The sequence below is a fragment of the Tachyglossus aculeatus genome, chromosome X4 (genome assembly GCF_015852505.1).
Source record: "Tachyglossus aculeatus isolate mTacAcu1 chromosome X4, mTacAcu1.pri, whole genome shotgun sequence".
Taxonomy (NCBI): Eukaryota; Metazoa; Chordata; class Mammalia; order Monotremata; family Tachyglossidae; genus Tachyglossus; species Tachyglossus aculeatus.
The window spans coordinates 23,908,369-23,980,457 of record NC_052098.1 but is presented as its reverse complement, the minus strand read 5'-3'; the positions used below and the strand labels follow the sequence as shown (position 1 = coordinate 23,980,457).

At 42.4% G+C, this 72,089-nt stretch overlaps 1 protein-coding gene across 1 annotated transcript; it reads right to left on the bottom strand.

Moving 5' to 3' along the window:
* Positions 1-22,707: 22,707 nt before the first annotated feature.
* Positions 22,708-61,172, bottom strand: LURAP1L (leucine rich adaptor protein 1 like). Its single transcript, XM_038769880.1, has 2 exons — positions 60,794-61,172; positions 22,708-23,808 (listed from the first exon to the last, which is right to left on the bottom strand). Exons 1-2 carry the CDS (start codon positions 61,073-61,075, stop codon positions 23,434-23,436), a joined length of 657 nt encoding a protein of 218 aa, XP_038625808.1. The 5' UTR covers positions 61,076-61,172; the 3' UTR covers positions 22,708-23,433.
* Between the last annotated feature and the right edge of the window lie 10,917 nt (positions 61,173-72,089).

The window sequence follows — 72,089 nt, the reverse complement described above, 5'->3', positions numbered from 1 at the left end:
CTTTTCTTCAGTTTGGAATGAACATTTGGTGTAAATGAGAAGCAGCGTGGTTTAGTGGAAAGAGCCTGGGTTTGGGAATCAGAGGTGGTGTGTTCTAATCCTGGCCCGCCACTTGTCTGCTGTGTGACCTTGGGCAAGCCACTTCACTTCTTTGTGCCTTAATTACCTCATCTGTAAAATGGGGATTAAGAGTGTGAGCCACACGTGGGATAACCTGGTTACCTTGTATCTACCTCAATGCTTAGAACAGTGCGTGGCACATAGCACTTAACAAATACCATAATTATTATTATTATTACTATTATAATCTGTGTTTATCATTTGTAGGTGAACTCCACTTGCATTTTCTCTGAAATCTAGGGCAAACTATGAATACTGTGAATATATTGTTTAGAGAAGAAATGAGGGGCATACAGATTTAACAAATGCTTGAATCAAGTAAGCAAGACTTGAGTGAAAAGTTATGTCATGCCTAATGTGATTCTCAACCTGTTGATTTCCCCACACATTTGTTTTCAATGCTCTTGAGTGTGGGAAATTGTCATATTGCATGACACTAATCAATAAATCAATGGCATTTATTTAGTACTTACTGTGTCCAGAGCACTGTTCTAAGTATTGGGAGAGTGTCATACATCAGAGTTGTTGGATATGTTTCCTGCCCATAAGGAACACCTTAGACATTAAAATAAATTATGAATGCATACGTAAGTGCTGTAGGGCTGAGGGTGGGATGCTTAAGGGGTGCAGATCCAAGTGTGTAGAAGGTAGAGGGAGTAGGAGTAGACATAGGGAATAGTACAATTTCTACCCTCACCAACTCTGAATTCCCTCTGTCTCATCATGACCTTCTCACCTGCCTTCTCTCCCACACACTCCCTCATGGTTAATTTGTCCTGTTCCCCCACAGAGACCTGTGGTATTTTGACCTGCCCCAGTTTTCTCAAGCCAATGTGCTGCAGGCAGAAATCCAGATTTCACGTCGAACTTGTCAATCTCAACATCATCCTTGACTGCTTTAACTCTGCCCTCTTCACCACCTGGCAACATCATTTCCTAAGCTTGGCTTTGCTGACACTGTCCTCTCTTCATTCTCCTCCTGTCTCTCTGGCTATTCATAAGTGTTTAAGTTAAGTGATTGGGTAACTTCTATTATCATTCACATTAAGGATTTACACTGTGAAAAGAACTGTACTAAGCGCTAAGTTAAATACAAGAAAATCAAATTAGATCCTTAGCTCACAAGGGACTCACGATCTATGTGCAGGCAGTAAAAAATACATAACTGAGTTTGACTCCTGCTGTTCTCAGGAAGAGGGGAAAAGCTGATTTGGGCAGAAGGCAGCCCCCTGCAGTCGCCAGTGGTATCGGGGGTCCTTAATTCTGACCAACATCCACTAGTGCAAAGAGATAATGATGGTATTTAAGTGCTTACTATGTGTGAAGCACTGTTCTATGTGCTGGATCCAACCTACAGAGACAAAAGTACGGAAGGTATAATAGTATTGCCTTAAGGAGAAATGGTCTTCATTCACAGTGCCAGAGAGAAGAGTTTAAGAAGTATTGTTCTATCCAGCAGTGCTCAGGAAATATTTTGAGGTTTTAAAATTAATGTAGGGACACAAGTCCACTTTTTCTTCAAAATGAGGCCTGAGGGAATCCTTTACCAATTTTTGAACTGCCTGAAACCCAGAAATGTCTAGTCTCACGCTGCCCTAGGCGAGCCTAATGTGAGATTATATGTAGTCTTGAGAAGCAGCCCAGCATTGTTTTCACCCCTCTGAACAAAGACATAATAGCTTATGAATTGCTTATTGGTCCACAGGAATTCTGTACCATATAGTCCTAGCAGGTTAGGTCTAGGTGCCCCATGTGCTGGGCAGGTGGAGTAAGGAATGCATTTCTGTGGTGACTCTGCTGTAAAAATTCCAATGGTGGGGTTTAAGAAGACATTCCTATTCTCTTTTCCCCAGAGGGCACATTATTGGTGCATAAAAAAGATAATCAAGGCAGATTCACCCCAATGTCCTAAAAGTACGTTTCTCCTTTTTCACTATTTTACTTCATTAAAATATCAGTTGGTGCCTTACTATGCCATATTGACTGTTCTAGATGGTGGAAATCTAAGCAGCGTGGCTCAGTGGAAAGAGCACGGGCTTTGGACTCAGAGGTCATGGGTTCAAATCCTGACTCCGCCAATTGTCAGCTGTGTGACTTTGGGCAAGTCACTTAACTTCTCTGTGCCCCAGTTACCTCATCTGTAAAATGGGGATTAAGACTGTGAGCCCCACGTGGGACAAACTGATCACCTTGTAACCTCCCCAGCGCTTAGAACAGTGCTTTGCACATAGTAAGCGCTTAACAAATGCCATTATTATCAGTATCTCTTGCCCTTAATGATCTGGCCATGTACTTTATTGAGAAAATTGAAACCATCAGGTATGATCTCCCAGTGTGGCCTAATGGATGGAGCACGGGCCTGGATTCTAATACTGGTTGTGCCGCTCATCTGCTGTGAGACCTTGGGCAAGTCCCTCTACTTCTCTGTGCCTCAGTAATGTCATCTGGAAAATGGGGATTAAGACTGTGAGCTCTATGTGGGACAGGGACTGTGTCCAATTCAATTACTTTGTATCTACCCCTGAGCTTAGTACAGTGCCTGGCACATAGTAAGTGTTTGACAAATACCACATATTATTGCTATTACTATTATCTCCCTAAAACTTCTCCTCTCCAGTCCCATTATTTTCCTGCCCCTTATTCAACCTCCCATCTTTCCCAGAATTATCTCAAGAAGAGATCTCCTATCTCCTCTCAAAGTCCACCACTTTCACCTGCACCGCCAACCCCTTTCTTCATACATTATCTAAACCCCTGACCCTTCCCTTCTTCCCTCCCCGACCACCACGTTCAACTGTTCACTCACCAGTGGCTTCTTCCACACTTTTTCCAAACTGTTTCAAATGTGCTCATTAGAACCCAGGACCTTCTGACTCCCAGACTTGGGCTCTATCCGCTAGGCCAAATGCGGTGTTTGATGTGGAAATGGATGGGATACCACTGGAGGTTCTTGAGCGTGAGATGATGGGAACCAAAGTATTTTTTTTAGAAAAATGATTCAATCAATCAATCGTATTTATTGAGCGCTTACTGTGTGCAGAGCACTGTACTAAGCGCTTGGGAAGTACAAGTTGGCAACATATAGAGACAATCTCTACCCAACAGTGGGCTCACAGTCTAAAAGGGGGAGACAGAGAACAAAACCAAACATACTAACAAAATAAAATAAATAGAATAGATATGTACAAGTAAAATAGAGTAATAAATATGTACAAACAAATATACATATATACAGGTGCTGTGGGGAAGGGGCAGAGGTAAGATGGGGGGATGGAGGGGGGACGAGGGGGAGAGGAAGGAAGGGGCTCAGTCTGGGAAGGCCTCCTGGAGGAGGTGGGAAGGTAGAGCAGAGTGATTTAAGGACTGGAGTAGGGAGAGACAGGAGTCGGGGAGGTCAGCAAGGAGGCTGTTGCAATAGTCTAGTTGGGATATGATAAGTGCTTGGATCAGTGTACTAGCAGTTTGGATGGAGAGGTAAGGGAAGATTCTAAAGATGTCGTAAAGGCAGAGCCAACAGGATTTGGTGACAGATTACGTGCACTAAATGAGAGATGAAGATAATTCCAAGGTTATGGACTTGTGAGGCAGGGAGGATGGTGCTGCTGTCTACAGTGACAGGAAAGTCAGGGGGAGGACAGCTGCCCAGATCAGCTTTTCCTCTCCTCCTGAGAACTGCAGAGGTCAAATCCTGTTATATATATGTTTTTTTCCTCCTACATTTAGAGTCCCTTGTGAGCCAAGGATCTTAATTTGATTTTCTTGCACTTATCCTAGTGCTTAATAAACTACCTTTTGCAGTGTAAATTCTTTATTAGTGTGAATGATAATAAAAGTTACTTGTTTGGTTTTGTTCTCTGTCTCCCCCTTTTAGACTGTGAGCCCACTGTTGGGTAGGGACTGTATATGTTGCCAACTTGTATTTCTCAAGTGCTTAGTACAGTGCTCTTCACACAGTAAGCGCTCAATAAATACGATTGCTTGATTAACCTTAGCAGTTATGGAATGGCTTAGATGAAAGGGTGTAATAGTTCAACTTTCTATTCGTTATGCTAGCATGATATATCTTTAAAAGTAGGAAGATTTAGAATCCCCTTCTAGACTGTGAGCCCACTGTTGGATAGGGACCGTCTCTATATGTTGCTAACTTGTACTTCCCAAGCGCTTAGTACAGTGCTCTGCACACAGTAAGCACTCAATAAATACGATTGAATGAATGAATCAGGCACAGAATACTGCAGCAAATAGCACAAATCAGAGAGATAAAAGACTTTGTGAGACTCACTTCTAATTATTGCCAGTTGGATACTTTTTATGATATTTGTTAAGTGCTTACTATGTCCCAGGCATTGTACTAAGCCCTGGGATAGACACAAGCTAATCGGATTGGGCACAGTTCAAGTCCCACATGGAGCTCACAGTCTTAATCCCCATGGGATCCAAGTGGCCTAGTACATAGAGCACAGACCTGGGAGTCAGAAGCTCTGGGTTCTAATCCTGGCTCTGCCACTCATCTGCTGTGAGACCTCGGGCAAGTCATTTAACTTCTCTGTTCCTCAGTTCCCTCAGTGGGCACTCAAAAATTCAAATACAGCTAGAGATCTAAAAAAGGATATTGTCCACCGACTCTCAGGAACAAGTCAAACTCCATACAAACTTTTTTTTAAGGTGTGAGCATCCTTCGCACTCAGTTCTACTTTCCAGGTGCTTTAACTAGTCCATGTTTAACAAGGAATCATTCTTCACTCACCAGCCCTCACTTTGTATTCAGTTCACTCCTGGTTTCATTTGTATTTTGACTGAAAAGCAAACCAGTTCCTGCATGTTTTTTATTAAACAACAAATCTCTTGTCTATTCATGGGCTTTAGACGCAGGTAGTCCTCAGGCTTATAACACAATTGGTTCCTGAGTACTGTGTTGTAAGTAGAAATGTTCTATCAGGACCAGTTTTTCCCATGGGAAATTGTTATAAATGGGGGATTGTTTCCTGAACCAAGATCAGTTACCTTATTTTTACCCAAATTACCCAAAATTTGGTACTCAGGGAATTACAGATGTGTAATTTATTTTAACATCTGTGCCCCCTGGAGACTGTAAGCTCCTTATGATCAGGCATCACGTCTACCAATTCTCTAGGTCATGGGTTCAAATCCCGGCTCCACCGCTTGTCAGCTGTGTGACTGTGGGTGAATCGCTTAACTTCTCTGTGCCTCAGTTGCCTCATCTGTAAAATGGGGATTAAGACTGTGAGCCCCATGTGGGACAACCTGATCACCTTGTATCCTCCCCAGCACTTAGAACAGTGCTTTGCACATAGTAAGCGCTGAACAAATGCCATCATTATTATTATTATTATATTGTACTTTCCCAAGTACTCAATACAGCGCACTGCTCACACAGTAGGTGCCCACTAAATGCTACTGTTTGACTAATTCACAGAGCTATATTAATATATCTGTATGGATTCTAAGAAGTTGCCCAATAGGCTAGTCAACTTTAACTTCATTGGAAGTAAAATGGGTCCCCCCTAGTCATTTTCTATGGTATTTAAGTGCTTACTATGTGCCAGGCACTGTACTAAGCTCTGGGGTACATAGAAGGTAATCAGGTTGGGCACAGATCATATTCTACATGAAGCTCACAGTCTTAATCCCCATTTTACAGATGAGGTAACTGAGGCACAGAGAAGTGAAGTGGCTTGTGCAAGGTCACACGGCAGACAAGTGGTGGAACTGAGATTAGAACCCAGGGCTCTCCGATTCCCAGGCCTGTGCTCTCTCCACTAGGCCACCATGCTTCAACCCAGCCTAGTCATTTGGCTGGATTGGTAACCCTTTCCCTCTCTGTCCCCCCCGGGACCCCAACTCTCTGCCCTGTTCAAACTTACACCATTACACTGCCCCTCCCCTAATTGTAGTTTTTATCATTGTTTCTTCATTTCCCAATGACTCACGTGTGGAAGAAAAACTTCACAGACTTTGCATTGTGCTTAAAAGGGTATGTCAGAAACAAGTTTATTACTACTAGCATTCTTCCAGCACTAGTAGGGAGAGGCAGTTGAGCGGCAGGGATTCCCCTGCTAGTCAAGGCCAGCTCAACTTCAAGCAATACAGAGTTTCTTTACATACTGTTGGTACAGCATTCATAACTATCAGAAGAATACCATATTAGTGAAATACTTAGGGATAGAAAGTAGTAAATCCCTTGGGTGTTTTCTGTTCAGCCCCAGACCTGCTTTGTTTTAGATGATCTGATACTACTGATAAGAAGGCCAGGGGTTTGATTAGTTCAAGGTAGTAGTTTGATCAGGTCGTAATGGGCTTGACTACTCGATTTGAGTCAATCATGAAACCAAGTTGGATTGAGTCAATTAAGTGACCAAGTTATTGACTCAATCAAACAACAAGGCTTGGCTTGAGTCAATCAATCAATCAATCATATTTATTGAGTGCTTACTGTGTGCAGAGCACTGTACTAAGTACTTGGGAAGTACAAGTTGGCAACATATAGAGACAGTCCCTACCCAACAGTGGGCTCACAGTCTAAAAGGGGGAGACAGAGAACAAAACCAAACATACTAACCAAATAAAATAAATAGAATAGATATGTACAAATAAATAGAGTAATAAATATATACAAACATATATACAGGTGCTGTGGGGAAGGGAAGGAGGTAAGATGGGGGGGATGGAGAGGGGGACGAGGGGGAGAGGAAGGAAGGGGCTCAGTCTGGGAAGGCCTCCTGGAGGAGGTGAGCTCTCAGTAGGGCCTTGAAGGGAGGAAGGGAGGAAGAGAGCTAGCTTGGCGGATTGGCAGAGGGAAGGCATTCCAGGCCTGGGCATTCCAAATCAAGTAAATCAAGCCATTAGGCACACCTAGAGTGGTCAAACAGGCCTAGGGCTGAAAAAACTCAGAGGGAAAGGTCAGAGAAAAAGGGGGGACAAATGCAAGGCCTTGACCATTGTGCTTTCACACATGCCCCAAACTGTGAAACTGCCTGTGCCCCAGAACCAGTGCCATAAAGGAGGCTAGTCTCGGTAAAGTCAAAGCTGAGGTGTTTTAAAGCTGAAGCAGGTTGCTATTTTTGAAATGTTACAACTTGAAACATCTGAAGGAGAGAGAAGCAGTGTGGCCTAGTGGAAAAAGCGTGGACCTGAGAGTCGTCAGAGAGCCTGAGATCTAATTCCAGATCCTCCACTTGTCCACTGTGTGACCTTGGGCAAATAACTTAACTCCTCTGTGTGTGTTATCTCATCTCTAAAGTATAATAATAGTTGTGGTATTTTTTAAATGAGCAATATAAGCCAACTGCTATACTAAGAACTGGGGTAGATACAAGATAATCAGGTTCCAAATGGTGCTTACAGAATAAGTAGGAGTTTATGATCTAACAGGGGAGACATGTTAAAATTAATTATGAGTGGGAAAAGCAGCTACATATTCATTCATTGTCAGTAGTATTTACTGAGCACTTACTGTGTGCAGAGCACCGTACTAAGCTCTTGGGAAGTACAAGTTGGATATGTACATATCTGCTGAGGGTGGGGAGTAAGTACCTAAGTGCTTAAGGGGTATGAACGCAAGTGAAACAGTTAAATTGGAAAATTATGTTGGGGAGATGAGAGATTAGTCAGGGAAGGCTTCCTGGAGGAGATTTGATATTTAAAAGGGCTTTGAAGGTGGGGAGAGTGGTGGTGTCTCAGGTGGGAATGGGAAATTTTTTTAAAAAAATGGTATTTAACTGTTTCACTCTGTTTCAGGCAGTGATCTAAGCAATGGGGCAGGTACAAATTTATCAGAGTTTATCAAAGTTCCTGGCAGGAGGAAGGGTGTGAACAAGGGGCTTACAGCAAGAGACGGTATTAGAAGAGCAAAATGTGAGGGTTGTGTTTTAGTGGGAGGGGAGTGATTTTAGGTAAAAGGAGGAGAGCTGATTCAGTGCCTTGAATCCAATGGAGAGGTATTTCAGCTTGCTGTAGAGATGGATAGGCAAACCATTTGAGGTTTTTGAGGAGTGAGAAGACGTGCACAGAAGAATGTATTAAAAATGCCAATGCCAGAGCAAAGACAATTCCAGATTTCACCAAGAGGGAGGTTGGGACCAATGAACTTGGCTCATTAATAACTGTGGTATCTATTAACCACTTTTTCTTGAGAGCACTGCTCTAAGCTCTTGGATGGGTACAAAATAGATCAGACATGATCTAAGACCCACCTGAGTCCCACTGTCTAAGAGGTAGAGAGAGCAGATGTCGTAGTCCCATTTTACAGGTAAGGAAACTGAAGCACAGAGAGGTAAAGAGACTTACCCAAGGTCCTCCAGCAGACCAGGGAAGAGTAAGGACTAGACCCAGGTCTTCTGATTCCCAGTCCTGTGCTGTTTCCAGTTTGGTCATGCTCTTGGCTCTACTATCTGGGTTGTGAGAATTGATGAAGTTAAATTTAAGTTGAATTTAATCTTGTCAGTGTAGAAAAAATCCAGAGGTCACTTTGATGTTAGATTGTCCATTGGCCTCCCCTTTTGCTTCTGCCATGCCAGCCCAGACAAGAAATGAGAAATGTTTTCCAGCTGTGCATCTTCTTTCCATTTTGCAGTTCATCTATGGCAAAATATAGATAGAACCTAATGCTGGAGGATTCAAAACAATGTTTTTAGAAAAAAGGTAACTCCCAATTCTTTTGCATAAACATTCATTTTGTAGACATTGTTTGCACTGGTAGTTATTTTTAATTGAAATTTTCCTTCCAAAGTATTTACATTCTGTAGCCAAATTCTAAGGCTTGTTTCACAGAAAGGTTAAGTGAAGTCAACATTAATCTCCACTTTTTATCTACACTGGTGAAAAGAGACTATTTTGGGGGAGAATATTCTTATGCTTGCTGTTGCTAAGTAAACATAATTTTCTTTTTTAAAAAAGACATACTTGCAGTATTTCAGCATCATTTGTTTCCTAGAAAAGCGGAGAACAAAGTTTCTTTCTATGAAGAGACAACTTAAGTCCTGATGGTCTCAGGCTCTATAGACAAATTAATTCAATGTGCCAAGAACTCCTTGGACAATCAACACAAATAAATTAATGACTTTGAGTTTCTGTACAAAAAGAAACTTTTTTGGCCATAGACTCTATAGTCACTCTGGATGAATGATGTGGATGAAATAAATATACAGTCGCCATTGCCCAGAGGGTACACCTTCTAGAATTATCTTTTTGTCCAGTGGGCTAACACATGCACCTAAATGAGTCTGCTATTAAATATAGCTTTGTCACTCAGCTCCAGATTGAAAGTAATTTTAACAGGTCATCTTTCAGAAATAGAAATTGTGTCTCCCATAACAGTTTGAAAAAATAATACACACGCATTATAGAAACCAAGGCTAATTCTTCTAAACTCCAGGACTCTTCCATCTAATTAGAATGGCCTAAACTGTATCTTCCATTCTGATTGTGTAATTTAAATGATCTTTAAGAGTCTGAAGAAACAATCCTTATTTTAAACGATCACTCTTGTTTCCCTCTCATTACTTAGTCCACAGCAACACCTCCAGGGCCCTCCTGTGAAAGAGAAGAAAAGAGAAAGAGGAGAAAGAAAAGGAGAGGGAGAGAAAGAGAGCAAGCGCATGCTGTTTTTCACTACCATTCTCCATTGTTAGTTTGGACTCCATCGGGCCAGCAGTGTTGGCGGCTGCATCTGCCAGCTGCAATCGCTAACAAGGTCATTTGGGTGGGGGGCTAATGGGTTTTGTGATAGCATGATGTAATTACCTGTAACCACATTGGGACTGTCTCCCATATTAACATTGTCAATGATATTAAACGCTTACTGGTGTAGAGCACAGAGGTTGGAAGAGTTCAATATAACAGAGTTTGTAGACACATTCCCTGCCCACAGTGAGCTTACGGTCTAGAGGGGGAACCTCCCCCATCCACTTCAGCTCCCTCATATAATTCTCCCACCAAGTGGGAAGTGATGACTCCTTGTATGTTCCTCGGGTCATTCCTTTAACAATCATTAATCCCCTCTATGGTCGCACTTGCTAATTGTTCAGGTTTTGCCACTGGGGCCTTTCTTTGGGCCACAGCAGATGTGACTCCACCCTGGTTGACTCTCTTACAGCTAAGGATTTGGGAAATGGTGATGACGGCTCCCTCCCCTTCCTGACTTACAGAAGCTGACCTGGGATCTTGTAAAGGGGGTAAGCCAAGTGGCCTAGTGGGCCTGGGAGCCAGAGAACCTGAGTTCTAATCCTGGCTCTGACACTTCATTCATTCAATCATATTTATTGAGCACTTACTGTGTGCAGAGCACTGTACTAAGCACTTGGAAAGTACAAGTACAAGTACTTGTCTGCTGTGTGCCCTTGGGCAACTCACTTAACTTCTCTGTGCCTCAGTTTCCACATCTGTTAAATTGGCGATTAAGACTGTGAGCTCTATGTGGGACAGGGACCGTGTCCAACCCGATTATCTTGTATCTACCTAGGCACTTAGTACAGTGCCTGGAACATGGTAAGTGCTTTACAAACACCGCAGTTATTATTATGCACTCCTGCCCATTGTCCCCTGGCTGAGTGTTCCTACCCGCCACCCTCCCAGGAGCTTGAGTGATTGGGGAAAAGTAGGCTCCATCCAGTAGCTTTTGATAGGGGTTGCAGTGGTTGTCAACAGTTCATATTTGGGGTATTTATTAGTAGATTAATTGTTTGGTTCATGGAGCCTGATAGTTCGTGACGCTCTAGTATAGCATCAGACCTCCGCTGCAGTAACTTTGACTTAGATGGGCACAGCATGTGAAAAAAACCTTTGCTTGCGCACACTTTGCAATGTGCTGCACTCCTGCTTGCCTTGTGTGTTGCTCTCTGTGTCTCAGCAGGAATATAACAGATGAGAGAATGAGAAAGGGGCCCAATAAAAATATCACTGTAATCAACTCCTTCATATGGGTTATCTGTCTTGAGGTCTCAGGACTGGTTCACTCATTCATTTATTGAGCGCTTACTGTGTGCAGAGCACTTTACTAAGCGCTTGGAAGAGTACAACATAACAATAAACAGATACAGTCTCTGCCCACAACGAGCTTACAGTCTAGATGGGGAGACAGACAATCTAAAATACACTGCAGATAAGTTCAGAGCGCTGTGGGGCTGGGAATAGGGATGAATAAAGGGAGCAAGTCAGGGTGATGCAGAAAGGAGTGGGAGAAGAGGAAAGGAGGGCTTAATCAGGGAAGGCCTCTCGGAGGAGATGTGCCTTCAATAAGGCTTTGAAGGGGTGGGGGGAGAGTAACTGTTGGATGTGAAGAGGGAGGGTGTTCCAGGTCAGAGGCAGGAGATAGATGAGATTGAGGCAAAGTGAGAAGGTTAACAGAGGAGCGAAGTGTGTGGGCTGGGTTGTAGTTGGAAAGTAGCAAGGTGAGGTAGGATGGGGCAAGGTGATTGAGGAGTTTTTCTTTGTGGACATGTATGGGCAGCCACTGAAGGCTCTTGAGGAGTGGGGAAACATGGCCTGAACACTTTTGTAGATGACTGATGCTAATACATCATTCTTGACAGGAGATTCCACCATAGTGCAGGAAGAACATCAGATCCATGTTAATACTGTTTCATTCATTCAATCGTATTTATTGAGCACTTACTGTGTGCAGAGCACTTCGCTAAGCACTTGGGAATTACGAGTTGGCAACACACAGAGACAGTCCCGACCCAATAACGGGCTCAGTCTAGAAGAATTATGTCACATTCTTGATCAAAAGGATGTCTTGTGCATTTTGGTTTTACAATGCTGGGTTCTTGGCAATTCTTAAATTTCAACTGTATATGCTAATCATTATTTTAAAGTTTCCATCTACTGTTTTTGTAAGTCTCTGTATTTGAGGTCAAGCAGTCACAGCCAGCTTGACATCTTTTATCAAAGGAAATAAACGATTCTATATTAAAGACATACCAAAGCTCTAATTTTTTTTCTTTGAGATAATACCCTCAGTTACTTCCACTGTCCAGAGATTTCTCTCTGAGGGAAATGACAATATTTGAAAGAAAATAATGCAATACTATTGTAATTTCCTCCAGTGATGATTTTTTGGGGAAAAAAAAGGGTTTGGGTACTGAGCTGCCCATTAAACCTGAGACACTGCACAGGCATCACCTATAAAAAGAGAGTGAAGAAAAAACTCAAGATTTATTTGGCACACCATGCTCATTTTTGACATGTTCCAGATATTACCAAGCTGGCATTTAGTTGGATTTCTGAACTTCAGCTGTACATTTTCAATGAAGGGCCCCATCATTCTCATTCAAAAATGTTCCAAGCCAGTGAGCTGAGAAAACATCCATGTTGGGTTTTCTCTAGACAAGTATGGTCTTGACTTTTTGCAAGACCTCACAGAGCATGAAAACAGCATTAGCTTTACTGACACGGCGAAGTTTGTCGTTTTAATTTCAGCCATAAATCTGCTTCATTTTGTACATAACTGGATATGGACGTCTTGTAGGGTGGGAAGGTTGAGGCTGAACTTTTCTATCATCCCAGGGTTTCGATATGGAGATTTCTGAGCTATGTGTAATGAGTAATGAGCACACATAGCTCATTACTAGAAAATTGTTCTGTTGCAGAATGTTAGCAGTAACTCCAATTAGAACTATGATATACCTCTCCCTTTTAGTTTTTCCACAGTGATCTGCTGGAGCAGAGCTGACACAAGTTTTTCAATTACCCAGGAAGCCTGAGGGCAGGGGAGTGAGTTATGAGGGACTTTAGCTTCTAGTATTATATTCGACCTGCTCCAAGGACAGTATTAGGTGGGAGGTTGTAGTATTGCACCTGTCAAACTGAAACACCTGTGTCTTAAAGTGAGTCCACGGAGGACCGAAACCTCCAGTGGGGCCGAAGTGGAAAAGCTCACTCGATCTCAATTTCACTACTTATACCTCCCTTCAAAGTGGAATCTCACTATCCTGCTGCTATTTGGAAATTTTAGGATATGGCAAGGACACCAGTCTTGTGGCAGCTAAGAGGTATCTCTTGTAGTTCCTTCTCTCAAATGGAGTCTGGGGTTCTGCACTCGAGCTTGGATCAATCAATCAATTGATCAACAGCATTTATTGAGTACTTATTGTGTGCAGAGCACTGTACTAAGCATTTGGGGGAGTACAATATAATAGAGCTGGTAGACATGTTCCCTGCTCACAACAAGATTGCATTCTAGAGAGGGAAACTGATGTTAATATAAATAAATCAATTACGGACATGTACATAAGTGCTGTGGGCATGAGGGAGGAGTGAATAAAGGGTGCAAATTTAAGTGCAAGGGTGATGCAGAAGGGAGTGAGAGAAGAGGAGGACCTAGTCAAGGAAGGTCTTATGGAGGAGATGTGCCTTCACGAAGGCTTTGAAGATGGGGAGAGTGATCTTGTGTCGGATATGAAGAGGCAGGACATTGCAGGACGTGGGCAAGGGGTTGGCAGTGAGATAGATGAGATTGAGGCAGAGTGACTAGCTTGGCATTAGAGTAGCGAAGTGTGCCAGCTGGGTTGCAGTAGGAAATCAGGGAGTTAAGTAAAGAGAGGGCAAAGTGATTGAGTGCTTTAAAGCCAATGGTAAGCAGTTAGTTTGATAAGGATGCGGAAGGACAGTCACTGGAGTTTCTTGAGTGGGAAAACAAAGATTGAACATTTTTCTAGAAAAATAATCTGGGTAGCAGAGTGAAGTATGGACAGGAATGGTGGAGATAGGGGTCAATGCAGTAATCAAGGCCACGTAGGATTAATGCTTAGATTAACATGGTAGCAGTTTAGATGGAGAGGAAAGGGTGGATTTTAGGGATGTTGTGAAGGCTGAACTGACAAGATTTGTTGACTGAGTACGTAGGTTAAATGAGAGAGTTGAGTCAAGGACAATACCAAGTTTACAGGTTTGTGAGAGAGTAGATGACGGTGCTGCCCACAGTGTCAGGAAAGTCAGGGGGAGGACAGGGTTTGAATGGGAAGATGAGGAGTTCTGATTTGGACATGTTAAGTTTGAGGTGTCAGTGGGACATCCAAGTAGAGGTGTCCCAAAGACAGGACACTGAGACACTGCAGAGAAGTAGATCAGGGCTGGAGATAAAGATTTGGGAATTATCTGCTTAGAGATGGTAGTTGACAGTTGAAGGCATCAGAGTGAATGTACCCTCAAGGGGAGTTGGTGTAGATGGACAACAGAAGGGGTCTCAGAATTGAACCCTGGAGGGAATCCCATAGTCAGGGGGTGGGAGGCAGAGGAGGAGCCCGTGAAAGAGACCGAGAATGAGTGACCAGAGAGATAGGAGGATTACCAGGAGAGGACAATGTCAATGAAGCCAAAGTTTGATCGTGTTTCCAGGAGAAGGGGGTGGTTGACAGGGTTGAAGGCAGCTGAGTGGTCGAGAAGGATTAGGATGGAGTAGAGGTCATTGGAATTGGCAGGAAGTAGATCAATGGTGACCTTCGAGAGGGCAGTTTTCATGGTGTGAAGGGGGTGGAAACCAGAAGAGAGAGGGTCAAGAAGAGAATTGGAGAAGTGGAACTGAAGGCAGTGGGTATTGACAACTCGCTCAAGGGAATTGGAGAGACATGGTAGCAGAGAGATGGGGTGATAACTGGAAGGAGCCATGGAATCAGAGAAAGGATCTTATTTTGTTTGTTTTTTTTTTGATAGGGCTCTTCCCAGGCAATGGGAGAGAGCCCCTCTCAGAAGAACAGTGATGCACTGCCTATGCTTGGTTAAACCTAGAAAGGCCAAATTCATAGCAAAATTTCAGCTATAAAATTAGCTGAAATCATGTTGTTAAATCCTGTAAGAGAAGGTGCTTTTGCAATTTGGTGAGGTAGTGTCCCCCAAGGGACAGGCACCATGTCTCATTCCCACCTGTGTGTTCTCTCCCAGTGCTCTGCACTCAGTGCCTAATAAATACTATTACTGCTAGTGTTTAGGAGAAGGTAAATTCACTAGCAAATATCAGCCAATGTATTGAGCACTCACTGTGTGCAGAGCACTGTACTAAGTGCTTGGGAAAGTACAATATAGCAAAGTTGGTAGACAAATTTCCTGCCCACAAAGAGCTTACAGTCTAGAGGAGGAGACAGATGCTAATATACATAAATTACAGATATGTACATAGGTGCTGTGAGGTGGAGGGTGGGGAGAATAAATGGTACAATCCAAGTGTAAGAGTGATGCAGAAGGGAGTGGGAGGAGAGGAAATGAAGGTTTTGAATATGGGGAGAGTGACCGTCTGTCAGATGTGAATGGGAAGGGAGTTCCAGGCCAGAGATGGGTTATGGGCAAGGAGTTGACAGCAAGATAGATGAGATTTAGGTACAGTAAGTAGGTCGGCATTAGAGGAGTGAAATGTGTGGGCTGGAAATCAGAGCGGTAAGATAGGAGGGGGCGAAGTGATTGAGTGTTTTAAGGTCAGTGGTCTGTTTGATGCAGAGGTTGATGGGCAACCACTCAGGGCCTTGAAGAGTAGGAAAACATACACTGAACAGTTTTGCAGTAAAATAATCCAGGCAGCAGATAGTATATCATTGAGAAGGAATAATAAATGGAATCCCCAGACAACACTTGGTCACCTATCATTTTCTAGCTGTTTGATTTGGCAGTAGCCTAAGGCATCGTTTCAACTCCTTTCTTAACAAACAGAATGTTCTACCTTTGACAACCTCTAAAATAAACTGTTTAACAGCAGCATCTTAAATCTATCAGTGTAAGCAATGATTCTTTATCTGATGTAATATCTTTGAGGGATCTAGAGGAGGGGGGACACTTTATAGTGCTTTATATTTCTTGAAGTTCTTCCAGCATAGCTCTGAGCAATATATAGGAAATAGCATATTAATAATGCTTTGGAATAGTCTCGATTGTGAAAAATTCTGTCTGCAGATTGGTTGGCCTGCCAAAGTAATTTGAGTAAATCAAGCTTGAATTTAGCACAGTTATTGCATAATAATAATAATAATAATAATAATGGTATTTAAATGCTTACTATGTACCAGGCACTGTAATAAGCGCTGGGGTGGATTCAAGCATATCGGGTTGGACACAGTCCCTGTCCCAGGTGGGGGCTCACAATCTCAATCCCCATTTTACAGATGAGGTCACTGAGGCACAGAGAAGCTAAGTGATTTGCCTAAGATCACACAGCGGATAAGTGGCATAGCTGGGAGTAGAACCTGTGGCCTTCTGAATCCCAGGCCCATGCTCTATCCACTATGCCATGCTGCTTCTCATGATGAAAGGGTGACAATTGCCTGAAAACATAAAACTGACACTCTAGCCCTTACTTTGCTTAATATTTGTTTTCATATTAACCATGACACAAATAACGATCAAGAAACAACCACTTTTAGTTTTTTTTAAAAAAATTCATGGCTATCTGTTTAAAAAATAAGATGGAAGTTTTAACTTTGAAGATGTTTGGCAATAACTTTGCAACTCTGGAAAATGAGGTGACAGGAGTAAAAACTTGGGTAGAGAGAATATACAAAATGCAGCTATTTATCTGAAAATCTTGCTTCAGGTGTCTGGGGAAATGATTTCTTTTTGTTGGAAACATTGAGCAATTTTAGGTGAACATGCTGTGTTGTTTATCTTACCAGTTCCAGGGATGAAGCAAACCTTTAGTAAGGAGAAGGAAAAGGAGGTATAAAATATTTATAGTTTCTCTTTGGAAACCAGGCAAGAAAATATCTGTCATATTTTATAAAAGTATGCAATACTCAAATGTTTTTGGTACTCATTAAGCCTTTCTCTATTTTTCAGGATCCCTCAATCTATCTTTGCCTCCTGATTCTCCCAATATCTCTAAATATGCAAAACAGTTCTGAAAATAATTTGACTAACATTATTTTTACATCTATACTTGTGTATAAATCAAATATAGCTCTACACTTTACCTCTGTCTTTTTTTAATTCTATTGAATATGCGTGAGGAGGCAGGAGATCATTTCCTCCTTTATTATTAAAGTATTTCTGCTTTTATTTTTTCTCTTTCTCTTACTCCTTATGGAAACCTAGGGAGAAGCTTCTCAGTGAATCACTGAAAGTTTATTAATTATGCCAATCTCTGCCAATGTCCTCCTTTAGAAGGGTAATTGATTTTTAATTAAATTTGGTTACCCTCAAATAGGTTTCTATAGGTTGCTATAAGTTATATAGTATCACATCAACACTTTAATCAGAAATTGCTTTTTAATCAATCAGTGGTATTTATTGTGCTTTTACTGTATCCAGGACCTGAACTAAATGCTTGGGAAGATATAGGAGGGTTAGTAGGCATGATCTCTGCCCTTGAGGAGTTTACAGTCTAGCAGGAAAACTGGTTTACTTTATAGAGAATTAAATGTGAAACAATAGTAAAGTTCCTTTCCTCTAATCCACAATCTCAAATGGATATTGCAAGGAATTTCCTGTATAGGCTGTGAGTAATTCCATCACTATCCCAGTTTACTGAGAGCCATAGTGGTGGATGGTTACAAATGTGGGCGAGGCACTTTCCCTTTGAACCCCATTTGAATCAGCCAAACATATTGATTGGGTGTGGAGTTAAGACTTGAAAAATAAGACTTATATTTTACTTATAATTGGGAGTCTGTGATCACTATAATTGTTTTTTTTTTCTGTAATTTGAAGTCTGTGGCTAAACACAGCAAGTGAAATGGACAGATCATTGGAAGGGAAAACTGCTCTTCAAGGCCCTATTGAGAGCTCACCTCCTCCAGGAGGCCTTCCCAGCCTGAGCCCCTTCCTTCCTCTCCCCCTCGTCCCCCCTCCATCCCCCCCTTCTTACCTCCTTCCCTTCCCCACAGCACCTGTATATATGTATATATGTTTGTACATATTTATTACTCTATTTATTTTACTTGTACATATCTATTCTATTTTATTTTGTTAGTATGTTTGGTTTGTTCTCTGTCTTCCCCTTTTAGACTGTGAGCCCACTGTTGGGTAGGGACTGTCTCTATATGTTGCCAATTTGTACTTCCCAAGTGCTTAGTACAGTGCTCTGCACATAGTAAGCGCTCAATAAATACGATTGATGATGATGATGCTCTTCAGAAGAGATAGACTAGTTAGGCTCAATCTCCAAATTATCCAGATTGTGGCCTGAATGATAGATCATGGGGCTGGAGGTTAGGAGACCTGGGTTCTAATCCCAACTCTGTCACTGAACTGCTGACTTTGGGGAAAATGACTGTACCTCAGTTTTCTCATCTGCCAAATGGAGGTAACGTATACTCCCTCTCCTAACTACTTAAACTGTGAACACCATGTGGGGCAAGGTTTGTGCCTAAACTCATCTTACAATCAATCAATCGTGTAAGTGCCCCAGCATTTAGCACATTGTTTAATACATAATATATTCCACAGCTAATAAATGTCCTAATTAACTAATAACCAGATTCACCAGATAACTGTTAAATTTCTTCTTCACTGCGTCCATAATGGTATTGCTTTAATTGCAATGACATCTTTACTTAATTACTGAACCCTGACCATTAGTTTCTGTCACCAAGTGCTAAAGTAAGAAGAGAAGGAAAAGAGTGGGATTGTAGTGGGGTTCATTTAAAAGGATTGAATTTAAAGAGAGGTATTTAGTTGCCTTCAGTTTAAAGATAATCCTCTTGATGATGAGATTATTAGTTTGTGTGGGTTGTGACTCACAGACTTTTTGCATACTCTGCATATAAAGATTGTCTCTTGCTGTCCTGTTGCATGTGTTACTGTTCTCTTGCTCTTAGTGTCACAATCTCCATGAATACTCTGTCCATCCCCCCTTTTAAAGTTTCCTTATTTTTATTTCAACTCACTGTAGAGCATCTGTTTGGGTAGTCTGATATCATCCATTCTCCTCACATGTCCTACCCCATGAAAATGTGATATGCCTAGCATTGTTTTGATGCTGTCAGTCCAACTGAATTCCAGGATTTCTTTGCCTCTGCTCATGTCTTACCATTTGGTGTTAAATATTGCATGGAAGTGGTATGAGTGGAGCTATTCGAGAAGGCATATGTAATGGCTGTGGTAGGTCCAAGTCTCTGAATTATCCTTTTGCTAATTAATGGCTGTAAGCTCATTTTGTTCTTGTAGGGTGGATAATCATGTGGATGTGAATATTTCCTTACTCAACTGTCTTGTGGTAAGGAGAGAGAAAAAGGGGTGGGTAGCTCCTGTTATGTCAGTCTAAAGGGATCACTGACATAGAATGATTGCATGTCATAGCATTTAAAAGATAGCATTAAAGTCAAATAGGTGTGCCCCAGTGGAAAGAACCTGGACCTGGATTTTAATCCCGGCTCTGTTTCTCGGCTGCTGTATGACCTTGGGCAAGTCATTGAATGTGCTTTGGTTTTTCTCATCTATAAAGGGAGGAATAAAATACCTGTTCTCCCTTCCTCAGACTGTGAGTCCCATGTAGGATGGGTACTGTATCCGATCTGCTTGTATTGAACCTATTCCAGAGCTTGTTATAATGCTTTGCTTGTAGTAAGTGCTTAATGAAGGCTATTGTTAGTAGTAGTAGTGGTCGTAGAAGTATTCACCCAAGATTCTTGAAAAAGAAAACTTTAGTAAAGGTTCTCCACGACTTCCGAGTTGAGGTAAATTCAATTTGTGTAATCTTCAATAATTTTAGTTATTTTGTCATCAGATTACTGAGAATATGTTATTATGCTACAAATTTGATTTCACAGATAATTGACTTTTATTCCTATTTAGACAACATTAAATTTTGATTCTTCTACGTATGAATGCCACAGATAACAGCTGAAAACTGTTACCAAGTGTGCTACAAAGTCTGAATGGGGTAAAGAGCACGAATAAAATTTCTCTAGAGTGTCAACACTCAGAGACTCTAGGGCTAGAAACAACCAGTCCTGTAAAGAGCCCTAGTAGTCTGGTTGAAGAGGGAATTTAAAAAGCAGAAACTCTGTCTTTACAACTCGTCCCCCATTCCTGATCAAAGTAGGCATTTTGGGAATCAATCAATCAGTGAAATTTATTGAGCACCCATTGAGAGCTGTACTAAGTGCTTGGGAGCGTACAATAGAATCAAGATACAAATTCTCTAACCTCAATGAACTCACAGTCACACCATTTTCCATTATAAGAATCCAGAGAAGAATTTGGGATCCCTCTAGCTAGAATTTGGGGCCATGTGGCCAAAAACTGAAAATCAAAACCAATACAGTCATCCTGTGTTTAGGAGGATCAAAGGCAGGTATTGATTTAGAAATTCCATCCAGGATTCCATTAAGAAAGTTGTATAAATTCCAGATGCCATGACTAAGCTGCACCCACAAACGGGCAAGAGAAAACAAACATCAAATATTGAGGTGGAGTTTCACATGATAATTATCTACAGCTCCTGAAGGATTTTTGGACTGGTTAACAGACACTTGATCTAGAAATCAGTACTTAATCCACTAACCAAATGGATTGAGGCCTGAGCTGCTTGGGAGGTCCCTGAAAACCTGAGTTTAAACTGAAATCATCCAACAGCATTGCTTGTAACAAACACAGTTAACCTATACTAACTTTCCTTTTTATATAAGATGTAGTTTGTAGAAAGGGAAATATCTTACCACATGTGGTGAATTAGGCCTTAGGCCTGTCAGGCCCGAATCAGAACCTCCCATCACATTCCTAGCTCCCAGCAAAAGAAAAGTACCTTTTTTTCCTTCCTCCCCTTTGACATCCAGTTCAGCTGACCCCTGCTTTCTGCAGGAGATAAGGAAGCCAGGAGAGTCACTCCCTGAGGGAAATGTAAATACTTGGCTGTGCAAATTGAAGAGAAGGGTTGGGGAAGAAATAAGGGGTCAGATAGTTGGAGGGGATGAGAGGTAGTGAGCTGCGTGCCTAGGAGAGCAGGACACAGGAGGGTTCATGCTGTGGACCCTAGGTGGACACAGGACACAGGAAATGATCGAGAGAATCCAGTATTAGGATGAGGATACCCTGGAGGTTTGGGGTCCAGAGTTAGGACTCCGAAAGAGCAAGGCTTCTGGCCCTGAGGGGAGAAAGGAAAACCTGTGAGTGAAGGGCAGGAGAGGGTGAGACTGGAACTGGGGACTTCCCAAGAGAAGAGGAAGCAGCATGGCCCAATAGATAAAGCACAAGCCTGGGAGTCGGAGTATCTCGGTTCTAATCTTGCCTCCACCACGTAACTGCTATGTGGCCTTGGGCAAGTCACTTAACATTTCTGTGCCTCAGTTTTCTGAACTGCAAAATGGGGATTTAATACCTGGTCTCCCTCCTACCTAGACTGTGAGCCTCATGGGTGACAAGGACTGTATCTGGCCTGATTACATTGTATCTACTCCAGAGCTTAGAACAGTGCTTGACACATTAAGTACTTAACAATAAAATATTATTACCATAATAAAAGGTGGGGGAAAGACCAGAGGAACATGAGTCCCAGGATGCCTACTAAGGAGTACAAAGGGTTCTTGGGGAGAAAGCACTAGAGCTAGGGAAAAGCAGTTTGCATTGGAATTGTTTTCATGGTTTGTAAATTACGGGATCTTGGTGTCTTTCTGTGGCAGGGGCTGGAGGAGAAGCCCCAGGTACTAGAGAGACACATGGGACCGGAAAGCCATGGGCTCGGGAGGGAAGTTCTTTCCCCATAGGCTGTCTGTAACCAGCCCCAGGGAAGGATGACCCCTTCACCTTCAGGGAGACACTAGGGCTTCAGTTGGGTGGTGGCATGTAACGATAGAGATGCTGGGACTTGGTATATACTGAGCCAAAGCTCCCTAAATCTGCATTAAAAGAACAAGAAGAACTGGAGAACCTTTGGCTCCAATGGAAACAAAGATCTGGGTACTCCTGAAGGGACTAAGGGATCTCTTTTGGCCATGATTTTGGGCTGAGCACCTCCAGTAAGGTCATCCTTCTCCACCAGAGCCCGGTTCTCCCCCTTCCATCCCCTAAGAGGGACTTTTTACTCTGTTGGCCTAAAAAGTCATATTCTCACCAGATGATTCCAAACACCATGAAAGGGTGGGTGGAGGGGGGATTTAATTAATCTTATGGCCACCTGTGGCTTGGATAACATCAGAGCTTTCTCAGGGAAATGAGATTCTGAAGAGCTGCCATCAGGCAGGGCAGCAGGGGAGAAGCAGAAGGCCCCAGTGACTTGAGAATGCAACTGCTATTCTCTCCCCAACTAGTCTGTACAGGAGAAGCTCTGTGGAGATGCACTGACTGGGAGGCACAGGGGTGACTTGGATACAAGGGCTGGGTCGATTAACTGTTTGGTCCTAACCTGGAGATACCTCTAGTTAGGTTACAGAAATTTCTCCAATATTAAGGAAAGAAGAATTGAAAGTTAAGATTCCTATGTCCGGGAGTCCAGTGAATTACCTTCACAGGGCTACTGAAGAGCTGAGTTTCTCCCTAGGATCGGAATGACAAATGTGGAGACAACCCGGAGATTTAAGTATCACATCCTACTGAAGTTTTGAATCTTTGAAATGGCCTATAAGTCCTAACACTTCCATGTATAGTTTGTGGGTGATAGCTTGAGGGATATTCATTTGTTTCATGTCAGTTGGAAAGAAATCACAGTCAAAATTTTGAATAAAGGCTATCATTTTATAACATCTGCAGTATTTACATTGGTATTGACTCTTCAGAGGAAATTAAGTTAATGCACCACATGAAAAAAATGCATATCATCTGACTGCATATCATGTTAGGGTGTTTCCAAATACACTTCCAAGCCTTTGCATAATTTAAAACCAATGGACCTTATGCATAAAAGAGAGAACAGCAAGGACCATATCCACCATACAAGAAGAGAAATTAACAGTGAGATCATTTAACCTGGAAAAAACAGTTTCTCAGTTTGCTGAAGGTTTGGCCAATTTGGTACAAGGCAAAAAATAGAAAACATTCTTGGAGGACTTTACTGAAGAATTGCTAGCTAAAAGAAAATAATTGGAATTATTCATTGATTTGAATGGCAAATGACATCAGCATTTGATTTACCTAGCTTAAGCAAAATTCTCACTTGCAATCCCTGAATCCTTGTCTTATAAACAAAGTTGAGAGTTTGTTTTATAATGTTACAATTGAATTGTAAAAGATCAAAGAGGGAATCACGGCAATAAATTAAAAATGAAGATTGCAGAGGAAATAATTCAGATAACACATATTAGGAGTAAGAGAGTGTCTTAAAGCATCTTGGAAAAAAATTTCCAATGAAAACGTGGCTTTTTTATTGGAAATATATAGCAGCAAAGAAAGAAGATAAATACACATCATTTCCACACCAGTCCCACACGAATGTCTTTTTCATTAGCCAAAGCAGTAGTAGTCGGAATCTATTTTGGGGTGCTTCGTTTTTGTCTGTGTGTCATCTATTAGGGAAGAGTCACTGAACTGGTCCAAATCTGATGGGGTGTGGTGACCGGGAACATCATCTGCCAAAGTGTCTAGGTAGCTTCCCACTGAGATGCCATCCAGTCCATCACTGTAGTCTTGTAAGCTATTGGAGCTCCCTCGAATTGAGGTGCTCTGGCTCTCCAACAGGCTGCATAGGCTACCACTCAGACTGCTGCCTCGGCTCATGATGGTGCCCCTTTCTTCAATCACCCATTTAATGGATTCAATGCTCTCATTGATGATGAGCAATTGGCGCATGAGCTGCACATCAGTGGCTCTGAGATTAACCTGCATGGGGAGGGGAGAGAGGAAGGAAAGAAGAATCATTCACTTTTTGGCTTTCACCTGATAGTAAAGCAGATTCTTTGGTAAAAATGTGTCAAAGTGGCATATGTTTAAGAGCTTTTCTTTTCCAATGTCTTTCATCTTAGGTATCAGCCAAAAATTCTATTTCCTAAATAGCTCCATTGAACACCTTTAAAAAGGTAAGGTTATTCTCCTTTCTCACAATTTCAGTATATAGCATTAGTTAGCTGAGACATTTCTGCTGATAATAATAATAGTAATATTTGTTAAGCACTTTCCATGTGCCAAGAACTGTACTAAACACTGGGGTAGATACAATGTAAGCAGATTGGACACAGTTCCAGTCCCATATGAAGCTCACAGGCTACAAGATAAGGGGAACAGGTATTTTATTCCCATTTTACAGGTAAGAGAACTGAGGCACAGAGAAGTTAAGTGACTTGCCCAAAGTCACAGAGCAGACCAGTGGCAGAACTGGGATTCAAACCCAGGTCCTCTGATTCTCAGTCCCATGCTCTTTCCAATAGGCCACACTTCATCTTCTGCCAGTGCCCTTTAGGGGAATGAAAGTCCAACATTTTCAGTGACTTCTGCTCAAGAACTTCCTCTTTTTGCTTGAGGGTTGAAGGATATAAGTTACATGACTGAAGTTGCATTGTAGCTCTAGACACAAAAAAATGTTGGCTCCATGAAGTCTGTTTCCTGAGAAGCGACCAGAGGACAATCTCAGCCCTTGCTCTCCGACCCCAGGATGCCTAGAGATACAAGGGGGTTGTTTGAGTCATTGGTCTCCTTAGACCCCTCATAGAAGCCCACAGATTTATTCCAGGGGTGGCTCTGGCCTTCAGGAGCTGTACGGGTGGCTCCTTTACCTGACCTTTCTTCTCCATTCAATAAAGAACAAAATGGGATTCAAGGAATATCTGGGTTTGTCTTGGCCACTAAAGGAGTAGGCCATTGCTGCGCCTTTATACGTATGTCCTGCGGCTAAGCCATGATGATGATCTCCATGATTGTATCTATTGTGTATACCTTCTGTCTGCAATTGCAATTCCTCCTAACATGTAATTCCTGGCTTGGAGTTAGTGTTGGAGTTAAGGTTTCAGTTAATGATTCTTGAATTATGTATTCATTCATAATAGACAAATTCAGAAAATATTTCATTGACTACTCACAAAGAATGAAGTTCTGCTATACTTCACCAAGAACTCAGTACAGTGTTCTGCACACAGTAAGCACTCAATAGATACGAATGATGTATTGACTAATCACAGGTTTTAGGAACTGCATGAACATAGTGATTGTTTTATACAGTTTTTTAAAAAAGTTAAATAGCTGGAAAATGGACGTTTCCTGGAAAACTCTCATCATCTTTCCTCAGAGAACCATAGAAATAAACATGATACAGGGTAGCAAAGCATTTTGGAGTCCATTGTGGCCAAGCCAATTCAGCAGGTTTAAGAGCTGCAGGAGGCTAGGGGAGAGTGGAATGTGGAAAGAAAAGAGTTTATAATCCCTAGCAATGCTACCTCAGACTCTAAATCTGAACATGCTCAGAATTTGGGACATTTCTGGAGAACTTCAGCTTGAGTATCAGAAGCATTTCAATAGCTTGGGCATAGTAAAAAAATTAATTCAAGCTATGCATCATATCAGATTAAAATTAATGTCTGATAAGTAATAATGGAGGGATAATCAAAATTTCCTTTGACAGACTTTGGCACTTAAAAAGGATCATTCTTTTGAGACTTAAAATCGCTACAGGACATGGAACTGAGTTCTAAAAAGAGGCATGTTGGGTAGAACCTGCTGACATGGTTAGTCAATAATTCTGGAATTCATGTCAACAGTTTGTCCTCGCAGATTTAGAGTATTCAAAATTCTGGAATTCAAGTAAGCCAAGGAGTTGGAATGGGCACACCAAAACCTTGCTTGTGTGCTTGGCTTTTATGACTATTTTTCCTCTCTGTCTTTCAGGGAAGGAAGTTCTAGTTACCTTTCCAATTTGAGAAGCTTTACAGTCTGCTAAACTATGCTGTTGCCTCTATCATTACAAGCTGCCCTTCCCAAGGAGGTGTGGTTCCTTCCTGGGATTAATCCTAAAGAAAGCTGGCAATCATCTAGGCAAGATTGAAGAGATATTTGCTTTGTTAGAAATAAACCAAACAGCTTTGCCAGAGAACAAGCCCCGTCATGCATGAGAAGTGTCATAACATCTAAAAATGTTTATCTACCAATAGTGTATTGCACCTCCACGCCCAAGGTGGAGAGAAGTTTTTATTTTGCCATTACTGCCTTCCTCTCGAAGTCATATGAATAAGAATGGCATAACATCCTGAGGTTTTGTGAGGCATCAACGGCAATACTAGCTTTTGGAGGCATTTCAGGATTGAGGCCATGTGATAACATATTCATTTTGTAGTACCTGAGGGTTGACGGCCTAGGAATTCATGTACCCTCCTGTTCAAGGTCTTGTCTGTCATTTTCTGACAGTTGTCAAAATCGGGCTATTGTGGTTCTTGAGGTGAAGAAGCTGTGGGACAGAGAAAACTCCTCCATCCAGGACCTTTATAATCATAGACTTTCCTCCACTTCTAATAATAATCCACACAGCCTACATCTAATCTAAAGTATTCTGGGCCTAACTATTCTGTTTCTGGATAATTCAGGCTCCTAAACGTTTCCTCCATCTACCTTCGGCTTGCTCCCTTTCAAAGCTCTCCCCCTTAAATGAGTACTATAACTGGTGATTACATAGGAATGTCAACAAAGTAAAATTGAAATTAGTACACTGCTAATTCACTTTGTCCCTTTTGCCCCTGAATAGGTTCAAACTATCTAGCCAAAAGGAATGCAGGGAGAAACCGTTCTGGCAGTGTCATCTTGGATCCTTCACTCGAGTCTGAGGCTTCTATGGGAACTGGTTAACTTAGCTTTCATGCGGCACTGGTCCACCAGGCCTGCCCAAGCACACCCCTGTCAGGGATTTACACCCAAGGTTATATAAAAGTGCTTAGAACAGTGCTCAGTGCTTAGAACAGTGCTTTGCACATAGTAAGCGCTTAATAAATGCCATCATTATTATTATAAGGGGGGTGTGATTCTCCTCCAGCAGGCCACCCCATAGAAACCTGCACTAGCTGGGCTGACATGGATTTGTGTGCCAAGCGCTTAGTACAGTGTTCTGCACACAGTAAGCACTCAATAAATAAGATTGAATGAATGAATGTGAATCCAAGGTTCACACAAGAGTGAGAACTGAGCATATTAGTTACCTTTAGTTAAGCTTTGATAGAGAAGTAGAAGCTCATGACTTCGACGAGGTTGTTTAGAATAAAGGCATACCCCAGGTTACAATCACTCCACCACACAACCACCGCAGGGATACAGCCTATGCCAAACACCCTGATATTCCAGCCAAACACTATAGGTAAACAAATTCCTTCCTGCCTCCCCATCTAAACTGAGATTAAGTAATCAAAAATGAATGGATCTTGGAGGGAGCTCTGTCTACAGTTGTTCTAGATTTTCAAGATTAGGAGAGATCCCTGAGCCGATAGCCAAAAGATGCTATTGAACCAAGGAGGCAATTTCATTTAGAGATGGATGATGCAGATGTTGGTGAGTTAACTATCTGATTCAGAGGAATCATTGTCCAATAAAGACCTCATCAAACTCAGCAAACAAATGCATCATTGAGACTTTCCGAAACAAACAAAAAAGTTTATGGTTCTTCTACCACTGCTAAGAATTTGGGATTGAGAGGTCTTGGATCAATTTTAAAGAAAGCCAGTGAATTTACAAATATGATTGAGGACCCTGATGGAGAGAGGTGTTAAAAGTGTGCAGTGGTGTTGATGTGCTTCCTGGTACTTTATGAAGAATAGAATTAGACTGTAGTTTAACTTTAATTGGACAAAATCTTCTCTACATTTGGTAAACTAGGAAAGTCAGCAGAACAGTCTACTTCTACAGTCACCTTCACAGGCTTGCAATCATCCTATGACCCATTTAGTTAGTGTTGCATGATACTTTAATAGTTTAGTGATGCTTAATGTAATATCTATAGTACATAAAGAAATTTCCTATTTTTCCAGGGCTTCTGGGACAGATCTCAATTTACAACATGTAATGTCTAGGAAAACACACCCCATGGCACAGCAATTCATGGCACAACCATGTTTTCGAGGAACTCATTATGGCTGTATTTACTCAGCCATTCCTTGCTCATGTTACTACAGTTAAACAAGTTGACCTTATAGATTTATAATGCTAATTTGTGAGGTGCATATACATGTATATACATATAATATATTTATATTAGATACTGTATGAATATATTAATTTCAATCAATCAATATTATTTATTGAACACTTACTGTGAGCAAAGCACTGTACTAAACCCTTGGCAAAGTACAATATGAGTTGGTAGATGCGATCCCTGCCCACAAGGAGTTTACTGTCTACAGAGAAGCTTTACACTCATTTCAGATTCTAAGAGCTCCTATCCATGGTTCCATGTGCGTTCATGTGAGTGTGCCTGAAAGACAATCTCTTCCATGTGGTACCTATTAAAAATATAGTATGAGATCTTTTCTAGTCCGTTGCCCATTCCAGATGAGCATTTTGTCCCTAAGTAGGATTATGGTCAGAAATCAAGGTTTTGCTGATGCTTCTCCACCAACAAGTGACCAGTATGGGCTGACTACATTAATGTAGGACTTCTTGGAGATGGGGAGGGGAAGCATAGATCCTACTGCCAGCATGATTTGGGCTTGGTTTTTTTTTTTTTTTTTAGTAATGGTGACGGGCCATCTATACTCTCTTGGTTGATCCTCCCATGACTGACAGTATGCACTGAGATGGCTAGCAAAGACATTGGGAGTAGTGTATAGCGTGGAACAGAATATTTCTCTGAGAACTGGTCAGCCCAGATCAGTATCTGCTAGGCCTTCGCCTTTTTCAAAACCCTTTTTGAGAGTTAATACTCACATTGACCTTACTGAACACTGAGGATCTTTTTGATTCTTGCTTAAAAAATGGAAAAGCAAATTAATCCCACTCCCCTCCCTACCACCACCCCTCCCCATCCCCACCCCACTGGAAAGAAAGAGGAATTGAAAGTAAAATATAAAAGTCCTCATTTGCCTCCTTGAAGAAAAACATCTCCTAGATACTTCTCTTTCCTCTGTTTTCCTCCTTCCAAAATGACTATTTTCATCCTCTGTATACCGTCTCTGAGATACAAATACTGTTTCATCTCAAGAACATATATTCATTCAATCGTATTTATTGAGCGCTTACTGTGTGCAGAGCACTGAACTAAATGCTTGGACGGTACAATTTAGCAATAAAGAGAAACAATCCCTGCCCACACCAGGCTTACAGTCTAGATGATGCACTGCTGAATATATTTATTGAAGCTAGAAAGTTTTTATTGCAATCTGGACCCAATCAATGACTACATAGCACCACCTTCTCCCTTATCACATTCAATTCCAGTATTGTTGACAGCTTTTTACGTCCCAACCCTGGCTTTTGAATAAAAACTAAACTTCACTGTGTCCTGAGTGCACATTTCAGTTTCAAATCAACAATCCCCAATAGCAAAATTGGAAACGTTTATAAAGTTAAAATGTGAATTCAAAATGAGGCATACTTCACATCTGCAGTTTTAAAAAGCATTTTGTGCAAGGGAAGAAAAGTAATATTAGAATTGGCTCTAAGGGGATAAATATCACATGCTTAATTTCTATACAAGGATATAGCATTGACATTGTTCATTCAGTTTTGCCTCAGTAGTCTGAGGAAGTGAGCTCTTTATCTCATTCTGGCAAGATAACTTTCTTGTCCATGGCCCTTTCCCTACACTCCTTTTTTTAACCTTTCAAAAACTTCACACATTTGAGAAGCTTGCTTGAAGAATTGCTTTACCACTGGTTTTCCCTAATTTGGTACAGTGATCATTTCAAAACCTTCTTTTGATCACACATCCCTGAATTTGACAGCTTTATTAACAGTCATATTTATTAAACACATTCCTAACTATCCTCACAGCAAGATCATAGAAAAAAAAATTAGACCCTGGAACTCCATGAGGCAAAACTGCTCCGTTGGATGGGGAACACTTTGGGACCAGAGTTAATCACAAGATTTAAACACTTCTGATTACCTTTCTCCTTAGCGTCTCATCCATTCCAGAAAGTCAGAGAATAAACTTCTGCATGAGCAACTCTGAGTTAAATGTTAACCATATTCACTGTTGCCATCAATTCTCATTTGTGATGCTCTCTGTTCAATTTGAGAAACTGAAGAATAATTGCCAACCGGCTAATTCAATTTGGTATCTAAAAACACTATGCACAACACAGCTACTAATTTAGGAATTGTTGGCTTAGAAATAAAAAAAAATACATAGTATTTGTTTCCAAAGGGGCACATAGGACACCTTGAATTCTGGCTGTGAATTTGTGCCACCAAACTGTCCTCTTTAGAAATGTGGAGAACTATATTAAGCAGCAATTTTACTGGTCTTTGGCTGAACACTTCAGTGCCCATGACACTCATCCTTCCCCAATTCTGGACCTCCTTCTTCACTGCTTTTCCTTGCGGCTGTATAACCTGAGAGGGAAAGGTGATGAAAGAGCCAGTTACTTGTATGCCCTTCCCTTCTTGCCACTGCCATAACTCCCTACTGTATGGCAAGGAGAGAGCTGGGAGTGGAGAGGCCCCATGAAACCTCCTGGCAGGAACCTTTCTCTCCCTTTACAGCGGTTGAGTTGGGTACACTGTTATTGCACCTTTGGAAGGCTGTGCTTTCGCTTCATATTTTTCCACCTACTATTGCATCCTTCTGAGTCCCTCGTATCAGGGTTTAATTCCGAAATGAAAGCTTGTCCTGTCCAAGCAAATTTTATTTTCTGAGGTCACAGATCAAATAGACAGGACCTCTCACTTACATATTTTAATCCCTAAGAAATCATTTCCCCATGGGTGTGTACAGCCTGTGATTTTTTTTTTTTTTGGCCAATGGAACAACAGCAGTAAACAATTACAGCTCTAAAAGATTAGATTAGGATGACTAAACAAAATATAATCCCATCAGGACTGGCACCAGCATTTATTAAAGCTCTGTATCAGAAAGTTACAGAACAGTTTGAATTCATTCTTTTCAAACTCATAGGGATATTGAAGGAAAATGGATAAGATACTAAAGCATTTTGAAAAAAAAATTATACTAATTTGAGATGCTAGTATTATTGTTGTTAGAATATACCTAAATATGTCCCTTAAATGAGTTTGAAGTCACAGGGAACATTACACTGCTATTTGGAAGGCTTGTGTTAATGAGCAAATGCAGGTTCCTGACACAAGAAACATGTATGTGCATTGCAGGATACTTGAATAGATGTTAAGGATGAGCTGTATTCTCCCGAATTTGGTGTGACAAACATTTCTGATGGTATTCAATGTCATCATTCTACTATTCATTATCCCACTTTTCCTATTCTTACTTTCTCTTTCTTTGCTGTACAATTCTTTTGCTGGAGACTATAGAAGGAAGGGGAGAAGGAATTCAGTGATTCATAAGAATATACAGAAGTATATCGAGGAAAGAAGAAATGGAGAATTCAGATTAGCAGTGCTACTTTTTATCTTGAAAAATGCCTGATAATGAAATGAACACTAATTACTAGATCTATGCAAAATATGAACACTAGTTACTGGATTTATGCAACATATACATATATGTACATATAATATACATGTATGCAAAATATATATGTATATTTTGCATAAATAGAGAAGCAGCGTGGCTCAGTGGAAAGAGTACAGGCTTTGGAGTCAGTGGTCATGAGTTCAAATCCTGGCTCCGCCAATTGTCAGCTGTGTGACTTTGGGCAAGTCACTTAACTTCTCTGTGCCTCAGTTACCTCATCTGTAGAATGGGAATTGACTGTGAGACCCCCATGGGACAACCTGATCACCTTGTAGCCTCCCTGCGCTTAGAACAGTGCTTTGCACATAGTAAGTGCTTAACAAATAACATCACTATTATTATAAATCTAGTAATTAGTGTTCATTTCATTATCAGGCATTTTTCAAGATGTATATATATATATCACCCTCCTATATACTCAGTAGATATTTGGGGAAATATTAATGGAGACGTTTTCTAAATGAACCTGATGAGAAACCCAACATTATTAAGTCAACATATACAAAACAAAGCAAAACAAGAAAATCTTTCAGCTGTCTTCTGGTAAATGGCAGATATGGCAATAATAGAAAAACTAAGAGATGAGCAAATGGAAAGTATGGAGGTAAAAATTATGGCACATTCTGATATATTCTTCTCTCAAGGTTTGATTCTATCAACTGGGATAAATACTTGCTCTCCAACCAGATGAGACGGTGCATTTCTCATTCTTTCTCCCTCCATTTTCTCTTCCTTACTCCATTTACTTATACTTTTCTTACTCTGACACTGTCTTCCTCTGCATTCCCCTGTCCCTCTCTATGTGACACTTGTCCTTGTGTGTCTTTTGTCCCATGTTCCCCCCACTGTGCAAAAAAAGTTTCTGTGTGATTATATCTATGTGCGTTGGGTGGCAGTGGGAAGGAGAACCTGTATATGTGTTTCTCTATGAGTGAATAGTGATATGTGTAGTAGAGGTGTATAGTGGACTTAAAGTAAATCATTAGGAAAACCGGTGTCAATCATTTATTGAGTGTTTACTTTGTGCAAAGCACTGTACTAAGTGCTTAGGAGAGTACAGTATAACAGAGTTAGGAAACATGTTCCCTGCTCATAAAGAGCTTACAGTCTAGAGGGGGAGACAGGCATTAAAATAAATTATAGATATGTACTTAAGTGTTGTGGTGTTTGGGGTAGGGTGACTAAAGTTTACAAATCTAAGTCCAAGGGCGACACAGTAGGGAGAGGGAGTAGGGAAATGAGACCTTGGTTGGGGAAGGCTTCTTGGAGTTGGCTTTAAAGCACTCCATCACTTTGCACGGCCCCACAGCACTTATGTATATATTTTAATTTTATATTTGCATTGATGTCTGCCACCCCCTTGCCCCCCCTCCACCACCCCGGCCAAAAAGCCCTAGACTGAGCTTATTATGGGCTCATAAATGTGATTGAATGAATGAGTGTGCTTTTAATAGGCTTTGAAAGGGGAGAGTAATCTGTTGTTTATGAAGGGGGAGGGAGTTCCAGGCCAGAGGCAGGATGTGGGAAGGGGTCAGCAGCGAGATAGATGAGATCAAAAAACAGTGAGTAGGTTGGCATTGAGAGGAGTGAAGTGAGCATGCTGGGTTGTAGTAGGAAATCAGTGAGGTAAGATAGAAGGGGCAAGGCGACTGAGTGTTTTAAAGCCATTAGTAAGGAGTTTCTGTTTGATATGGAGGTGGATAGGGAACGGGCACAGAATGATCCAGCAGCAGAGTGAAGTATAGACTGGAGTGGGGAGACACAGAAGAAGGGAGGTCAGTAAGGAGACTGATGTAGACAAGGTGGGGTAGGATAAGTGCCTTGATCAAGATAGTAGCAGTTTGAATGGAGAGGAAAGGGCAGATTTTATCGATGTTGTGAAGGCAGAACTGACAGGATTTGGTGACAGATTGAATATGTGGGTCCATAGGGGTCAGGAGCTGGGGGATGGGTTGCTGCAGCAGATCTCTGAACCCCTGCAACTGGGGAATGTGCTCTGCCTGCAGTCCGGAGGCCTGTTTCTCCCAACTCTTTTTGGTCCTGCTCCATGGGGGTCCTGACCCTTTCCCACCTTGGGTCCCCAATTATGTGGTTAATTTAAGCCTGCCATCTCTTATGGAGGTGCTAGGCAGGGTGGGGGCACCAGGAAGAACAGTGAGAAGCAAAAACAGGAGACCACATGGAACAGCCTTGCCTTCAGTGTGGCCACCTAGCCCTGAATCCCATGATTGGTCAGGCACTTAATGGTTCACGTGTAGTAAGGTATGTGAATGTGCATTTGTGAATATATAAACGTGAAGTGAGTGAGTTTGGTTGGGAAGGTTTTTTTTACATACGCGGATGGATATGTCTACATATGAATGCGTTATGTGGATGTCTCGGTGACACTGCTCCAGGAATCAGGAGACTTGGATCCTAGTCCTGGTTCGGCCTCTGTAGTTGCCTAATCTGGGCCAAGACCACATGTGTACTTTGAAATGTACTACTCTGCTGCTTGCTTACTCACTCACTATACTCCAGGCGCCCATGGGAACAGGAGTGGCAGGGATTTGGGAGTGTGAGTTGTGCTCTGTGAGCCACGCGCAAACAATAGCATCTGTCCTTTTGATAGGGAAACTATATCCATGAGTGAGTGTAGCTCTGTGCGTGTGAATGCATATGGATTGTGAGTTAGGGGGAGGTTTGGTGTAAGTGCGTAACGTACTTGTATCGTAAGAAAAAAGCGTATGTTCGTGAATGTTGGAATTGGTGTATGGGTGAGTAGAGGTTTGGATATTTGAGTCTGTGTGAGTATATATTTTGTGGGATGGGGCAGGGTGATACGCAAGTGTTGGATAGAGGCTAGTGCATTCTTTCCACTCCTCAATTTCTGGGCATGAAGAGAATGCAGCCATAGAAAGCACTCCAAAACCCCTTCTCACAAACCCTTGCTACCACAGTATCAGATCCAGGATTCTGCTTACCTCCCCCACTCGCCATCCCGACACACATTTTTCAGGAAAATCGTGTTGCAGATGAGGGCAGCCAGGCCAGAGGGAGTAGGAGATAGAGATGCATTGGGAAGAGCTGGACTATGGCAGCCTTTGACTCTACTATGTAGCCCCCACTTCCAAGTCCTTTCCCTCTGCATTCTAAGACGAAAACTGAATTTCATTCAATCGCATTTATTGAGCGCTTACTGTGTGCAGAGCACTGTATGTGCTCGAGGCCTAAATGCTCCTCCATAATGTGGGATCCACAGTCCCAGCAACCTGGGGCACACAAAAGGTTGCAAGTTTGGAGTGACTGGTCTTGTTTTCTCTTTTGCCTCTTTGTCTCCTGGTGAGTGATTGGCATCTTATGCCAAGAAGCTTTCCCTTTGGGAATAGGTAATGAGGAATAGGCAGTTGCTTGTTCTGGGAACTTCTGGGTTTTCCCCTCATATCGCTAGGTGTGAGTCTAGATCAGCTTGACAGTCATAATAATAATAATAAGAATGATGGCATTTGTTAAGCGTTTACTATGTGCAAAGCACTGTTCTAAGCGCTTGGGGGGATACAAGGTGATCAAGTTGCCCCACGTGGGGCTCACAGTCTTAATCCACATTTTACAGATGAGGTAACTGAGGCTCAGAGAAGTTAAGTGACTTGCCCAAGATCACACAGCAGACATGTGGCGGAGCCGGGATTCAAACCCCTGACCTCTGACTCCAAAGCCCTTGCTCTTTCCGCTGAACCACGCTGCTTCTCTGCAGTCATGCAGCCTGGGTTGTGGCGACTCATATGGATACAATATCAATTACTCTATCATGTTTTAATAAGGAGGTTCGCAACACTTTTAAACAAAATGTTGAAGTAAATATACAATAAAATATTTTAAAAATATACTGCCTTTCCTTTGAAGAATTCAAATACTAAACCTCCATTAGCCCCATTATCCTCCCAGATCATAGATGCAAGGATGCATAGATGAAATCCCTTCTAGACTGTGAGCCCGCTGTTGGATAGGGACCGTCTCTATATGTTGCCAACTTGTACTTCCCAAGCGCTTAGTACAGTGCTCTGCACACAGTAAGTGCTCAATAAATACGATTGAATGAATGAATGAATGAATGAAAGGAAGCCTGTACTGACATGGTCAGTTTGCATTTGCTTGGAGATGTAGTCATATTAGTATCAGTAGTTGATGGCCCACTTGGTGCAATACAATGTTTTAAGCGCTTGTGGAGTATGAAACAGAAGTGACATGTTCCCTCTCCAAAAGGACCTTACATTCTAACGTGGCAGACAGATATAAACATATTTTCAAAAGGTTCTTCAAAATAGACAATTGGATAATAAATGAACAATCATTTGCAAAACGTGCTGAAGATGGATACAAATCAGTTCATAAGTGCCAGAGTTGGAAAGAGCTGCTCACCTCTAAGTGTATAAGAGACAGCATGGCCTTATGACCTGGGCTGCTGGGTGACCTTGGGCAAGTTACTTAACTGCTCTGGGCCTCAGTTTCCTCATCTGTAAAATGGGAATCATTTTTCTAAAAAATAGCTTTGGGCACATCAATACATCATTCAGTGGTATTTACTGAACACATACTAAGTGCTTGGGAGAATATGATACAATAGAGTTGGTGGTAGACACGATCCCTGCTCACAAAGGAGCTTACAGTCTGCCACGGGAGACGGACATTAAAATGAATCACAGCTAGGGGAAACAGAGTGTAAGGATAAGTACATAAGTGCCATGGACCTGGGGGGGTGTTGAGATTGTGTTTCAGGGGTATAGGCCCAAGTGCCTAGGCAGTGCAGAAGGAAGGGCAAATAAGATAGAGGAAGTGCGGGGCTAGTCAGGGAAGTCTCCTTGCAGAAGATATGACTTTAGGAGGGCTTGAAGATGGGGAGAGTGGTGCTCTGAGTACATCACTCCACCCTTCGTAAACCTCCAATGGTTGCCCATCCATCTCCGCACCAAACAGAAACACCTCAATGTTGGTTTTAAGGCACTCAATCAACTCTCTCTCTCTCTCCTCTACCTACCTCCACTCCTCTTTCACTACCACCCAGCCTGCACATTTTGCTCCTCTTACACCTACTTACAGTGCTTTGATCTCATCTCTCTAGTCCTTGATTCCTTACTCACACTCTTCCTCCTGCTTGGAACTCTCTCCTGCCTCATATCTGACACACAGTCAGTGTGTCACACAGTCACTCGCCTTGGGTCCCTAAGCACTTTGATACTCACCCCACCCCCATCCCCAAAGCGCTTATGTACATATCCATATATCCTGCTGGTTCCTCTATCTGTAACTTATTTTACTGTCTCCCTCACTGGACTGTAAGCTCCTTGAGGACAGGGATGGTGTCCACCACTCTACTGAACTGTACTCTCGCGAGTGTTTAGTTGAGTGCTTGGCCCACAATAAGCACTCAAATACCATTGATTGATGGACTTATTGGTATGAGGAAGCTGCTAGTGATTTGGCCAGCCTTGGGTAAATAAATTGAACATCTATTTTTTTTTCTATTCCACATGGAAATGGTTTCTGGAAATCATCCTGAATTGTTCATTTTAAACCTAAATCAATTACATCCCAACAATTCCAAATGCAGAAGGAGAGAGGATTTAGGTCCTCTCAAAAATTATGGCCTACAGGTTTCTGCAAGTTGTTCAAGTACTAAGCATGTTCAGTGGTTGCTTTTGCTAAGTAATTCAAACTAATAAAGGAAATTACAATTCCCAGAATTCAGGAGTATTCTTGTAAGCTCATCCTCTAGACTGTAAGCTCCTTGTGGGCAGGGAACGTACCTATCAACTCTGTTATATTGTACTCTCCCAAGCACTTAGTACAGTACTCTGCACATAGTAAGTGCTCAGTAAGTATGATTGATTTTTTTTCCCCTTCTCCTTTATTTTCTTCTCTTGCACTCACTAAGACGGAGGGACGGGTTGTCCTGCACAGCTAAGTGTGGTCACTTTAGCTTTGGGTGAAGTTTTTGCAGCCACAATATCACTGGTCAGTGATCCCCATATGATCAAGTGGCTCCCCCAAAAGACACCCTATTCCAGCTCTCATTGACAATAGTGTGTTTCCTTTCATGAACCAATAGTCTATTTAGTCTAGTTCCAGCATATGTTCCTACCTACTTTTTCCAGATATAATTATCCTCTTCTATAGCCTTTCAGATAGGTTACAAAATTATTCAAGTTCACAAGCAGTTTTACTGTCCCACCAATTATTTCACTACCTCCCAAGATCACTGATGTCACGGGAAAATATGCTTTTACACAAAAAGCTGCCCTTCACTCCCAGTTCTGAATCCTCAGTAACAGAGGGCTTCAAGATGCTGTAATCTACCCTTAGCTGGAAATGAATACTGTAATTAGGATGGTCATAACCTCTCAGTTTAGCCGGTAGGGAACTAGATTCCCTCTCGGTGACTGTGAATGATGGAGGAGGAAGTATGTGTTGAAGTTCTTAGCATTCTCGAATCAACATACTGCAAAGAGCCAGAATGCTTTAGGACATAAACTAAGTATATATTGAAAACGATCTTGCCCAGATGGTGAAGTCCAGGAATTTAAAGTGAACAAGCATATTGAGGAACTAGTACCAACTGGTTGGCTAGTTTAGCTGGATAGTCCCTATGACACACAACATAGTTTGACTCCCAAAAAAGGTGATTTTTTTTTTCATTTTCATCCATAAGAATGTGGGCAATCTAGAAATATTGCACGTGGTTTGACAGGTAGTTTTTAAATGCACCTAAATTCTTCTCTTCCCTTGAGCCCCAAAGGAAAGATCTTAAATGTAAAAAGCATAGCTCCCATCATGCACAGCCCCAGACGTATATTGGCAGCAGCAATAACTGCTATTGACATTGAAAGGAAGGAGGGAACAGAAGTAGGGCAATATCCATCTTTCCTCCCTGTAGCCATGGTATCACCATTGCCATCAAAGCTGCGGACCTACCACCACCCCTGCTCAATTCAGATTCAGCAATCAAAGAAGCCAGGTTTCCCGTGTGAAGTATCTTTTTAACAAACTTTGTATTCAACTCCTACTAAGTTTTTTAAAATTATTAAAAAACTAATTATCAGTTCCAAGAACTAGAATCTGGATTCCTGGGATTGCTATAAGATTGTAAGCTCATCGAGGTCAGACACCAAGTCTTTTATTTCTTGTGAATCAATCAATCTTATTTACTGTGTGCAGAGCACCATAATAAGCACCTGGGAGACTACAATATAACAGAGTTGGTAGTCACATTCCCTGCCCACAACGAGCTCACAGTCTTAACAGCTGTATGCTCCTCAAATACCAAAGACGGTACTCTGTAAACAGTAAAACCTCACCAAATACTGTGAATCTTCTTTTATAAGGCTTTTAATTCAGCCTGAGACTTATCTTGCCCCCCTGCCCCTCCCAGAGATTATATTTACTCAGTACTGAGTGAAGAGAGTATTAGCCATTGTCTTGTTTATTTAATCTATGTTGATAAAGTGGGTAGTTTAGGTCTCAAAGTGGTAAGGTTTTTGTTTGTTTTTGACCCAAGTGTTTGGTTTGGTTGTCTTTGTAATCCAAATTAACCAGAGAGATGCTGGTTTGTTTGTTTTTTACCTCCATTTTTACATCATTGTTGAACGAGAAATATGACCAATAATACAACTAAGCTTTCCTGATTTTGATCCTCTTGTTCTGGTGGCCAGAAAACCAAAACCCACTTGATATTGGAATCAAGTTAAATGATGCACTTTCCAAATATCCCCAGTACTGAACATGAATTCAGTTAGATTAAGTGCTGGTTAAAAGATTACACTCATACCCATGAAAATGAACTAACGGTGCTAATTCATCATTTCCCGCTCCAAAGTGCCACAAGTTAGTGTGATAAAAGCAGATGTCTAGCATATTGCTGCAGATGGGACAGTGCACTCAGAAGAGAGCAAATGGAAATCCAATGTTTCTGGTTTTCTCTTTTATATGATTAGAGCATGTTAATTTGATTTGGGGAAAAAGGGTAGGGCTACAAAAGAAAACCTCAAGGCTATTTTGACTTTCTGGAGCCCTGAATTTCTTCAATTCAATGTACCAGAAATATACAGGGCCTGTTGGCTAGAGAAGTATATTGTAGTGGTATGTTTTGCATTATACCGATATGGGAACACAGCTATGAAAACCCCTAAAGCAAACTTCCATGCAATTGAAGGCATGATAATACAAGCACAACCATTTAGGTCAATACCCAGTGGCAAGATATGACTGTTGGTGTCAGAAAGTATCAGAGCAGATGGTACATAATGGATTAATTATAACATGCCTGGACATCTGGTGCAACAGTAATGCAGAGGTTTCCTCCTTCTCCATCAGCTGGCAGGCACCCTGTCCCAACAGAATAGCTAGGATTTCAACTACAGTACACTTACATCTCTTAATAATCCATGTCCCTTATTGTAAACTCTCCTGAAGAATGATGCTTACTACTGAACACATAGAAAAGACACATTTAGACAAAATCCCTTTGCGGTGGATTAAAATCCTCATGGTAAGGCATCGATTCATAGGAGAGACTGTCCCTTAGCATATTAACATTAGCCTGATTTAGAAGAATGATTCTTATTTGGTCTATGGATTATTTTGTAAATTCAGACGAGTAAAACCATCAAAGAGTAAATACTTTTTTTTAGTGTTATTGGCTGTCAATATATTATCTGTAGCTATAAGAATCATTAAAAAGATAATTTGTGATGCATATGTAAGTATAATTTTGTCTAATAGTGAACTTTACCCATATGTGTGGGTGTGCCTAGAAAAAGTCATGCATAACCAACTGATCTATCATACTTAGCATGCGGAATGTAGAAACAAGAATATTCCTTTGGGCATGATTAGTATCCTTAGACTACCCGAAATTCTTCAATTAAAAGCAAATTTACAATCTGCATCATGTTACTAATTTGCTATGGCAACTATCGTGCCTTAGAGATTTTTGTTAAAAAAACAAACAAAAGATCCCTCTGAAACCCAAATTGTTTATAACAAGAGGAGCTGCTAAATGCAGTGCACTTTGGGCACTGGGGATATATTTGAATACTTTACTTGCATCCATCTCAGTAGTCAATAAAAGCTTTACTTGGAGTCCATAGACAGTTGATATATTGAAAAACTCAGAGTAGACATTTTAATGGAAGGTTTGGGGTTTTAGGTTTAGTAAACGGGGAATAGGTGCACACAAATTCAATTATTATGTGAAAGTACACATGTTTTTATTCTCCCTATGCTAATCTAAAAATATTTTTTTTCATTTATACTTCCATTACCCATTTTCCTTCCTCTTCAAGGTAATAAACTTTCTCCCTTATGACCATTTAAAAACTCCAATATATTTACAATAGAGAAATTAGTTTAGCTTACAAGAACACTTGCAGAAAGAAGGGATTAAATGAGTAAAAATAATTAGATTGGATTTAATTATTTCTTAAAAGAAAAAGTTGAAGTAGAAACAAACTTAGCAAGTGACTTGCTCTTGATTGTTTCCCAAATGTACTAATCAATCTAGTATTCCCTTCCTTATGTATTGTTTGCTTTCTGAGAAACTAACATGCTGATGTAACTCTTAATTCTGTTCATGCAAAAAGTTTTGAGATATGTAACTTATGGGCTGGTTTTTCAAATTATTCAATCTAACTGAGGCTGAGAATTGAATATTGTACTATAGCTTTTTCCTCAAAAAACAGAATGGAATTTAAATGCACTGCAAATTTGCATCAAAGATGAAAGATATATTCCCCTTCTGACTTTGAGAGCCTCCACTAAATATTCCTAGTCATTTGTGGCTTTTGCAAGGAAAAATGTGGAAAACAAAACAAATTATTTAGAAGCTGCATGAACAGACAATAATAAAAGTTTGGAAAATCTGAAACCTGTGAATTTTAGCATTGCGACTACAACTCTCTTGTTCAACATACTTTCCCATTGGAACACTAATAATAGATACCGTGAAAGTTGCTGGTTTTTAGGCAGTTAATAAGGTGTCTAAATAATAATTACTTCAGCTCTCCCACACACTAATTCCAATAAGGAGACATGGTTATGTATGATTATAAAATGAGCTCAGATACAATAAGAAGCCCTCATTGCTTTGAGTTAATGCTAGTTAATGGTTTTGCTAATGGCATCAGAGATTACTGCTATTCATTTTTATAGACTGTGAAGCTCTCATGCGGTAATATTATAAGCAAATAATACTGAATTACATTCCTAGAGCTCTGGCTTTTCCTAGTATAATACCAAATGTTGTTGATTAGCAACACTCAGTGAAGAGAAGATGGCTGCACCTTAAGTGCCAGGTGAAAATTTGCAAACACCGTCCACAAAAAGAAGCATATTGGGGCCAAAGACCTGGTCTAGGCTGTACTTTAAGCCAAACAACGATGGGCTGGCCAAAGGTGGAACACGCCTCACATTTAACAAACTATATCCCAAGAAGTGGAAGACATCCATCCATATAAATCCCCAAAATGCCCCAGGCAGAACATTTGCAACAGAGATGGTACACTGCGATTGAAACAGAACTGAATGGTTTGTCATCAACTTCAGTTCATCGTGGAATCAATGGGGCAAGACAGATTAAAAAAAAGTTAATGAAGCTATGATCATTTGATATGAGCTTATTTCATGGTGTGCTGAATGAAGTCATCGGATATCTTATAGAAGTTTCTTGTGGGTTATTTTAAATATCTGACTCTTCATCACCCGTGTATTGTATCATTTACTAAGCATCTTCTGACAGTTTAAGCCTCTCCCTAACACACTGATTTTATCAATTCTGCTCCCATGCAAAATGCCAGCTTCACAGGTATGAGGACAGGAGATTACTTCATTAGATAAATGTTTCACCAGCTGGAAAATTACACTGTTTTACTGACCACGGAAGACTGGAGTCACTCATTACCTTTCCACCTGACCCTGACATGGCTGGGAGGTAAAGAAATGGTAAAAAAAAAAAAAAAAAAAAAAAAAAGGCTTGTTATTTAGTAACCAAATGACGGTAGAAGAGGGGCCAGATGTACATGCATCATCTGGAAAAACACAAATTACAGGCTCAGGGACACATGGGATAATTAATAAAACGAAGTGGAAAGCACCTCATTCCAGGGATAACCTAATGAAAGAAAACCCTGGCAAAGCAATTTTGTAACTACTTTAAAAAAAATAATAGCTGTTTAAAAAGGCCTATACTGATGTATAAGGTGTCATCTTCTAGACTCTGAACCTGTTGTTTGGTAGGGACCACCTCTATATGTCGCCAACTTGTACTTCCCAAGTGCTTAGTACAGTGATCTGCACACAGTAAGTTCTCAATAAATACGACTGAATGAATTTTGGCTCAAAAAATGCAGATGTGGAAAAAACACAATTTCAGGATCATTGTGGTGGTCTACTAGGGGAAAAAAGGTAACTTATGCAGCTAGTGTTTCATTTGTGCTAGGGTTGTGCTAGCACATAGTCCTGCCAGCTCTGAGCTTTGCAGTTCATAGCATTAGCAACCTTAGGCTTCACTGTTTTGTGTTACACATTCATTCATTCACTCATTCATTCAATCGTATTTATTGAGCGCTTACTGTGTGCAGAGCACTGTACTAAGCACTTGGGAAGTACAAGTTGGCAACATATAGAGACGGTCCCTACCCAACAGCGGGCTCACAGTCTAGAAGGGGGAGACAGACAACAAAACAAAACATATTAACAAGATAAAATAAATAGAATAAATATGTACAAATAAAATAGAGTAATAAATACGTACAAACATATATACAGGGGAGGGGAAGGAGGTAAGGCGAGAGGAAGGAGGGGGCTCAGTCTGGGAAGGCCTCCTGGAGGAGGTGAGCTCTCACCATCACACATGAGGAGTGTGTTGTGCTGCTGCTTATAGGAACCCCTGCAGCTCTTTAATTACCCATTAGGTTCTGAGTGAGTCTTTCACATGGACCAATTCACATGCCCATGAATAGGATTATATCATTTTTATCTTTATGACTCTCTCAACCTGGGCTCAGGGCACAGGGGTGACTTCTCTGAAAGGCAGCACTCCAGCTTTCTTTCACCACCTAAGGAAGTTACTAGGTTTGGGGTGGGGGAAGTGTCACCAGAATATTACTAGTGGGCATGGTCATTGTCGCTGTCCACAGATGCAACAGAGGAAGAAATTGCCTACCTCTAGGGCATCCTCCCCCACCTCTTGCAAGAGTCAGGGAAGAAGAAGAGCAATTCTGCTTGACCCTATTTTCTTCCCCTACCCTCCCATATAAACCCAACCTGTCCACCCAGGTTTATGCAAGCCAAATCCCGGTATTAGAAGAGGAAAAAAAAACAATTTTGTGTTTATACAGTGACTTTCTCCTGAAGAACTTTTCTATAGGTGTCATCTTAATCTTCAAAACTTTCCAGTTAGGAAGGTATCATTCAATCACTGAGGCAGTTTACATAAGGTCAGGAAGGAAAGCTTAAGAGAAAGATCAGGGTTGAACCCACCCTTCTATTCCCCAATCAAGCTGCTCTGTATCATGCATTGAGTAAAGATTAGCCTTTGATTAATGAAATATTTTCTGTCCCCACTCCCTAATCTTCTAAATAACCCCTAGGATTCATTTCAGTGGAATTAAGAGTAGCCCCCCAGCAAGGCCTCCAGAGGCCAATAATGATCCTAAACCTTTGCTTTATACAATCTCTTATGAAGAAAGCCCAATGTACTTTTGCAATTACATACCACCCCAAAAAGTGGCAACATGCATAATGCTAAAAAGGTTAATGCCTATTTGTAAAAGATGTAAATGGAATAAGTAGCAGAACGATGCGGTTTATTTTTCTCCTTAAAGCTTAAAACTCAGTAGGCTCTACTCTCCACAGTGCCCACTTCTTAGCTGGTAGGCACCAAGAGCTCAGAACAGGGAGTAGGGGAATGGTAAAGTTGAAGAACTCAGTTGCCCACCTGGCAGTCTAACCTCAGAAGGAAGGGTTGGTTCCCTCCAGGAGTTCACCAAATTAGGAAGTTTGGGATTTGAGACAACCTTCTAAACACTCTCCAAACAGGACCAGCTCCTTGAAGCAAATTCTAATGAAATCCTGCTAAAATCCTGGGCAAAAATCCTGCCTGGGGCCTGACGCCATAGCTAAATTCAGAGGGACCTACAACAGCAGACCCCCACCAGACATAACTATTGCTAACCTGTTGCATCTGACACTACTGCTGGCCTGGCAGACACCTCAGCGATATATGGTGGGTTAATAAGTCTTCTAGGCATAGGTTTCTGTGTAGAAACATGTGCTATTAGCAGGACTCAACAAATGTTGGTTTAGTTATCAACTAAGTAAAATTCCCAACTTTCAGACTCCCTCTTCATCTGCTTATCTGTTTGTTGAATGTGGTGTTTTGACTCCTGCAGTGTTTGCTAATTACCCATAAGATTAAGGGAGCAGCTTGCAAGTCACTAATCTATGGAAAGAAGAGAAAAAGACTTGTAGGAAAGTGAATTGTTGATCCCTGAATAGAGCAGACATTAAGGGGTTGATCTGGCCTGGAGGGTTGTAGAGCAGCAAGATCCAGAGAGCACCTTGGTAGGGAGGGTTTTCTTACTTAGAGGGACAGGTGTCACAGAGCTATAACACCTCCCCTGTAGTGGTGCTTTTTTGGTTTTCGTAAGTCAGCTGCCTGTAGGCATACCCTGACTACACAAGCTAACTCCACTCTGAAAAAGAAATTAATGAGCATAACTCCAGAACATTCCTGTGTATGGGAAGGAGCTCTCCCTCCCTGCAATGGTAAATCAACTGGCAACTTCACAAGTGCTCTTCCTGCTGAGAGATCTACACTATAACAATTGATAATGGAAAACAGCGGTCATGTGTTGAATAATTTAGCTGTGGTTTAGCCTAGGGCTCAGTATTTCTAAAGCCTAGTCACCAGATAAATATTTTACAAAAAGGAGACCCCTCCCTGAACACCCTTCCTCTCATGTCTATGAATCAAAAGATGTTTGGACAGGCTGTGGGGGAAGGGGGAAGATGAGGGTGGGTAAAGAGATATCTATTACTAGTATAGGTAGAATGGATAGGTGAAAATATAGCAACTTTTACTTGTATTTGAAGTAAAATTGTTGTATTGTTCCTCTCCATTCTCACCCTGTCCCCTCCATGCTGCTCTTTCAAGTTTTCTCTCCTCTCTCTCATCTATGGCTTTTGAAAACTTTTGCCCAGTTTCTTCTGCTGCTCTCAGGCTCAGAGGAGTGGTGGGGTGGGGAGGGGATGGGATGAGGGTGGGCTTACCTGGTTGCCAGCCAGGCACATCAGTATGCAGCAGTAAACAATTTTACTTTGTAAAGAAGTAAAAGCCGGCCAGGCTGTTATGGAATTGACAGAGGTGACTCTGAAAAAGTTGAAAAACCACTACCACAGTCAGCAGAATAAGCTTCTAATTCTACAGTTTCCTATAAAGACTCACAGTCATATTCCAACTCCTCTTTTATGTAATATTGTGATGTAATACTTTAATGAAGATTAAAAAATAGTTGAGCGACATTTAATGTTATAGTGTATAGCACGAAAAGAAATTTTATAGTAGTCTTTCAGCGGTTCTGAAATGGATCCCAATTTATAACAGGAGAGTCTGTGGGAAAATCTACCTCAGGAAAGTAGCCGGGTTGAATTGTGGGGTTTGCCAGCACTAATATTGATTCACTTCTTACTATATGCACGGTACTCTGCGGGGCTAAGTGGAAAGAGCACTGGCTTGGGAGACAGAGGACGTGGGTTCTAATTCCAGCTCCACCACTTGTCTGCTGTGTGACCTTGGGCAAGCCACTTAACTTCTCTGTGCCTCAGTTACCTTATCTGTAAAATGGGAATTAAGACTGTAAGCTCCACATGGGACTACCTGTTTACCTTGTATCTACCTCAGTGCTTACAATAGTGCTTGGCACATAGAAAGAACTTAAATACCCTATTATTATTATTAATAATAATAATAAACACCGGTGTAATTACCAGAAAATCCAATTAAGATTCAGTCCCTAGCCCGCAGTCTAAATAGTTGTTCAAATTTAGTGAAGAATGGGTTCAATTTAGGTTGAACGCAGCCATCTTTTCATTTCTTCTCTGAGCATCTGGTAGCAGACTACCTTCTTCTGAACACTTCTGTACACCTTTGAACCTTTCCAGGATGGGCTTCTTCTTCAATCATATAAGTTCAACTGCTTTTTTGAAACGTGTAAAAACAATTTTAATCCTGTGATTTTAGCTGCTGGTGGGGAAACCTTGATCTCATCTGTTTAGACATTTGGCAATAATGCATTGCAGTTTGACGAGGTCTTTAGTGGACACCAACACCTCCAAATAAGATAAAATTAACTTATAGGCATTGGCTCATTTCTCAATGAGGTTGCCTCCTCAGTTCAAGACCTTCTTTAGCTATCTGCACAGGGGTCTCTTCAACCCCTTGAAAAATCTGACACAAACTGTGAGCAGAACTTCCTCCCAGATCCATCCAGCGCTGATTTCTTAATCTCAACCCAGGTGGGGAGGGTACGGGGGAGGAAGCGGGGGAGGGATTTACTTACCTGTAGCGCTCGGCCGAAACAGTGGGGGTCGGTCGGGCGTATACGTGGGCAAAGCATCAAACAATATAGGATGTATCGAAGGGTGGTTGTAACCCGGGGAAAAGTATCAAACAATATTGGTTGTTTCCCCAGAGTGGTTGTAACTTGGGGTATGCCTGTAATAACAATAATAATTATTATTATAATCTGCACAATACACTATGGTGGCCAGAGGGTGCTTATGCAGTCATTTCTGCATTAACGGGGCAAAAGTACCATTAATAAAGGGCCTCAGGTGATTCTGGATTTAGTAGCCAAGCCAGAATACATGGTAACCAAGTTCATTTGGGACTAATATCCAAAACATGCTCCTGCTTAAAGGTCGAGAGTGGGTTAGAGTATATTGTGGCCTACCATCCATTTCCAGGATTTCTTAATGGAAGTCAGGAATGCTGCAATCAATCTTCGGTGTTTATCACCAGCAATGCTGCAAACTCCTCCTGGGCATCTTACTTAACAACATAAAACAATCCTCAGTGAATAGTAGTAATAGTAGTGATGGTTTCTTTTGAGTGGCTACTGAGTGCACTGCACCATTCCAAACTCTTGGGAAAGTACAACAGATGCATGAGACATCTCCTGCCAACAAGAAGCTAACATTCTAAGTAGGGGAGACAGTTTTGTTTTTTTTTTCTAAACAGTACTGTTGCTACTGATAGTGTTGGTTTTCTCTGACTCAGTTTCCTCTTCTGAAGAGCAACTGACAGAACTATTGTAATGCTTAAAAGTGTTCCAAACTCTTGAGGTAAAATGTGCAATGTACATGTCAAATGTGACTAAGATAATTTTCCAAGACGAATTCCTTTAAGTGTACCATGAGTACTCAAGAAATCAATGACCAGAGGATTAAAGTTACTGATACCCTCAATTATGCCATATAATTCAATGATTAATTGCAAATCATCCCATTAATGGTGTATTTTTCAGGTACCCTCATTACTGAGTAGCACTAAGGGTAGATTTTTAATACTCAAGAAAAATCCATCCATTGATATAATTTATTGAACACCCGTGAGGAGACTGCTGTACTATGCACTTGGGAGCATACACTAGAGTAAGTAGACAATTTGTAAACAGTTCCAAAGATTTCCAGATAATTTAAATCAATGAATTTTGAATTCAGGCAGTGTCAGATCAATGAGAATTTAATGTTTTGTATGTCAACGTGCCATTTAATTTTAGAGTATCAAATGACCTTTTAGAGTATCGAATGACCCAGATAACCTATCTTTTTATATCATGGGATGAAATCCAATTTATAGTGCTTCAGGTATTTTTCTGTATTCTATGCATTCAATTTTTGTTCAAATTCCTTAGACAAAAAGAATCAGGGATTCTTTCACGGCTTTTCAGTTGAGAAGATGTACAACGGTACAATACCTTCTCACTGACTCCATCAAAACTGAACAGAGATGTTAAGTCAAATTCAAATATTTGGTAAACTCACCCATCATATTCATATAAATGCAGTCTAGACAAGAGAATGATTGTTCAGATTGGCTGCAGAAACTCTAAAATCATTCCACTTTAGGAAAATTATCTCCTGTTATGCTCTCAGGATGTACCCAAGAGCTACATCAGCTGGGATGACCAGATATGCTCAGTGACCTTCCACAACTCATTCCTCCAACTGTCTGATTTCAACTCATGAGACCATTCATTCAATCGTATTTATTGAGCACTTACTGTGTGCAGAGCGCTGTATTAAGACTATGCCATTATCCTTTCGAGTTTCTTATTCAGTTTCCCCATCTCCCTTTCTGGTCCTTGAACTCATTTTCCATATGTAACTTCCACCTCTGTCCCATCACTTTTCAGGACCCTTTCCCTGGTAGGACTTGAGCCAAAGCTATTAACTCTTATTTGGGGGTTGCCCCTGGTTGTCATTAGTCTGCGTAAACGATTGAGAACTGGGTCTCAGCTCTTTGTTTTGTTTTTCACACACTAGACTCCAGGTCGTGGCAGGTATTCCTGAACTCATTGGTACCTATGCCTTGAAGGGATGCTCCATGCCCAGATTAGTATTTTGGGGCTCTAGAAAAAGTAATCTAATAATCTGTGTTTGAGCATATAAAATAACATTTTGTCTATGGCAAAGCTCACTGGAAAAGGTAGAAAGAACAAGGTCCAAGCAGGTGTAAACCTAGGTTGTTCACTTGGCTCTTTTGATAATTAAAATTTTGAAATGTGCACAACCTATGCATGCATAGTGTAATAACACACTAAACTCCAAGTTTTTCTTTGTACGGTTAAGTCCTCTTTATCACTGCAGTGGATATACTGTCCTTGATAGAGGAGGGGATATTTGGATTGGCTATGCCATTCACAGCAGGCCCCCAGCACTTCATTTCTGCAACTACCTCGGGGCTCTGGGAAAATCCCAGTCAATCAATGCACTCCCTCTTGTCTAGGCCACTTTTGTAAGCATCAGGGTCATGGGCCACGCAGCCTCTCCTCCATTAGCTTGTAAGCTCTTCACGGACAGGGGCCAGTCCTTACCGTTACCGTATGTTCCCAAGTGCCTAGTACAGTATCTTGATAGACTGATTGAGTTCAGGAGCCCAGGGTTCTAGTCCCAGCTTTGCTATTGGCCTGCTGAGTAATCCTGGTAACAACCTCTCTGGATCTCAGTTTCCTCATCTGTAAAATGGGAATAAGATGGTAAGCCCTGTGGAGGATGGGGACTGTGCCTGATCTGATAATCTTGTGTCTATCCTAGTGCTTAACCCACATTAAGTGCTTAATAAATGTCATCATTATGGTTATTTCAATGGCTAAGTGTCTTCCAGCACTCTTCCCAATGCCATAGGCACCACTCTGGATGACTAATGATACTAGTAGATCCCACAGACAGTGCACATGCTAAAGCTTTGCATAACTGGCTTTGACTCCTGGAAGTGGTATCTGTTTAGTGCCTACTATTGCCAAGTACTGAGCACCGGGGTAGATTCAAGATAATCAGGTCAGACACAGATCCTGTCCCACAACAGGGCTCAGTCTAAGTGGGACGAAGAAAAGGTACTGAACCCCCAATTTACAGATGAGGAAATTGAGGCACAGAGAAGTAATTCGCCCAAGATCCAACAGCAGGTAAGTGGTAGAGCTGGGATTAGAACCCAGGTCCTTCAACTCCCAGGCCAGTGCTCTTTCCACTAGGCTATGTTGCTTCCTATCATTCTCTCTGGACCAGGCATAGACCAAATGTAAAATAGAGTTAGGGCCCAAAAGTCCAGGGGCCTGGATGGAGCCTAAGATTGGTCCTGGGAGGGTGAAAGATTTTCCTTTCCCTCACAGACCTCCGGGCATTTGTCAAACTTAGTCATCTATCTCTTGCTGCTACACACCAACCTGGTCTGTCTGCTATTGGTGTTTCCTGGTAATAAGCGGCTAGGCATAGCCTTTCAAATTGGGCTACAGGAAAAAACAATATTGAATCAAAATAAATGAATCAGTAACAAAACACCAGTGAAATCCTATAAAACAATGATAGCAGATTTTCCAAATTGTTTGGCTTTGCCTAGCGAGGGAAATGGAAAGAGAAGCAGCCTTCTCTGCCTTTCTTCCTCTGTCTCTACCTTCCCCGCTTCATTCTCCCTCACACCACCTTCTCCCTTCTTTCTCGTACACATCCCGGACATTCAGTCCCCTGCACTCACCACGCACTCACTTGCCCAATCACCCATTCCATCCCTCCCCATCTTCCCCCCCACACACATTTAGCCCAACACACACCCGCTCATGCAGATGCACATATACGCACACACAAATGTAGGCTGGTTCTGAAGTACAAAGAGGCAGAAGGACAGGGGACGGCTGCCCAGACAGTGGGAAGGAGCTGACCTGATCAATAGGTCTCTCTTAAGGAAGGAGTGAGGTTGTGGCCACCATACCAGCAACAGACAGGGGGAGAGAAAGATGGGGCTATCAATCCCCTTTTATTAATGGGGTTGCCACAATGGCAGCAAACTGGGAGATAGGCTTGGGGGAGGGGGGAAGAAAAAGATAGGCTGGGCCATCAGGTTCTTCTCCCTAGAGAGCCGAGCTGCTCCATTAATAGCAGTCATGATGGCCAAGGGTGGGATATTAGGCCCGGCAAATTGACTTAACCTCCAGATATTGCTCTCCCAACTGAGTCTGTCCAGGTGCAGACCTGCCTAATGGGGGGCAGACCTAGTAGGATACTGAAGATCTTTTTGACGTGTGCTTTGGGAAACAGTGGGGCCTAGGGGAAAGACTATGGGCTTGGGAGTCAGAGGACCTGGGTTCTAATCCCATCTCCATCATTTACCTGCTGTGCAACCTTGGGCAAGTCACTTTATGCCTCGGTGCCTCCGTTTCTTCAGCCACAAAATGGAGTTTCAATACCTTTTCTCCCTCCTACTTAGACTGTGAGTCCCATGTGGGACAGGGACTGTGTCCAACCTGAATAACTTGTATCTACCCCAGTGCTTAGAATAATGCTTGACACAGTAAGTGCTTAACAAATGCCTTATTATTATTTATGATATACACACACACACACACATGAAAATGCTCCTAAGAATTCCAAAGTTCCACCCTTATAAAAAGAACCTTAATCATTTGTTGATGTTTAATGTTAAGCCCTTATTCCTTTAATCGGTCTACAAATTGATTCCTTTGGATCCATGACTAAAATCCACCCTTTTCCCTTCATCCAAACTGCTACTTTGCTGATCCTAGCACTTATCCTATTCTGTCTTGGCTATTGCATCAGCCTCCTTGCTGATCTCCCTGCCTCCTGTCCCTCCTCACACCAGGCCATACTTTACTGCCTGGATCATTTTTCTAAAAAAAAAAAAAAAAAAGAAAAGATGCATTCACCTCTGCATCAAACAGAAATTCCTTACTATCACCTTTAAAGCACTCAGCTTGCCCCCTCCTACCTTACTTCACTGATCTACTACAGCCCAGCCCACACACTTTGCTCCTCTGATGCCAGCTTGCTCACTGTGCCCTGATCTCATCTAATTGTTGCCAACCCCTTTCCCAAGTCCTCCATTGGGCCTGGAACTCCCTCCCCCTCCATATATGCCAGATTACCAACCTCCCCACCTTCAAAGCCTTATTACGGTCACATCTCCTCCAAGATACCTTCCCCAGTTAAGCCCTCTTTTCCCTGGCTCCCTCTCCGTTCTGTGTTTTCTATGCACTTGAATGTGTGACCACTGGGCATTCGGTATTCACCCCACTCGCAGCCCCACAGCACTCATGTACTTATCTATAAATTATATATTATAAATTATTTATAATAACGTCTGCTTCTCCCTCTAGACTGTAAGTTTGTTGTGGGCAAGGTATGTGGTTACCCATTCTGTTGTACTCTCTCAAGTGCTTAGTACAGTGTTCTGCACACCAGTGAGCTCTCAGATACCACTGTTTGACTTCATTAAGATCTGACCTGTTTGATAAAAATGGTTACAAGTGATTGGCCTGTTATGACAGTTTTATATTGGTATGCAACTAGGGTACAACTGATGCCTAAAAATCAGTCTACAGAGAAATAATTATTTTCTCTTTTCACCAGTGTGCCTGTGTGTGAAAGAAATGGTAAGGGAGACATTAATTTTCTAAATGGACTTTGCTTGACTTTACACAGGGAATTTAAAGTTCTTTCGGGAATGAGGAATTTATTCTTGTCAATCAAAAGAACATTTCAAAATGTTTAATCATTTCAAAATGATTAAAAACATTCAAACTACCACAGATTTCTTTAGAACCACTTGAACTGTTTTAGCATAGGAGTCAACTTTACGTTTTCTATTTGTAGGGAATGTCTTTTGTTGCTGTCATTTTCCCAGGTGCTTAGTTGAGTATCTCACACCCAATGAGTGCTCAAATACTATTACTACTACTACCACAGTGACCAGACATCCTGCTTACATATTCTGTCCTGCCATTTGAAAACATTTAGGATAGAGTGGTGGAAGGGACCCTTCAGCTCCCACAATTGTGACAGTAGGGAGAAGAAGAGGGAGAGGAAATGGGGGAAGAGGAAATGGGGGAGGAGGAAAAAGGAGTGGGGAGGAGTGGGAGACAGAGACCAGAGGGGGAGGGGAATAAAGGGGGATGAAGAACCATCACCACTACAGTGCACTGATACCTGAAGGGTAGTGTTAAGAATAGGAGTTTCTGGTGTGGGTGGAATTATGCACTTCCTGGTACATTGAAAACTCCCAGTCATGCATGCCCCAGTTGGGCCAGTTCAGCTGGGAAGGCTGCCAGGGCTGCTGTCACTGCCACCTGGGGAGACATAGCAGCTGTGCTGACAGCAGCCTGGTTGAACTGGCTTGTCATTGGCCATGCCACTGTCACCACTTCCACCCAGTTACACCAGTGGTTGAATTTAATGGTCTATACTGGGCTGTTCTTTTGCTCTCGTTATGGTGATCACCATCATTACCAGGAAGAAGCAGCAGAGGCACCCAAAACAGTGGGTGAACTTTCCTCTCTCTCTTTTTGGCTTTCTTCTCCTTTCCCTGATCCCCTTTCTTTTTTTCTCTCCTTTCCTCCCTCTTGCCCACTTGTCATTTTTCTCTTTGCCCCTTTCCCACTCTCCTCTCCCTTTCTCCTTCTACTTTTCCTTCTCTCTCTATTTCACTTCCTCTCTCTGTCACTCCATCTCTTTCTGGCCCTATCCCATGCCCACCTTGGACTAAGGAAATCTGTTTTAATACAAACTGCCTGACACTGTCAAGTGTGAAAGTATCTGGAGTTAAAATGAAGACATTTTCTCTTTTATGTGGGTTCATTTAATGCTCCTGTAATGTGCTAGTCTTAAAGTCTTCTATTTCTCATTGTTGTTGGAGAGAAAAAAGAACTCTTCATTCTATCCAACATCAATAAAGAGTGGTTTGGATCCAATTAGAAAAATGTAGGAAACATTTTTCATCATACTCTCACCTCTTCTGTGCTTTACATAAACAATCCAGGTTAGAACTTAGGGGAGGGTGCCCCTTCAACCCTGCTGAGAGGGCTATCTGTGCTCTCAGGGGTTGTATCAAGTACTGTATGCAAATGATTACCATTGAGTTTCTCTTGGTTCCTCACTCAGTTTATCATAACCAAATAGATATTATAAGATGCTAGTGTTAATGATTCTACTGATTGTAATCATAATAATAACGGCATTTATTAAGCACTTACTGTGTGCAAAGCACTGTTCTAAACACTGGGGAGGTTACAGGGTGATCAGGTTGTCCCACAGGGAGCTCACAGTCTTAATCTCCATTTTACAGATGAGGTAACTGAAGCACAGAGAAGTTAAGTGACTTGCCCAAAGTCACACAGCTGACAATTGGCAGAGCCTGGATTTGAACCCATGACCTCTGACCCCAAAGCCCGTGCTCTTTCTACTGAGCCACGCTGCTTCTCTTGTAAGGGTGCAAAGCTTGTAATATAGAGCAACATGACCATAACTAGGAATTGTGAGGGGTTTTCTTCAAAGACCTTAAAAAATAGTTGAAAATAATGATCCTGATTCTACCCTAGGAGGCTTCCAGGGATGCAGCATGAAGCCGCAGGAACAGTCTAGGGAAACACAAGTTGTCTCTGCAAACCCACTTTGATCAGAGAATTGACCCCCAGGATAGGAGTGCACTGTACTCCCTAGCTACGCAGTTAGGACTGTGTTTCTAGTACGTGCAGTATGACCCTTACCATCCATGCTTAAGCTTAGTGGCAATTCGGGTATCCAAGGTCTGGCATAGGTTGCCTCCTCCAGCTTGCAGGTGTCCCCTGGGCACTAGGTAGGCTGTTTTCGGATTCAGGGACTCCACAGGAGACTGGTACTGTTCTCTGAATCTCATTTAGAAGTAATATTAAAATTGCATACAAATAAAACCTTAAAGGTTTCCATTTTTCTTCATTGTTGGAGCATGGGGAGGATGCCCCTTCATGTTGCGCATTAAGCCCATTATTTTCAATATCCATAAGGAGGACACTTGCTCTCCTCCGAAATCCTTTTGGTTGCAACGGGAGGGGGAGGGAATGAGGTTAAAACAACAGTAAGAGCATATCCAGACCAAGTAGTAAAATGGTCAATTTATTCCCACTCTTTCCTCTCGTCACTCATTCCTCAATTCTCTGTCCACATAAACTGCCCTTCCCTTGGGGGATCCAACTGACCTTCTTCAGCTGATAATAACCTCAAAAAATAGTTGTTCTTTAAATGTTCATCCTCACCCCATACCAGGGGCACTGACAGTAAGTACAGCAAATGCCTGGAAGAGAAGAGTGAAAGGAAAGAGAATGACAGGGGAAGTGAAGGTATTAATTGTGCGACTCTTCCTGTAAATTATACAATATCAACCGATTGACCAACCAATGACAGTTCAGGGCTTACAAGTGCAGACAGCTGTACTAAACGCTTAGATTCCCTGTCCACAAAGAGCTTGGGAAACACAGGAAATGGGACTAGTGGAGAGGCCAGGAAAATGGTCCATGACAAAAAAAAAAATCAAAAAAAAAAAAATCACCGACTCCATGACCAGAAAGTTCCCAAAACTCCAACTTCAGGTTCCTGGACCCCTTTTCTCCACCTTGCTACTATTAAATCCCCATAAATGAAGACACTGATGGTGACAAAGAGGCGACATTGTTTTAAGTGGGATTGGGTATTGGTTGTATGTCACATCAAGCCATCGCTGGAGCACTTGATGGTACTTTTGGGTGGTAGGGGTGATCGGTGTTCACGATTTGCTTCTGAAAAGCTTTGGACATTCTCCCACCTACCACCTCCACTCTAGCCTGCTCATCCCTGCTTAGCCTGGGAGTGGGTGTAGATGGAGAACAGAAGGAGAACCAGGCAGTAGGAAGCCCTGCCCCAGGGCCAAGGGAGCTAGGTAGCCGAGGCAGAAAACCCATCCCAGGCTAGACCACAAGAATGGCACAGGGAAAACTAGGCTATAGTAGAAGATCAGTGAAGTAACATAGGAGGGGACAAGCTGACTGAGTGCTTTGAAGTCAATGGTAAGGAATTTCTGTTTGATGCATGAGTGGATGGGCAACGCACCGGAGGCTCTCGAGGAATGGGGAGGCATGGACTGACCTGAACTCCACCCTCTGCCCCACAGCACTTCTGTACACATCTGTAAATTATATATTATAAATTATTAATTTATATTAATGCCTGCCTCCCCCATGGCTTCCTCTCCATCTCCATTCCTGATCTCTCACCTTCTCTACAGTCTCGCATTTCCTCCTGCCTTCAAGACATCTCTATTGGATGCCCCACCAACACCTCAAACTTAACATGTCCAAAACAGAACTCCTCATTCTCACCCAAACCTTGTCCTCCCCCTGACTTTCCCATCACTGCAGGCAGCACCACCATCCTCCCCGTCTCACAAGCCCCCAACCTTGGCATTATCCTTGACTCATTTCTCTCATTCAAGCCACAATCAACCTTCAAAGCAACTAAAGTACGCCCTTTCCTCTCCATCCAAACCGCTACCACGTTAATTCAAGCATTTATCCCATCCTACCTTAATTATTGTATCAGCCTCCTTGCTGACCTCCCTGCCTCCTGTCTCTCTCCACCCCACGCCATACTTCACTCTGCTGCCCAGATGATTTTACTATGAAATCGTTCCAGTCCATGTTTTCCCCACTCCTCAAGAACCTCCAATGATTGCCCATCCACCCCTGCATCAAGCAAACTCTTCACCATTGGCTTTAAAACACTCAATGACCTTGCCCCCTCCTATCTCACTTTGTTACTCTCATACTACAGCCCAGCCCGCACACTTCACTCCTTTGATGCCAACCTACTCACTGAACCTCTATCTCCCACTGACCCCTAGCCTAGGTCCTGCCTCTGGCCCAGAAGTACTTCCCTCTTCATATCTGGCAGACAATCACTCTCCACACCTTCAAAGCCTTATAAAAAAAAAAAAAAAAGCACATCTCCTCCAAGAGTTCTTCCCTGACTAAGCCCCCATTTCCTCTTCCACTCCCTTATATGCTACCATTGCACTTGGATTTACACCCTTTAGTCACTCCTCCCTTAGCCCTACAGCACTTATGTACATATCTGTAACTTATTTATAGTAACGTGTGTCTCCCCATCTAGACTGTGAGCTCATCGTTGGCAGGGGACATGTCGACCTACCCGGTAATACTGAACTCTCCCAAGCATTTAGTTCAATGCTCTGCACGGAGAGCATTCAATAAACATAATTGATATGGTAAAGGCCTAATGGTTAGGCCAAAATTTATTTTATGATTAAGTGTAATTATCCAGAGCTTTAAATCCATACGTTGTATATCACATTATTTTTGACAGTAAAAATGACCCACAAAACACACATACATTTCTATATTTACCTCTCTGTCATTTCCTTTACCTTGGGTTACTGCCTTCAAAACGTAGTGGAATAGTATGTATATGGCACTTTTCAGTATATCTACGAGTAATTGAGTTCAGTTTTAGCAAAGATATGAGACACTATTAGATTAGTAGTGAAAAAAATCAGTGCTAGACAATATATGCTACACCTAATCCTGGCTTTGCCACATGTCTCCTGTGTGACCTCTGGTAAGTCACTTAACTTCTCTGTGCCTCCGTTACCTCATCTGTAAAATAGGGATAAGAGTGTGAGCCCCACGTAGGCCAGGGACTGTGTCCAACCCGATTAACTTGTATCTACCCTAATGCTTAGATCAGTGTTTGGCACACAGTAAGCACTTAGCAAGTGCCATCATCATATGAAGTAGGGTTTATGCATCAAAGCTTTTTTTATTTTCAGCAAATATTCAATTTGGAATGAAAAAAAAAATCCATCTGTCAGTGTTAGAGACTAGATTGCTTTTTTGAAATGGTTTTTATCCTAATAGCTTGAAAGGCTTGTAGTATAGAATCTGTTTAAAGACATGCAGTGAGCATTCCCCCTGCTACCTTATCTCACTGATCTACTCATGCCCAGTCCACAAACTTCACTCCTCTAATAATAATAATGGCAGTATTAAGTGCTTACTATATGTGAAGCACTGTTCTAAGCGCTGGGGGGATACCAGGTGATCAGGTTGTCCCACGTGGGGCTCACAATCTTCATCCCCATTTTACAGGGAGGGCACAGAGAAGAGAAGTGACTTGCCCACAGTCACACAGCAGACAAGTGGCAGAGCCGTGATTAGAACCCATGACCACTGACTCCCAAGCCCGGGCTCTTGCCACTGAGCCACGCTGCTTCTCTGCTCTGCTTCTCTGTCAACCTCTACTCGCTGTACCTTGATTTCATCTATCCCCTTTGCTCCTCTAATGCTATACTTCGCTCCTCTAATCCCATCCTTCTCACTGTACCTTGGTCTCATCTATCTCGCCGCCGACCTCTCGCCCACGTCCTGCCTCTGCCTGGCCTAGAATGCTCTTCTTCTTCATATCTGACAGACAATTACTCAAAATCTTATGGAAGGTTCATCTCCAAGAGGTCTTCCCTAACTAGGCCCTCTTTTCCTTTCCTTCTACTCCCTTCTGCGTCCCTGGGACTTGCTCCCTTTATTCACCCCCCCTTCCCAGCCCCACAGCTCTTATGTACAGATCTGTAATTTTATTTATTTAATGTCCATTTCCCCTTCTAGACCGTAAGCTCCATGTGGCGAGGGAATGGGTCTCTTATGGGATTGTATTGTACTCTCCCAAGCATTTCGCACAGTGCTGTGCACACAGTAAGTGCTCAATAAATATGACTGACTGACTGACTGACTTTGCTCTTTCACCTACCTGTAGTATATTTTAGTGTCCATCTCCCCCACTAGACTAAGCTCTCTGTGGGCAGGGATCATGTCTCCCAACTCTTTTGTATTATACTCTCCCCAAGTGATAGTACAGTGCACACAGTGCTCAGTAAATACCACTGACGGATTGATTGATTGGTACAGGCAGAGGACCTCCATACATAACATGTCTACCAACTCTGTTATATTGTACTCTCCCAAGTGCTTACAGTGCTTTGCACACAGTAAGAGCTCAATAAATGATTGATTGATTACTACCTTCATGATCTGTTTTATCTTGATTGTTATAAACGTTAGTAAAACTTAACCAGCGAGTTGGCTCTTTCTGCTATGAGACCCTGAAATCTCTTCTACTGGCTGCCTCTTCTGCTCCAGAGGACCAGCTGCTGATATAGTGCAAGCAGAGGCCTCACAGTAGTTGCTTTCATTAATTTCATTTTCTACACATTGGCAGCGTTCTTTTCAGAAGGGCTGATTACATGGGATCGTGGCAATCCTAATTCCCCCGGCAGTGCCTGCCAAACCCGCTCCAACGCCCGAAGAGGGAGAAGAGGGACAAGGTGGGTGGGCAAGCCCCCTAGCAAAGCTCCGCCTGGGATCACCAGCTCCAGTGGAAACAGGACCCTCCCGGGAGGGACAGCGAGAGCCCCGGGCTCCACATTATTTGTATTTTCGGCTGGGAACCTGTGACCCATTGTTCACAAGAGCCAGCTCTGGCAAGGGAGCTGTATAGGCCCAATCGTGTTGTCTGGAAGAGGAGCAGCAAGCAGCAGCTGCATTGTAACAGTAACAGCAGCAGCAGCAGCTGTCTCCTCTTCCTCCCCACCAGGAAAGGGGCGGGGGAAGAGCTGGGTCACGTTCAGGGGTGAATCCCAGAGGGACCCCCCCCCCCCCCCCCCCAACACACACACGTTCAGTGGCAAGAGCCCAGGCTTTGGAGTCAGAGGTCACGGCTTCAAATCCCGGCTCTGCCACTTGTCAGCTGTGTGACTCTGGACAAGTCACTTCACTTCTCTGGGCCTCAGTTCCCTCCTCTGGGAAACGGGGATGAAGACTGTGAGCCCCCCGTGGGACAACCTGATCGCCTTGTAACCTCCCCAACGCTTAGAGCAGTGCTTTGCACATAGTAAGCGCTTAATAAATGCCATCATCATTATAATCAATCAATCATATTGAGCGCTTGCTGTGTGCAGAGCACTGTAGTAAGCGCTTGGGAAGTACGAGTTGGCAACATATAGAGATAGTCCCGACCCAACAGTGGGCTCACAGTCTAAAAGGGGGAGACAGGGAACAAAACCAAACATACTAACAAAATAAAATAAATAGAATAGATATGTACAAATAGAGTAATAAATATATACAAACATATATACAGGCGCTGTGGGGAAGGGAAGGAGGTAAAATGGGGGGATGGAGAGGGGGACGAGGGGGAGAGGAAGGAAGGGGCTCAGTCTGGGAAGGCCTCTTGGAGGAGGTGAGCTCTCAGTAGGGCCTTGAAGGGAGGAATTATTATATTTTACATAATATATTGTATAATATATATTATATATTTATTATTAGTAATAAATATTATCATTATTATAGATCGCCCCAAGCGGCTTGCATTTCCACCCTCCGGCCAAAGGGCATACTTTGCGTTTTCCAGTGAAAGCAACGAGAGGCTTGAGCTCCCCACTGGCGGAGGGAGGAGCGTGGGCACCACTCGGGGCAGTCCAGGCGGATTAGGGGCGAGCAAAGTTCAGGCTGAACCCGAGCGCAAGAGGCGGCCGGCCTCAGGAGGAGAAGCCCTTTCCCCCTTCCCTGCTGTCTTCCACTCTCTCTACCCCCGGGCCCATTTTTTGCTCTCTACCCCTCCGGCACTCACCATCTCCTGCTTGAGGAGGCGCAGCTTGGTCTCCAACCTCTCCAGTGCGCTCGGGTCGCTGCGTCGCGCGGGGCCGGCGGCGGAGGAAGAGGAGGAGGAGGAAGAAGATGAAGAGGAGGGAGGGAAGCCACCGCCACAGCCGCCGCCGCCCGGCTCCTTGGCCTTCTCCCCGTCCCGGACCGCAGGCCGTTCCCCCCGCAGGGAGCGCAGCAGGCTGTCGGGCACTTGGCGCCCCAGCTTCAGCTCGATGTCCCGCAGGTCCGGTGGAGGGCTGGCTTCCATGGCTCTTTCGAAACAGCCGACGGGGCTTTCCCGAGGAAAAGGAGCCGCAGGTTGCCGATTTGTACTTCCCAAGCGCTTAGTACAGTGCTCTGCACATCATTGATGATGATGATGCAGGAAGAGCGGCAGCCGTTTTCTCCCTCCACCGCCTTCACCCGCGGCGTGGACAGTTCACGCTCCTCTCCATGCCTATTATCCCCCGACAGGCTCACGCAGGCAGGAGCAGCAGCTCATCGCTATGGCTGTTGACTTTCCAAGAGGCAGGTGGCTTGGCTTCTTTTCTTTTATTAAAAAAAAAAAGGCATCCACTGCAAACTGAAAAAGGGAACTGCCAACGAGGCAGCTCCCGACAGAAAATACAGACTTTCAGATGGAGCCTCAAAATCCCATGCTGAATTGCCCCTTCATATCCCTGCACCGTTCACTAACTGCCCATCTGGAAAACCAGAGCAAGCGGGAACGATGCACACTTGGGCCGTTTGAGTTTTCCAGCCCCATGTCTGGAAACTTTGATTTATGTCGGAGAGGTGCTCCAATCAAGAAGAGAGCCGCGTGTTTGCCCGCAAACTAGAAAGTCGGCGTTGAATGTCTTTCCTTGACGTATCCTGCCCTTCCTCTTCTTCAGACAGTTCCATTCGAGTCATTGTGTTTTCCCCGTCTACTGAAACTTTAAACTTCACTGGCAGGTGGAACAGAGCGGGGCCAACCCTTGTACCGTAAGTCGTAGAAAAGAAAAGCACGCTCAATTTTCCAAACTCTGCCGGCCTACTTCCACTTCTGACACTCAAAAAGGAGTTGCTGAGAAGGGCACTAGATCTGCACTCTCCAACATATTCGTTTTGCAGTTCCACGTTTACAATAAGAAGCACAAACTGGAGAAAGGGGAGCAAGTTCAAAGTAAGCGGAGGACTGTAAAGGCTCATTTTAAAAATGAATTTTTTCTTACTCCGACTAAATTACAGATGCCTTGTAAAAGTTGAATCATTTCTGGCATGGTGTTACTCGGTTGGTCCCCAGATACAGACGGAAATCATCATCATCAATCGTATTTATTGAGCGCTTACTATGTGCAGAGCACTGGACTAAGCGCTTGGGAAGTACAAATTGGCAACATATAGAGACAGTCCCTACCCAACAGTGGGCTCACAGTCTAAAAGGGGGAGACAATTTTTGTAATATTTTGAAATATTTTTGTAGACTAGCTTATGGGTGAGAAGGAAAAGTAAAAAATACACAAAAATAGAGAAGGAAAAATACTTAAAAATAGGAAATGAGTGGCCAAATTTTGCTTAGCCATGTTCAATAGCCTCAGCTTTTTAGGAGACATAACATATACAATGCCGCCGTATTGATCCAACCCTCTCCTTCAACTGAGACCAATACACATTTTACTTCATTGGAAGTCTGTGGGAGAGGTTGGAGCAGGTGACAAGGGAAACAGCCAGAAGTAGGGGAACGTTCGCTGGGACTATGCCATCGGTGCTAAACGTTTCTGACTGAAGAACCACCTGGGGTACCTCGTGTAGTGGCTAGGGTTAGCCAGAAGCTTGAAATCCCAGCTCTGCTACTGCTCTGCTGTGTGACCTTGGGTAAGTCACTTCACTTCTCTGGGCCTCTTACCTTATACGTAACATGAGGATTGAGACTGTGAGCCCCATGTGGGACAGGGACCGTCTGACCCGATTTCTTTGTATTCACTCCGGTGTTTAGGACAGTTTCCGGCACATAGTGCTTAACGAATACCATCTCCAAAGCACTCAAACACCTTCGCTCCCCCCAAGCGCTTAGCACAGTGCTCTGCACACAGTAAGGGCTCAATAAACACGACTGAATGAATAAAATAGCTGGCTAACGTGGGCAGTGAACACTGCAGCAGATACTGAGGCAGCTATCCTTGCGACCGCCTACTCATCTTTGGTGTTGCAACACAGTATGGGCACTATGCTGGAGGCATTTGGTCAATGAATGGATGTGCTGTGTGAAATTCGTGTGTGCACTTCACTGTGTGCTACACCCCTGTCCCCCTTCTTGCTTGTCGCGTCTATTGCCCCAGTTGGGTCATGACTGGAAGCTTCTCGAGGGCAGAGATCTATTAAACTCCATTGTATTCTCCCAAGCACTCAGTGCAATCAGTAGTGTTTACTGAGTGCCTTCTTTGTGCAGAGCACTGCACTAAGTGCTTGGGAGAGTATAATAGAATTAGTAGACATGATTCCCTAATCTCACGCCGCAGACAAACTAGTACAGTGCCAGGTAAATGCTCAATAAATAATATATAAGCAGCGTGGCTCAGTGGAAAGAACCCGGGCTTTGGAGTCAGAGGTCATGGGTTGAAATTCCGGCTCTGCCAACTGTCAGCTATGTGACTTTGGGCAAGTCACTTAACTTCTCTGTGCCTCAGTTACCTCATCTGTAAAATGGGGATTAAAACTGTGAGCCCCCCGTGGGACAACCTGATCACCTTGTAACCTCCCCAGCGCTTAGAACGGTGCTTTGCACATAGTAAGCGCTTAACAAACACCATCATTGTTATTATTATTATTGATTGATTAGTGGCAGAGATGAAAAACTGTGAGTGGTGCTTCCCAGCATTAAGGGAAGCAGCGTGGCTCAGTGGAAAGAGCACGGGCTTGGGAGTCAGAGGTCATGGGTTTGAATCCCGGCTCCATCACTTGTCAGCTGTGTGACCTTGGACAAGCCACTCAACTTCTCTGTGCCTCAGTTACCTCACCTGTAAAATGGGGATTAAGACTGTGAGCCCCAAGTGATCACCTTGTATCCCCCAGCACTTAGAACAGTGCTTTGCACATAATAAGCGCTTACAAATACCACCATCATTATTATTATTATTATAGGGTAATCAGGTCCCATATGGGACTCACAGAGCAAATAGCAGGGAGAAGAGGTATTGAATGCCCATTTTGCAGTTGAGGGTACTGAGGCACAGGGAAGTTAGGTGACTTGCCCAAGATCAGCAGGTAAGTGGCAGAGGGAGATTAGAACCCAGGGTCTCCGTGTCTCCAGCCCAGGCTCTTTCCACTAGGCACACTGATTTTCTGGTAGTAATTAAGCACTTCCTAAGTCTCTGGCACTGCTCTAAGTATTGCAGTAGATACAAGTTAATTAGATCGGACACAATCCCTGTCCTACATGGTTCTCACAGTCAAAGTTAATCTATCCCAGCAGTTAGCACAGACTGTAAACTCCTTGAGGTCAGGAATCGTGTTCATGTCTGGTTACTCTATTGTACTCTCTCAAGTTCTTCCTACTGTGCTTTGGACACAGTAAGCCTTCAATAAATGCCATGCAATATGTAAGTATATGTGAGCATAATATGTATTTACATGTAAGCATGTAATAAAATCCACAATTACAGTTATCCTCTGCCTCCCACCATCTAACTGTGGGAGTCCATCAGGGCTCAGTTCTGGTTCCCCTTCTGTTCTTCATCTACACCCACACCCTTGGAGAATTCATTCACCCCACAACTTCAACTACCATCTCGAGGCAGATGATTCCCAAATCTCTCTCTCCAGCCTGGTTCCTCTCCTTCTCTGTAGTCTCACATTTCCTCCTGTCTTCAGACATCTCTAATTGGATTTTCCAGTGACAGCTTAAACTAAACATATCCAAAACAGAACTCCTCAGCTTCCTACCCAAACCCTATCCTCCCCTCAGCTTTCCCGTCACTACAGATAACAGCACCATCCTCCCTGACTCAAAAACCTGGAACCTTGGCATCATCCTTGACTCATCCCTCTCATTCAGCCCACACGTTCAGTCTGTCATCTAATCCTATCCTTTCTGCTTTCACAGTCTCTCTAGAATCCACCCCTTCCTCTCTATCCAAACTGCAACCATGTTGATCCAAGTACTAATCGTTTATCAATAAATAATATTTATTGAGTGCTCATTGTATGCCGAGAACTGTACTAAGTGCCTGGGAAAGTACAATACAGTAGAGTTCCCTGGCCACAAAGAGCTTACAGCCTAGAGGGGGAGGCAGGCATTAATATAAATTAAAAAATTATAAGATATAATTTGTAGCTATATGCATAAGTGCTGTGGGATTGTGGCTGCGCAAATATCAAGTTCACAAAGGGCACAGATCCTAGGACATAGATGACACAGAAGGGAGAGGGGGCTGGGAGAAAAGAGGGCTTAATTGGGAAGGCCTCCTGGAGGAGATGTGGCCTTAATTAGACTTTGAAGGTGGGGAGAGTGGTGGTCTGGTGTATATGGAGGGGGAGGGAGTTCCAGGCTTCAGGGAGGATGTGGGAAAGGGGTTGGCAGTGAGATAGATGAGATTGGGGTACAGTTAGTAAGGCGGCGTTAGCGTGGCTCAGTGGAAAGAGCCCGGGCTTGGCCGGGCTCCGCCACATGTCTGCTGTGTGACCTTGGGCAAGTCACTTAACTTCTCTGAGCCTCAGTTACCTCATCTGTAAAATGAGGATTAAGACTGTGAGCCCCACGTGGGATAACCTGATCACCTTGTATTCCTCCCAGCGCTTAGAACAGTACTTTGCACATGGTAAGTGCTTAACAAATGCCATTATTATTATTATTATTATTATTTGGGATGGACTGTAGTAGGAGATGAGTGAGGTAATGGATAGAGGGGGTAAGCTGATAGAGTGCTTTAAAGCTGGCAGTAAGGAGTTTGATGTGGAAGTGGATGGACAACCATTGAAGGTTCTTGAAGAATGGGGAGACATGGACTGAGCACTTTTTTTTTAGAAAAATGATCCATGAAACAGAATACGGTATTAGCCTCCTCCCTAACCTCCCTGTCTCCAGTCTCTCCCCACTTCAGCCGTGACTTCATTCTGCTCCTCAAAAATTCCCGTGGTTTCCCATCCATCAACAGAAACTCCTTACCACTGGATTTAAGGCACTCAATCATTGGGTTTAAGACACTCAATCAGCTCTTTCCCTCCTATTTAGCCTCTCTCCTCTCGCACTACAACCAAGCTTGTGCACTATGCTCCTCTATGCCAATCTATTCACTGTATCACAATGTCATCTTTTTTCACTGCCAACCCTTTGTCTAGGTCCTCCCTCTAGCTTGGAACTCCCTCCTCCTTCCTATCCGACAGACCACCCCTCTCCCCATCTTCAAAGCCTTACTAAACTCAATCTCCTCCAAGAAGCCTTACCTGATTACCCTATCATTTCCCACCCTAGTCACTCTTCCTTCTATATAATAATAATAATGATGGTATTTGTTAAGCGCTTACTATGTGCCAAGCACTGTTCTAAGAGCTGGGGTAGATACAAGGTCTCAGGCTGTCCCAGATGGGGCTCACAGTCTTAATCCCCATTTTACAGATGATGTAACTGAAGCCCAGAGAAGTTAAGTGACTTGCCCAAAGTCACACAGCTGACAAGCGGCGGAGCAGGGATTTGAACCCATGACCTCTGACTCCCAAGCCCATGCTCTACCCACTGAACCATGCTGCTTCTCATCATATATCATCTATGCACTTAGGTCTGTGCCTCTAAAGTTCTTTGTTACCCCAGTCCCACAGCACGTATGTACAAATCCTGAATTCTGTAATTTACTTTAATGTATCTCCCCCACTAGACTGAGGGCAATGATCATGTCTGCTGACTCTATTGTATTATTCTCCTTAGCTCTTAGTATAATGCTCTGCACACAGTAAGTATTCAGTAAATCTCCTCCATTGATTGATTCAGCCATTTTGATAAATATGATAGCATGATTTATAGTAAGAGAAAGTACATATTATTTAAGGTGTTGTATTTGTCTTGCAAATAGGGCCGAGAAAACTTCCCTTTTTAAATAAATTTTCAAAGTGTAGGTTACTGTAGTAATTCACCCAATCCTGTAAGGTTTTGTGCTCTTGGTCTGTGCTAAGCTTATTCTCGTTAACACGACTGGTCTTCTGCACAGTGTTGACATAGAAGAAGACTGTCATTTGTATTCAGTTTAGAAATCCATCTAAGGTTAGGAAAAATAAGCAATATTAACTTCATCTTTCATGTCATTGAGACTGCTACTGAAGTGCACTTTGTCAACCTACCAGACATCCATAAACTATTTCTCATTCTAAAAACAAAACAAAATAAATAAAAACTGAAACAGTGTATAGAGATCACCGTAAATCAAATAACTCATTTTAAAATTAATAGCATCTTCTATGGAATCATAGAACAAAAACTCTAGACAGGTTATATGCCTTAAATTTAGAAAACTAGTAACCTCCTTGGACAAAAATTATGCTGAAGCATGTTTTTGTTGTGGAAGCCATTAATTCCCAAAGAGAGCATCATTTAATATAATTCCAGAACAAAACTCAGCATAGACTTGCTAGGGTTTTCTACTTAAATATTACTGCATTGCCAGGTTTGAACGTGGCCCAAAGTAAAAGTTTCACTGTCAATTTTTTTTATGTTAAACCTACATAAAAATGAGGCACAATTTCAATTGTGATAAGTAGGGTGTGGATTTGAGGGCTTTAAAATCCATAATTTAGGAGGAAATCATTTTTTTAAATTTTTTAATTCAGGCTAAAATGTGGTTTAAATTTGGCATTTTATTTTAGCTTTTATTTTTATGATTCAGATATAACAACATCTGCATGGCAATTGTTTCTTCAGTAAGATTACTCCTTTACACACTCAATGGCTAAATGAAACACTGACATCTCAGCTTCCTTTTGGCAGTGTTAAGAAAATTTAGGCTTTAGCCTCCAGAAAAATTTGACAATACCGAAATCTTGGTTTTGAGGTGAGGGCTTTATATTGAAGCAAGAAGGATGATGACATGCAAGATATAAACATAAAATGACTATGGATCCTAGTTACCCAAGGAAGCTCCAGACTCTCTCACAGAGTAGGGAAAAAGGAAATAACCCAGAGAAAATCCACGCAAAAAAAATCGATGCTGCACTTAAAATTGGCTGAATCTTCCTGCTAGCACATTCCAAAACACATGTTGATTCTTATAAAGACAGTGGAGAATTAACTGCACAAACATTAAATTGACATTGTTACATTACATTAAGGTACATCAAGTTGATAGTTGGATATGTACATTGATTTAAATCCTTATTGACAGTGAAAATATTACAGAAATTGTAACAACAGAAAAAATGTGTTCATATAATCTTCAGGTTTAACACTGATTTTAAAATTATTTGAGAGTTAGTGTTTGGGTTAAATGGGATAAAACCCTAAAAATGCGTACCCTACCAACATGCTACATACAACACAATTAACATTTGGGTTACATAGAATACTTTAAGTAAATTAATTTTTTCATGTTTCACTGGGAAACTGAAGTACGAGGAAAGGAGACAGATCAATAAGTCAATTCATTCATTCATTCAATCAATCGTATTTATTGAGCGCTTACTGTGTGCAGAGCATGGTACTAAGCGCTTGGGAAGTACAAGTAGGCAACATATAGAGACGGTCCCCACCCAACAGTGGACTCACAGTCTAGAAGGGGGAGACAGACAACAAAACAAAACATATTAACAAAATAAAATAAATAGAATAGTAAATATGTACAAGTAAAATAAATAGAGTAATAAATCTGTACAAACATATATACAGGTGCTGTGGGGAGGGGAAGGAAGTAGGGCGGGGGGGATGGGGGGAAGAGGAATGGGGGGGCTCAGTCTGGGAAGGCCTCCTGGAGGAGGTGAGCTCTCAGTAGGGCTTTGAAGGGAGGAAGAGAGCTAGCTTGGCGGATGTGTGGAGGGAGGGCATTCCAGGCCAGGGGGAGGACGTGGGCCGGGGGTTGACGGCAGGACAGGCGAGAATGAGGCACAGTGATGAGGTTAACGGCAGAGGAGCTGAGGGTGCAGGCTGGGCTGCAGAAGGAGAGAAGGGAGGTGAGGTAGGAGGGGGTGAGGTGATGGACAGCCTTGAAGCCGAGAGTGAGGAGTTTTTGCCTGACGCGTAGGTTGATTGGTAGCCACTGGAGATTTTTGAGGAGGGGAGTAACATGCCCAGAGCATTTCTGCACAAAGATGATCTGGGCAGCAGCGTGAAGTATAGATTGAAGTGGGGAGAGACAGGAGGATGGGAGATCAGAGAGGAGGCCGATACAGTAATCCAGTTGGGATAGGATGAGAGATTGAACCAGCAGGGTAGCGGTTTGGATGGAGAGGAAAGGGTGGATCTTGGCGATGTTGCGAAGGTGAGAGTGGCAGTTTTTGGTGATGGATTGGATGTGAGGAGTGAATGAGAGAGCAGAGTCAAGGATAACACCAAGGTTGCAGGCTTGTGAAACGGGAAGGATGGTAGTGCTGTCAACAGTAATGGGAAAGTCAGGGAGAAGGCAGGGTTTGGAAGGGAAGATAAGGAGTTCAGGCTTGGACATATTGAGTTTTAGAAGGCAGGCAGACATCCAGATGGAGATGTCTTGAAGGCAGGAGGAGACACGAGCCTGAAGGGAGGGAGAGAGAGCAGGGGCAGAGATGTAGATTTGGGTGTCATCAGCGTAGAGATGATAGTTGAAGCCGTGGGAGTGAATGAGTTCACCAAGGGAGTGAGTGTAGATAGAGAATGGAAGGGGACCAAGAACTGACCCTGTAGGAACCCCTACAGTAAGGGGATGGGAGGGGGAGGAGGAGCCCGCAAAAGAGACTGAGAATGAATGGCCAGAGAGATAAGAAGAGAACCAGGAAAGGACAGAGTCTGTGAAGCTAAGGTTGGATAGCGTGTTGAGGAGAAGGGGGTGGTCGACAGCGTCGAAGGCAGCTGAGAGGTCGAGGAGGATTAGGATAGAGTCGGAGCCATTGCTTTTGGCAAGCAGGAGGTCATTGGTGACCTTTGAGAGAGGAGTTTCGGTCAATCAATTGACCAGTCCATCAGTGGTATTTACTGAGTGCTAACTGTATGCAGAGTGGTGTACCAAGTGGTTGGGAGAGTAGAATACTCTCCTACAAGGAGCTTAAAGACTAGAGGGAGATACGGACACCAAATAAATTACAGATGGGTATGTATATGGGTGCTCTGATGCTGGAGGAGAAATGAGTATCCAAGTGCCCAGGTGGTTCTGACCCAAATACATAGGTGGTGCAGAGGGGGATCATATAGGAAATAAAGTGAACTATGTGAAATGGAAAATCATATACCTCTATTTACTGACATAATTACCTCCACCGCATCCCTCCTATCATGATTTTATGAGGAATAAATAAAAGGTTTTTTTTTTATAACCACAAACTGGGGTAGGAAGAATGGTCAGGGCTCTTGGGATACAGGATCTAAGCACAAAGATTTTTCTTTTGAAACATGGGTAAGAGCACCTGAAAAGAAAAAGGAGAAGGGAGGGAGGGAGTTATCAAAATTTATTCAGGGCCCATTGTATGCAGCACTTGGGGAAATGCAATAGAAGTAAGTGCCCTCCTATCTTTCGCTTTCTTACTTTTCCCCTTCTTTCCTCATTTTTTCATCTTCTATTTTGTTTTCTGATTGCTTATTACTAGAATTAATTCCCCACCTAATAGCCCCTTCCCTGTTTTGGGTGGAAAATATTATGCACAAGTGGGACAATTATGTGAGTAAATACAGTATTTAAGTGCCAAAGAGTAACATCAAGTGCAGTATAAACAAGTGCCAAACTTTTAATTCAATATGTTTAATATAGGATGAATATCACATATTACATATTTAAATGGGAATGTTTAAATACGGCATTCTATGCAAATCACTTATAAAAAAACCCATTATGTTTAAAGCAATTACATTCAGGCAATTGAGTATACACTGGCCTCATCCACTTTGCCTGTGCGGCCTCCTACCATAGAATGCAATGTCTCCTTCTTTCAGTGTTCCCCTTTCAACTAAAGAAGATCTAACATTTAAAGGATACTGATGTTCATTATTTCTTTTCTAAAAATTGCAGGTTTTACTTTCCTTCAAGTTAGGATTCTCCAGGAATATAATGAGTGGCTAGTGCTAGGTGGGTGTTAGGTTTCAATTCTAGAAGATTCATTTTTTTTTCCTATTCTTGAAACACTTGCCTTGTCTACTTGGAACTAGCATATTTTGGAGATAATTTTTCACTGGAAAATTCCAATTTGGCCGAAATACAAATGGGGCAAGTTTAACAGTAAACACCAAATCAGTATTAGCGGGGTCTTGCCATGCAATACATTTCAATATTTTGGGAGCTATAAACTACAAGTGGCTGCCTTTCAACCTATCCCAGAGGTCTTGATGTTCACAAATCCAGGGACATTTCAGCTTTGCATATTGGCAACCCTGTCCTACTCACACTACTGCGATCCCAGTCTCTTTATTGGTCTCTGTGCCTCCAGGTTCCATGTACATTGTCCAGTCTATATTCCATGCTACTGCCCAGATCATCTTCTCAAGGCAATGCTCAGCTCACATCTTTCCCTTTCTTGAAAACCTCCAATGGCTGCCCAACTCCCTCTGCTTCAAACACAAATTCTTTACCAGTGGCTTCAAGGTTTTCCACTAGCTCCCTCCATCTTACAGCGTTGGCTCTCCTCACCCATTACTTCCCAGTTTGCACACTTCACTCCTCCCCAACTCACCTCCTATCTGTACTCTAGTCTCATCTCATTTACCTCTTATTCTTTGTTCATACTGTTCCTCAGCTTGGAACTCCATTATTAAAAAGACTGTACACAACCCCCTATTTTACTCCACTGGTGAGTGGGAAACAATCAGGCAAGACTCCTTAAGGACAGCTTGCAATATCGTCACACGTAAGATAATAACACTCTGTATCACTTAGAATGCCTGCCTACCTGTGAATGGAAAGACTAGTAGAACCCGATTTCAAAGGTTTTCCCAGAGACAGTCATTTTTGTACAAAGTAGATCTCTCATTCAGCTCTTTACTGACATCTGCTTCTCATTCATTCATTCGGGTTTATTAAGCACTTACTGTGTGCAGAGCACTGTACTAAGTGCTTGGGAAAGAACGATACAGCAAGAAACCATGACAATCCCTGTCCACAACGAGCTCACAGTCTAGAGGGTTGGGGGGGAGACAGACATCAATA

What these genes read in the sequence shown, in the direction of transcription:
- LURAP1L (XM_038769880.1), bottom strand. Translation starts at nt 61,075, where the DNA reads ATGGAAGCCAGCCCTCCACCGGACCTGCGGGACATCGAGCTGAAGCTG. An exon ending in GCCTCCTCAAGCAGGAGATG is followed by an intron (nt 23,809 to 60,793) that starts GTGAGTGCCGGA and finishes CTCCCCATGCAG; the next exon opens with GTTAATCTCAGAGCCACTGA.